The sequence below is a fragment of the Leuresthes tenuis genome, unplaced genomic scaffold (assembly GCF_036924035.1).
Source record: "Leuresthes tenuis unplaced genomic scaffold, fLeuTen1.0.hap1 SCAF_3, whole genome shotgun sequence".
Lineage (NCBI taxonomy): Eukaryota > Metazoa > Chordata > Actinopteri > Atheriniformes > Atherinopsidae > Leuresthes > Leuresthes tenuis.
The window spans coordinates 6,710,727-6,764,967 of NW_027325357.1; the positions used below are offsets into that span (position 1 = coordinate 6,710,727).

At 39.9% G+C, this 54,241-nt stretch overlaps 5 protein-coding genes across 14 annotated transcripts in view; 4 read left to right on the forward strand and 1 right to left on the reverse strand.

The window, feature by feature from the left end:
• Positions 1–1,679, forward strand: part of cept1b (choline/ethanolamine phosphotransferase 1b) — a 12,353-nt gene extending 10,674 nt beyond the window's left edge. For all 3 annotated transcript variants that reach the window (XM_072381567.1, XM_072381565.1, XM_072381566.1), the window contains exon 10: positions 1–1,679. This exon is cut by the window's left edge and continues 1,589 nt beyond it. The gene's annotated coding sequence lies outside the window, so the exon portion shown is untranslated.
• Positions 1,680–3,370: 1,691 nt separating this feature from the next.
• Positions 3,371–8,794, forward strand: LOC140303006 (DNA damage-regulated autophagy modulator protein 2-like). The gene is made up of 8 exons (XM_072381571.1): positions 3,371–3,580; positions 4,540–4,700; positions 4,977–5,044; positions 5,843–5,985; positions 6,071–6,248; positions 6,354–6,436; positions 6,656–6,748; positions 6,967–8,794. The coding sequence occupies exons 2-8, from the start codon at positions 4,570–4,572 to the stop codon at positions 7,093–7,095; spliced, it is 825 nt and encodes a 274-aa protein (XP_072237672.1). The 5' UTR covers positions 3,371–3,580; positions 4,540–4,569; the 3' UTR covers positions 7,096–8,794.
• Positions 8,795–9,128: 334 nt separating this feature from the next.
• On the reverse strand, positions 9,129–17,463 carry cunh6orf89 (chromosome unknown C6orf89 homolog). Of its 3 annotated transcripts, XM_072381570.1 has the most exons (9): positions 17,395–17,432; positions 17,009–17,050; positions 14,851–15,122; positions 14,472–14,637; positions 13,674–13,822; positions 13,146–13,297; positions 12,574–12,709; positions 11,746–11,869; positions 9,129–11,259 (listed from the first exon to the last, which is right to left on the reverse strand). In XM_072381570.1, the coding sequence occupies exons 3-9, from the start codon at positions 15,037–15,039 to the stop codon at positions 11,177–11,179; spliced, it is 999 nt and encodes a 332-aa protein (XP_072237671.1). In that variant the 5' UTR covers positions 15,040–15,122; positions 17,009–17,050; positions 17,395–17,432; the 3' UTR covers positions 9,129–11,176. The 3 variants fall into 3 exon arrangements, with proteins under 3 accessions (XP_072237671.1, XP_072237669.1, XP_072237670.1); XM_072381568.1 differs by lacking the exon at positions 17,009–17,050 and having other exon boundaries at positions 17,395–17,463; XM_072381569.1 differs by lacking the exon at positions 17,395–17,432 and having other exon boundaries at positions 17,009–17,358.
• Positions 17,464–18,083: 620 nt separating this feature from the next.
• Positions 18,084–27,619, forward strand: nfs1 (NFS1 cysteine desulfurase). 2 transcript variants are annotated; one of them, XR_011915168.1, is made up of 14 exons: positions 18,084–18,420; positions 19,462–19,538; positions 20,028–20,144; positions 20,731–20,814; positions 21,613–21,765; positions 21,853–21,946; positions 22,044–22,178; positions 22,845–23,002; positions 23,086–23,191; positions 23,490–23,571; positions 23,660–23,743; positions 24,089–24,178; positions 25,806–27,104; positions 27,140–27,619. XR_011915168.1 is itself a non-coding variant. In XM_072381572.1 (13 exons), exons 1-13 carry the CDS (start codon positions 18,315–18,317, stop codon positions 25,867–25,869), a joined length of 1,350 nt encoding a protein of 449 aa, XP_072237673.1. In that variant the 5' UTR covers positions 18,084–18,314; the 3' UTR covers positions 25,870–27,619. The 2 variants fall into 2 exon arrangements, 1 of the variants encoding a protein (XP_072237673.1); XM_072381572.1 differs by having other exon boundaries at positions 25,806–27,619.
• A 1,471-nt stretch (positions 27,620–29,090) lies between these two features.
• Positions 29,091–52,978, forward strand: cpne1 (copine I). Of its 5 annotated transcripts, XM_072381576.1 has the most exons (17): positions 29,091–29,189; positions 32,132–32,196; positions 45,236–45,364; positions 45,456–45,635; positions 46,379–46,453; positions 46,535–46,606; positions 47,064–47,147; positions 48,319–48,408; positions 48,491–48,589; positions 48,679–48,765; positions 49,005–49,064; positions 49,262–49,395; positions 49,627–49,681; positions 49,871–49,925; positions 50,457–50,590; positions 50,679–50,915; positions 51,136–52,978. In XM_072381576.1, the coding sequence occupies exons 3-17, from the start codon at positions 45,236–45,238 to the stop codon at positions 51,250–51,252; spliced, it is 1,608 nt and encodes a 535-aa protein (XP_072237677.1). In that variant the 5' UTR covers positions 29,091–29,189; positions 32,132–32,196; the 3' UTR covers positions 51,253–52,978. The 5 variants fall into 5 exon arrangements, with proteins under 5 accessions (XP_072237677.1, XP_072237676.1, XP_072237674.1 ...); XM_072381575.1 differs by lacking the exon at positions 32,132–32,196; XM_072381577.1 differs by lacking the exons at positions 29,091–29,189; positions 32,132–32,196 and adding an exon at positions 43,787–43,922.
• The last annotated feature ends 1,263 nt before the right edge of the window (positions 52,979–54,241 follow it).

The following is a 54,241-nucleotide window of genomic DNA, read 5'->3' on the forward strand; positions in this document are numbered from 1 at the left end:
GCTGCTTCTGGAGGCGTCCCCTTGTGATGGCCTGAATTCATGCAGAGCACATTTCTGTCCGTAACAGCAGATAATAGCTTGTTGCTTTTGCATATTGTGCCTGTTTTATTTAAGTTACATCTGCAGATACTGTGCTATGCCTAAACGTGATCTTCAATGCCAAGTGTTGACTGTAGTGAGTTTCATTCATCTACAAGTATCTCAGAACATTGTCTTTGTCCAAGTTCAGGCTCCGGGGGGTGGTGTTGCAATCCAGATTCCTGAATGAAAAATGACTGTTGGCCACAGACTCGTACAAACAAAGCCTTCCATGTACACAGGCTGAAGGACCAGTTCGCTCGAATCACAAAAATGTTTGTCCTGTAACGCCTTAAGATGGATGGTTACAGCGTAATATATGGAGGTAAAAAATCATGGGTTTTCTTAAAAAGCTGCAGTGAAAATAACATTACAAGAGATCAGAGAAGTCCATTAAAGACATGTTATGGGAATATACCGAGAATAAAGCCATGATGGTTTCTGAGGTGGACTAAAACAATGTGGTTAGGCACCAGACGAAAACAAGAAGCAAGTCTCTGGTTTTGATGATCTGACATTCTCATTAATAATGACAATGATGCATATATTGAGTTAAAAAAAATGGTTAAACTTATCAGGAATTAAATTGAAGAAGAAGATTCTGATATTAATGGGGAATTTAATCAAATTATCAGAGGTTCATTTATTATCAGAATAGAAAAAAATGTTTTGAGAGTAAAGTAATTATGAAAAACTTGACAAAGTCTAGTATTTAAAAAAAGAAATAAGGGCATATTTTCTAAAATTGTAATGTTAGGAAGGCTAAAAGGAAGGTTGTAAATTTAGGTTAATTGTGGGTATATGTAGAAAAACACTGACTTATTTGAAATGTAATTTCCCAAAGTATTAAGGACCACAAACTAAATCCTGTTGGTTTAAAGTCAGAAAGTACAGAGATGTACGAGATGAATACGGAAGAAGCCTTTTGTGATTTGGGGGAACTGATTCTACAGAAATCAGGACAGCTGATAATTCCTAACGTTCCTGAGTTGTTTTAACAGAAAACATTGGTGTTGAATAATAAAATGGTACATTAAACAAAGGTTTTGATTAAACTCACTCGGACGTAGAATGTCACATTCATTGTTTTCTCTCAAAGTCTTTATTTTCTATTGTTCTGCGGTGTCTGTTCAGTGTTACTGGAGAAAATGAGGAGCGAGTCTGCATGTGTTGGATGCCAGTGCACAGTTTGTACTTTACCTGGAGAGTTTTTGTATGACCTCACCCTGAAAACACAACTGACCAACTTTTCATTGTAACTTTGAGAGACGTCATCGACAGCTGCAGCTTGTGTGCTCATAGCTCCTGATGTTAGGTCCACCGTTTCATTCTGTCCAGTAAAATCTTGCCTTAAACACGTTTCTTTTCTATTTTGTACAAAATTGAAGCCTTTCCTGCAGAGCTTGTTGTCACTGTGTGAGTGTATCTCTGCTCTCAGAGGCTGGTGTAAATGTTTTTTCCTCTGTTGGCCAGAATGCCAAGCTCAGGTATTTCATTAGTGTGCACAACCATGTATTCTTAGACGACTAGGGTAAACAAGGTCACCTGACAATCTCTGCTTCACCTAACAATGCAAATAAATTTCATACTCCCACCTGGAACCAGGTTTCTACTTGTGTTTTACTGGAAACGTGACAAAGTGATGGCCTCACCTGCTCGTTCCTGCACCTGCGTGGACTAAACTCGTCTCCTCCACATGTGAAGGACGTTTTTCATTAAATTTAAAAGTAGTTTGACTTCCTGCAGAGATTATAGATAAAGGAAAGCGACCCCCCTCCATTTTATAACGTCTACTGGAAGCAGCCATCCTCGGTATATTTGTGGTTTGTGAAATTAGCAGAGAAACTTTGTCTTACTCCGATTACTAAAGAAGGTTTACTGTGGCACTAAGCTGATTAGACCATAACAGAAGCAGAAACACAAGCAGCTCTTCCTGTGGTTAAAAACTTAAATTAGTCGGGTCAAATATAGCTGAGGGGAACTGCGACTGTAAAGGGAGAAATTAAACTCACTTACCAGTACTGGTAAAGTTTAATGTGTGTAATGGCTTTTTAGATGGACATCTTCCCAGAGGACCCCAAAGCTTTGGGTTTATTATGTATTTCAGTTCACATGAACTTCTAGAAATCTGCTCCCATTAACTGGAGGAACGATGTAGGATCCTCCCTCCTGCTTCTTTTAAGGGAGACTCAAATGACATTTTGACCTGATGTTTGTTGCAAGTTTGATTTCCATTAAATTGATATATGCTTGCTGCAAACAAACCAACAAGGGAAAACTCTGAGGGAAAAAAGGAATAATAGTATATAATTGGAGGATAATGACATTGCTTATGCATCTGTATGTCATAGCCACAGTAAGATCCTGCAACTCAAATAATTATATAGAAAAATGCTTGTTATGTTTGAGCATTGCCGAGCTATGTTTTAGGTATTTGTTTCCAGTATTTACATTTGAGGAACCGAGAATCTTTGCTAATATTCAGCTAGTTTAACACATAGAAGTAGCACTTGTTAGAATGTCTCTCTTCACTCTATCCCAGAAAATTAGTCATTTTCCAACACATTTCACCAAACTGTATTTTTCATCCCATTTCTTATCAGCTTGATTCGTATAGGATCTAACACATACAGCAAATACTTGATGATCTAAAATACACGGTGTTCATACGCCTTTGGCATAGGGGCTTGAATAGTTTACATTTATAATATATTATTGTCCTTAATGGACAGGTATTCCATCAGCAAGAAGTGAAACCAAAGAAGGTGCTGAAATCAAAGGCGTGAAAACCTGGAGGCCAGAGCCCAGCTCAGCCAGCATACAGAAGGTCTTTTCACCCGCCATTAACCAGCTCCTCAGAAACGGACTTAATACTACAAACCTTACCTCCCCTTAATTACACTCAGGTGTTTTTAAAAAGTTGATAAAGGCCACATGGTATAGGCTATGATAATATGTTTTTATCTTATCTAAACATTCAACTTTATTAAATATTCCATACATGTGCAACTCTCACTAAATATAAGCAAGACAAAAACAATGTAATAGGATTGTATAATATAGGCCACTTTTTTTGTGTGCATGCGCAAGGATAGTCACAGATTTATATAACTATACTTATACAGTATATACCAGGTTATATATATAAATTCTGTACAGTGAAATAATGTTAAGAACCACACCCAAATGTTTCAAATAAAATGTGCATATTACTGATCACCGTCCTTTAATAAACGTCATTGTCCCGCCTGCGAGACAGAATCCAGGGCGCAAACCTGTGGATTTTGAGGGCTGACATACGCATGCGCACCTTAAAATAGAAGGAAGCGCACGGGCGATACATCAACTGTTAAAGTTTTCATTTTGCACAGTCGCGTGGGTCTTTGAAGAAGATTTAAGACAGTTAAAGAAGGTCTGAACGCCTGATTTAGATTTGAAGAAAAGTTTAGCTGCTTCTGTTTTTGGCGCAGAAAGATTATGCTCTCTGGAGGACGCAAATAACGTGAGTGTCATTATGATGTCCCTGGCCGTGTTACTGTTCCTGCTGGCTGCTCCGACAGCTAAACTGACGTTAGGATAGATATGTAGGAACAATATATGTTTTAAAATTGTGTTCAATAGTGTTGTTATAATTTTAATTTTATATTCGATGAACGCGTTAATTATATGGGTCGAGCTTTTGGCTGTCGACTTCTTCTGGTAATATTACCTCATTTTGTGAGAGGTTTGCTGTTGAATTCAATAAAAAACTGTTAGATTATCAGTTTTAAAATGTAGTTTGGTCCGTGAGACTTATTTTCAACTGGTCATAAGAGGATTTTTTCTAACTTTCTCAGTTTCACTTCATCGGAAAGAAAGGGGAAGTGAAACTTAACATATTTACTTTGTGCTTTTCAGAGTTAAATCAGCATTTTAATTGTTCAAAAAGAAAAATCTCATGTTTCTAATTGCCTAAGACTGATGCCAAAGGGCTTTTAGATTCCCTCCGAGAAGCAGTGTTAAATTTGATTATGTGACATATAAGACTATTCTACTGGTTCAGATATTTTACTCTGTCATGGTCACATGCTTTCAGTTGATGGGTGTTCCTAAATGCGATGTCTCTCTAAACTACCGTGATTGCTTTCACGATTTGAAACCCAATCCAATGATTATTCACATATTTAATTGTTCAGTTAGATCACTTGAATGGAGGACAGCACTGAAAAAGGTCCATAACGCTCCATGAAGGCGTCTTCAGATGCTTTGTTATGCATCGCCACCTGTCCCAAACCCTCAGATAAGCAATGTAGTGTGATACAAAGCAGAAAATGGCAGGACTTTCTGATTTATTTACAACTTAAATCTTAATCTTGTTGTTGACTTGACCACAACAATGATTTTTAAACTCAAGTGTCTCATTAAACAGGAAATTTCTAAGTATTTTCTCCTCGTTGATGATGATGATGTTGTTTTGTACAGGACGGTGTGAACCTTCAGCACGAGGAGAACATGTGGTGGTTCCAGCAGGGTCTCTGCTTCCTGCCTGCCGCGCTGGTCGTCTGGACAGCGGCGTCCTTCTTCCTCGCCTACATCACAGCGGTGGTGCTGAGACATGTCGACCCTCTGCTGCCTTACATCAGGTCTGAGCTTTGACACCCACAGCTGAGGCCTGAGGGTCCAGCACCTCATGTTCCACACCGTATGTAGAATACAGTCTGACTATAAGTTGATGATGGTAGGAATGAAACAGCTATCCCTCATATTTATATATTTTGTATTTTTTTCTTTACCATCTGGGAAATAAAGGTTTCAGTGGGCACTGGTGATCTTTTGCATTCAGACCGTGCCTCTTTAGGTTTGAATAGCTGGAGAAAACCAGCAGGACTCCTTTTAACTGACTTTGTTGTGTGTTGCAGCGATACGGGAACAATGGCTCCGGAGAGATGTTTGTTTGGGATCATGTTGGACGTGTCAGCCTTTTTAGGTAAACAGACGCACACTCTCAGACTCGTCCTTCTTTAAAGTGATGTGTTTACAGCCATCTAATCCCAGACAGAACTGGTGACGGGTGATGGGACATCCGTGTTGCTTCGACAGATGCAAAGCGACACAGTCATAACCGACATTTGAGTGTTCAAGCTTCATGCACGCATACTTGAAAAGCAGTATGTAACCTTGCTACTAGATTTATCTATTAATTCACTTTTACATAAATCATTTTGAAAAAACTTTGTGCCAGCATTGTGTTCCAGGTTATTATTGATATGATTTGAATAACTCAGTAAGTCATGTTAAAAGTTATTTTTTGTAACAAATGACATATTTAAACAGTTAGGATATTAACTGTCTTGGCTCTTGAGGTTGATGAGCAAACTGTCCCCATGAGTCCCCTTATACAGGGGACCATATACAGAGAGGCAGCTATGTCAGAGCATCTTCACTGCTTGTACGCGGTGGTCGGTACGCACCTGCATTCATAAGATTTGTCGATGATGAGGTAAAGCTTTGGTCGGGTCCCACAGAGGAGCTACTGCTTCACAAACTGATGAGAACCTTAATGATGCTATGAAAGGTGTCAGAACACAAAATATTGCACCTCAGCTCCTGATAGGCAGCGATGTGCTCCAATTGTTACTATGGTTACCGCCTCGTGTCTTGGTAATTTACAAATAACAAGAGTGCAAATCATAAGAAAATGTGTCTGAGGTAAATGGGAGTTATGTGAATGTTTTACATTATTATTTGTATAACGCATGATCTGATATGATTGTTTTTTCTGCAGGCATGGCCACGGTGTACGTGCGCTACAAACAGGTGGAGGCTCTTGCAGGTCACGACGAGCTCAAACTCCAAAGACTCAACCGCTTGGGGCTGCTGCTCGGCTTGATCAGCTCCTTCGGGATGTGCGTGGTGGCGAACTTCCAGGTGAGTGCTGCCGGTCAGGGGTCAGTTCACGCTCGAACGTGTCAGCAGGGAGTGTGTGTGTGTGTGTGTGTGCCTGTCAGAGCAGAAGACCACCCTGTTCTCCATGCACCTGGTGGGGGCGGTGCTGACCTTCGGGGTTGGAGCTCTCTACATCCTGGTTCAGACGCTGATCTCACTCTACATGCAGCCGCACGTCCACAGCAGGACCGTGTACCTGGTCCGTCTTGGCATTGGACTGTGGACCCTGGGAAGCATCATCAGCAGTATCCTTTAACCCGTTGACAGCTGCAGTCCCATCTGTAGAGCAGGGTTGAGATTAATGTGTATGTGTAAATGTTCCTAAGGCATTCCCCTTAACAGCCTCCCAGTGTTTGTATCATCTGTAATCATGTACAACAGTCTTAAAGGAATTGATGTACCCCGCAAACTCCACTGGATCCCAGGAGAGACGGTCAGTCGTCTGAGTTTGATTTATTAATCAAAGTTCTCCGTTAATGTCTGAACACAAACAGCCTTCTCAAGAGTGTGATCTGAGCCAGAAACTGATCTAAAACGTCACTTTGATCACACACTTGGTTAACCAGTTATTAAAAGTCTGCGTCTCAGACAGAGAAAAACGTTTTGAACCATTATTACGGCAGTTTGAATGTTTTTCTTCTTTTCTTTTCAGGGTTACACGGCTCACATTGTCAGCACAGTGTCGGAATGGTCTCTGGCCTTCTCCTTCATCAGCTTCTTCCTCACCTACATCAGAGATTTTCAGGTACTTTTTCTCACCTTTTCACACCTGCAGCAGACATTTCAGTCGATTTTAGTTTGATTTTAACAGCTCAAAATGATTTGAGCCTTGATTCAGGCGCTTAAAAGAAATGAGAAGTGGGAGTTCCAGAGTAATAATGTAAAGCTAGAAGTGGGTAGAATTTCTCGGTTGGCCAAGTGAACATTTCCTCATCCTTCTTATTTCTTTCTTTCTCGATGAAGAAAATAAATCTCCGAGCAGAGGTAGATCTGCAGAGCAGCCACCTGTATGACTACCCACACAGAGGCTACCCGGCACCTCGTCAGAACAACTCCCATGAAACTTCTCCACTGCTGGCAGGAACTACGTGACACACGTCACAGCTGCCTACAAATACCGCTTTAAAACCAATATTCACTTTTTCTAATTTTCACATATAAAGGCTTTTTTTTGTACGATGAGTTTCTGAAAGTTGTGGTTGTTCTTAAAGGGTCAGAGCACCCAAACATATCCTCCTTCTTCTCTGTATGTAGTCAGATGTTCAGATTTGGAAATGAGCTGTGTCTGAGATTTCTGAGGGGATTTGAAGTTGCTGCTCACATCACATCACAGAAAATAGCTGAAAGCCTGAATAAATATCGAAGGGAGGAGAGACGTCTTTGTTATTTGGGTGAAGCGTACCTGAGAATCCAAGCTCAAACTCAACAAAGTCACTGCACTCTGTTACGTTTTACAACGTATTAACTGACATGCGTCCCATCTCTGAGCACAGTTCATTGATTAGCTGCAGTTTAACAGTCTAGAGTCAAGTGTTTTATATTTTATCTGTTGTTTTATGTTGTTGGTTTGCAGGTTTAGAGCTGGACTGACAACATTGATACATGTGAGGTTATAATTACCTCAGATGACTGGCAGCTGTTAGTTATAACCAGCTCTTATGAATGCAGTCTAATCTTTCATAGCGAGAAAAATACAAATGCCAGAACATTATTAATTATTGGAATTTTTTCCATATTGTCTCTAAAAATGATCTTTAGAATTAAAATGTAAGTTTTACTTTGTTCACCTGCGTGTTTTCAGGCTTGTTGAAAAACTGTCACATGACTTTGATGTGAACAGAACTGCTTTTGTGGTCAGTCATGTGAGTAAAATCTTTGGTTTTTCAGTTCGGTTCAGTTTATAGACCCAATTCACAACATGTATCCATTTTATGCCAGCTGATACAAGTCTCCAACCCTTTTCTCCTTTTTGGACATCCAAAGTTCATAATTAAGTGTTGTTTCCTCCAAACCTTTCTCATGTCGGCTCGTTAGCACCCCCAACAGTTGATCAGTGTTATAAAGGTGAGCTTCATCTCTTCTTTCATTGGAATATAAGTGTTCTTACACAAATAAAGAAGTGCTATAATAATAACGGATAAAAAGAAAATAATCACCTTGCTTTTCTGTATCCTGAACTCTCAACAGCGAGCGTGAGAAAAGACACAAACTAGGACCTACGCAGTAAAAACCTTTCTGCTGTTGTGCCGCAGATGATCAGGAACCTTGCAGACTATCTTCAATTTGAAGAAATGACGTAAAGGTTCAGATTCTTACTGAGAAAAGCTGCTTCTGTGTGACTGTAAAACAAAGCTGAGCAGCAGGTTCAGTGTGAGCTGTAAACGTTTGTGTGAACGGGATTTTTCTTAGAAATATTTTTGATCGTGAATAAAGTCAAACTAAGATTCGATGTGATGTGATGAACCTTCTTAGTGTGATTATTCCCTTTACTCAGCTTTGACTAAAGCCACTTTGAATATTTTTACTGGAAATGCAGGAAATCATTCAAAAAGATCCAGAAATGTTACCTTTTTTAATTTCTTTAAATGTATTTTAAACATTACTGACATTATTATTATTATAACTGTTATTCATCTGAGCACTGACAGTATATCTACAAATAAATATAAAGGTTTTATAAGATTAAAAAAGCGGATTTAACCCAAAGCTTTTCCTCTGCACTGTAATACTTGCTGGCAGCTTTTGTGTATTACTCATGTTCAGACTAATAAAGATGGACTTTTTGTTTGTACTGTGCTTAAACAGACCTTCACTACTGATGTTTGCTTGAGCATTAATCTTGTTTAATGGGCAAAACTTAAAGCAGAAATAATAATTAATGCTGTTTTACCAGATCACAATGTTCTTCAGATGTTCGCTGTTAAACCGTCCTCTTGGCAAACCTCAAACGTGATTATATAGCATCGTCACTCCATGCTGTCATTAGTCATAATTCAGAGTAGAACAGTTTGTGTTCATGACTGTGTTGGTTTGTCTTCACAAACGCGATCAATTTATTAAAAAAAAGAAAAAAAAAAAGCTTTGATCAGTTCAAACTCCAAGCTTTGACAATAATTCCACACAGATGGAAGCAAATACCGAACAAGCTTTAATGTTCTCATAAAAGTGACATTTTTATGCAAACCGGGCATTTTCAAACCCGTTACTGTAGCTGTGATAAGAGACTTTGTTTTTAAAACCACAAACTCACCAAACGCATCAACTTTGGCAGATTGATTTAATAGAATATTAATGTTATTCCGACTTTTAAATCTTGATGATGCACAAAATATACCTTCTACTGTCACTGTTCTGATACTCAGCAGGGATAATCAAAATATATTACAGCAGATTTCTATTCAAATGAATCCTCTGACATATATATATATACATACAAATATATACAGAGTCAAAACAGAAACCACACTGAGGCTGGAGAAGCAGATGTTCAGCCAGTAAAATCTTTTCTGTCTGAAGCTGTGCGGTTAGCGTTGAACGGGTTGTTAACTCGTTGGTTTTCGCCTGTTTTGAAACAAAACTCTTGGAGCGTCATCCACAGAACACGCAGGAAGAATCCCGACAGATGTTGTTTTAACATCTTTAATAACTTCCAAGCATGACACGTATCTCCAGCATGTAACTTGGTTTTGGACTTAATAAACTGTGTTTACGTATATATTCACTCACTGATGGTTTCCTCAAGTAAGAGGCACCGTTTTTGTGCAGCGACACAAAAATAAATTGATTTAAACATCTGTCCTAACTAGAATCAGTGACTACAGAGCTGCTTTTGAATGTTACAAACTTTTAAAGGTTATCGTTAGAGGCACTATTGCAAAAACTCAGCTTTGAGCTAAATGAAAGATTCCTCAACAGATAACAGCGAGCCGTGTTTTCCCCCAGATGACTGCTTTAATAAGAAAAGAAGCACCCTAATGATTTATTCTTGTCTCAGGTCGATTTGATCAAGCCGTTTGTTATAGACCTATCTTACCATGTCGATCTTCATACGGAAGACAACTTTACTGAAAGTTATATAAATGATACGCAATAAAAACTGCAGTTAAGGTCAGATGAGAAGTGGTGGCAAAGTGTTGTGCATACTGCCAGAAATCACTGAGAAAACTGTGGTGGTTTAACCTGGATTGACTGCCCTTTTAACATCTACTAAGCACTAGATAAAGAGCAGAAGCTGCATTTGTGTCTCAGAGGTTGAGCTGCTGCTGGACGTCCACAGATGTACCAACTAAACTGGACTGTGAAAATCTTTCTGCAGTCTGTGACTTGCTGCTGTGCTCATCTCTCCTCTCACTGACTTTTCTATTATCTGAGGAATAATTACAAACAGTAGTAACTGTATTTGCAGTTGGAGGTTTTGTTCTTTTATATCGGTTGCCTGAGAAGTAAATGCATTTTGGGACCGAGTGCCAGCTTCATTTTAAGTTTTCTTCATGCATCTATGTGGACATCTATGGCCTAATTCATTACTATTTAAATGACAAAATAATTACAGAATGGTGATTTGGGGCCATTTTTTTAAAGTGGTACTTGGAGCCTGATAAATGCAAGTGGCCTGATAATATTAATTCAAGAGTTGTCATTCTGATAATTGACTCTCGCGGCTACAAACAGCCAACTGTGAAGACATTTTTCAAGCATTGGCACAGATAAGCTCATGTGCTCATTCTCAATGCCACTGGTTTTTTTTTATCTTGAGTCCGGTTTTAAATGACACAAGTCACAGATGATGGTGTGTTTCTGGGGTCTGGGACCACTGTGAACTTACCTTCTGAAACAGTGACACACCCAATGAGTGCATGATTGTTTTGTTTTTTTTTGTTTTTTTTTAATTGCTAGAGATCAGCTTAAAGCTGTGGCACAAGCACAGGTGATTTTTATCAGTTCAACAAAAGGACAAAGTCGTTTCTCAACCCTCTGACCTCGATCCTTGTAGGAGTCTGCAGGAGGTCCATTTTCCCCCAAACTGAGCTTATATGTGCAGTTGCTTCCTGTTCTATGTGGATGTTTGGACGATTATCAGTGCCACACAAAAAAGAAAGAATAGGCCGGTTATAAGTCATCCACAGCTGACTTGTGCGTCTCACACCTCTCCTGAACTCTGCCCGCCTGAAGCCTAAAAGGCCGACCCGTCACAGATGATGTTCTGGCCACGGCCTGGGAAGAGCTCCATCTGCCAGTACCGAGGGTCAGCGTACACTGCATGGGTCAGAGGGTGAGTGTTTAGGTCACACAGCAACAGCAGCCTGAAAGCACCAAAAACTACAAAGCGCTTATTCAGCATCAGTGAAATTAGACAATATCAGAAGAAGTACAACATGCCTGTTTTTAAAGACAAATGAGGACATTTCAGTGCAAACAATAGAATAGCTTGTCCAAAAATATTCATCCCTCTCGAGCATAAATAAAATTATCTGTGCGTGTGAGACTAAATAGGAAGTCTTGTGTGCACATATTTATCAGAATAAAGCATTTTCCACGTAGCCTCAAAGACATTTGTAGTCTTATGTGCACCTGAAGCTCTCACAGTACTCTGCACACATGGCGACTATCATTATAACCGAAGGGTTGGCAGCGGAAACAGATTTTTAAAACTGTTGGTTATTATAAAAACACTTTATCAATTAGAAACAGAAGTTGTATTTTGTCTTTCTTCGAGGTGTAAAAACGTGCAGCTGGCGTTACCCATGTCTCCAGGAGTGAGCCACAGGTTGAAGGAGCTGCAGTGTTTCTGGCAGCGTTGAACGGGCAGAACTCGAACCGTTGGCAGCCCCTCACCCACCACCAACCAGCCCAACACCCTGACACCCTGCAACAAACACAAGTAAAAGAACCTCCATCTTTCAGTCAAACATGGGGAGAAAATAAAACAACATTATCTTTTTGTCTACATCTTAATCGTAAGATTAAGTAACAGTAACGAGCTACTTCTGCTGTGTTCTGACAGTAACTCGATTTTGTTCCATCCATCATGAGACTTAATGTCACATCTGGAGCGTAAACAAGTGACCTTCTGTCAGACAAATTTATGCATTTCTGATCTAGTTTCGGCTCTACCAAAAGAGTTATTTTCCACTCCTTGTATTTATTTATTTATCTAAAAAGAAGAGTATCCGTGGTGTCATACAACACCCTGTGTTTCCAAACTGCTTAACCTCTCCAACGTTGAATCATCTGAATCCTTTGATTTCTGCTCCAAGGCTGCCAGTCACATTGGTTCAGTTATGTGATATCCTATAAAGGTCTTTTATGTTTGAAATGAAATAAAAGATTTGACGTTTCTCAAATGGATTCTTATGTCTGATTGAACTCAGACACAGACCAGCTGCGTAAGCTCCCTCTGGAACACCCCTGAAACACTCCACATTGCATTTGGTGGAAACACGAGCATTGACTGGTGACCGTAATCAACTGCAGTCACTGCATCAGAGCTGAAACGCATTGGGACTGCATCCGTTGGAAACCAGGGGTCAGTATCAGGACACGAGGACGACTGGACGCAGGGGGACTCACCTTGCTCTGAGAGTTTGTGCTATGGGTGACCAGACAGCGCTGCAGGATAGTCCCAGCACTGTCCAGCAGAGGGCAGAGCTCGGCTTTGGGGAAAAGCCATCTCAAGACCTTTTCTCTGGTTCCATAACTGAACCTCCTGCAGAAACACAAGTAATAGTCTATGAAATAGCTTGTAGCGCCTCAAGTATATTAAAATATCTGCTGTTAAGCCTGCTCCCTACAAAAAGCCCACAGTTCTCTGATTGGCCTCCCAATGCAGGCAGTGTTTTAGAACCCAGCCTATGTTCTGCTCTTCATGTTTAATAATGAAGAATAAAAACTGATACTCAAACAACACTAATTGTATCTCAATGTGAAGCCAAAGTCCATATTTAAGTTTAAAGCTGGAAGTGCCTCTCAGTTTCAATATTATCAAAACTTTACACCAAATAGTTTCAGTGGAAAAAAATAATGACATTTTCTCAGGTTCAACCCTTCCTGTCCACATTAAACACTATAATTTGGACTTGGACAAGACTGTTTCTGCACTGATGAACGAAGCTAACCCTTTTATTTTGAACAAAGATGCATACCAGAGCAGGGTGAAGTTGGCAGGTCCTTGAGGGAGGCCGAGATTGTTGTTCTGCTGGCTGTCGTCCTCCTCCAGCAGAATGGACATGGAGCCTGAATGGGCCAAGTAGAGCTCCTCGAGCTGCTGCCGCTGGACACTGAGGGACTCCCCACCCTGCAGAGAGCAGCGCAGACCAATGGAAAACAGTATGAACAAACAGGGAAGGGCTGGACTGAAGATGCTCATCAGACAGCACTGCTCAGCTCGTCATACTGTGTCAGTGTTGTGCGATTGTGAAGATCCTAAAATCTCACTGACCATGATAAAAGTTGAAATAATTCAAACTCATGGAAATATAAATGACAGACTGTCCCAGCGAGACTTGTGAGTTTATATTTAGACAAAAAAGAAGCAGTGACTTATACCAAAATCAAAAACATGTGTTTATGAAAGTCTTCATTTCACATCTGTCGTTAAAAGTTTACACACGCGAGAATTCAACAAACAGAGGCTCATCAAACGACCAGTCTCGACTGTGTAAAGCTGTGACCTTGAGCAGGACGAGCTGCGGTCCCCGTCGCAGAGTCACGGTCCCTCTGAGGCTCTCTGGGACTTCCAGCACCGAGGAGATCTCTGCGCATCCTGAGCAGTTCACCAAACTGTGCCTGAGAGAGCCGGCGCTCCACCACTCATGGAAACCTGCATCACACACAAACCCGATGGAAAAGGAAGCCAAACAACAACAACATTCACGTGTGGAAGGTTGACAGGCATGTTCAGAAAAGCAAAACACCTGGGTGAGGCTCGAAGTGGAAAAAGTATTTTCAGCTGGTGTCCAGTTAGTCTGACTGCTCATCATTTATTGTTACAGTTATGTTTAAATTGTGATATTTGTCATCTCTGCTGGCTGAAAAACTCCTCTGTCTGCAGGCCGCTGTTACAGCAAAGGAAACAAACGTGCTGATGTCCACATGCAATGTGTGTGTGCAGAAAGCAGCTAAAGGTACTACTACAAAAAACAAACAGTCACATGTTTATAATGTGCTGCAGCCGAGCAGCTTCCCCTGAGAAGAACTTATTTGTCACATGTTTGACATGAAAGAAACCAGCAGAGCACTTTACAGAGCAGAAATATTCCACAGAATATTATAACTTTCCACAGATGCAACAAATTTCTTCTCCTAATTGGTTTACATCAACTATTGCATGTGCCAAGAAGATAAACCTTTACTGGTTTAACTTTTCTAAAGATCTGTAATATCTTTTTTGTTGTACATCACTGAAAAACTGTCTTTGTGTTTGTAGGACATTTGAAACTGGAAGAAAAGAAAGCCACAAAGCGCCGCACCTTGTAGGTTGTACTTCTTAGCAATAGGCAGGGAGAGCAGGCGGACGTGGCTCAGAGGGGACGACCAGTTGTAACAGCCCAGATTGACAAGTCCCAGCTGGGGGGCGTTCTGGGGGTAGGTGAAGGCCAGCACCACCACCAGCAGGAAGCCCACTGCCACCAAAAACTACACACAACAAAGTCAGAATGTCTCCTTCTGAAAAACAGTTGTTTATTTGACAGGATGAAGGCAAGATTATGAGCAGAAAATAAGCTTTCAATCAAACCCCAAAAAGATAAATCCTGATCTGATGCTTCAACCTGCTTATATTAAACATTTTTATTTATTAAAGGTTTTCAGCATGTCTTTAACATTCCTTTTTGGCCAGATGTTTCTCACCTTGATGGTGGCTCTCAGGATGGGGAACTGAGGAGGTTCTCTTCTGGGCTCATTGGTCTCCAGGACCTGCTTAATGAACTTCTCAATCTCCCTCTCCGACATGCCGTAGCGGTAGCCCGACTGGCGGAGGATGTCGATGCTTTCGGACAGCTTGTCGTAGATACACGGCTCGCTCATCGTTGTTCCCATGACGGCAGCGGTGGCAGCAAAAATTTGTTCAAATTTGTCAGTCTTCAGCTGCTGCAGGCTCCTGGATCATGGTGTCACTTCACCTGTAAAACAATCCAAACTTTTCACGGCCACTTCATATCTTTCTGCACCATCTATTGAGCGTCAGTTATTTTCATAAAGCTTCTGATGTCACAGTTAGAAATGCTTTATGTTGGTGGGATTTGAACCAGAGTCTCACACATTCAAACACCTCAGGAGTCACCTGCTAAACCAGGAGAGCTACACAGTCTGTCTGCTTTCAACTCATTCTGAAGTCCCTCTCCAGTCATTTCACTGCTTTATGACAAACGCAAAGTGCTTTAAACAAGTATTACAGCAACTGATTGTCTATAATACTTGAAGACAAACTATAAATGACTTTTGTATTAGGATTTTACCAGAGGTTAATAAGTCTCCACCCACAATTCAACTATCATCCAACCATTTTAATACTTTAATGAAATTGAAACATGTTGTGCAGGGTCATAGCTATATGTCTAACATATATAGAAAATATTATATTACATTGAATAAGCATATTGACCTTTTTGTCTTTAGGAGCCATTCTGCTAAAAATGGATGTCATTAAGTATACAAATGGTAGTTAAACATGCATGTGATGTGGTTAAAAAGCTCTTCTACAATAATTGCTAATGTGAAGTTTTGTTGCATACTTTTCTTGCTCTACAAGGGTACAAAACACCTGGTCCTCAGGGTGCAAAGCCCTGCAATTATTCCAAGTGTCCTTGCTGCAACATGCTTGACTGAAAAAGCTCTTCAGCGAGTTGTTGAAGAAGCGTTGATTTGAATTTAGTGTGCTCGACCAAGGCAGCATGTAAAATGTTGCAATGTTTGCAATCATACGCCATGTATACAGCATTAGGTCAGAATGGATTATGAATAAACAGGTGTTACAACGGTCTATAATTCAATCCGACTGAAACAAATGCCTGCAAACCCAAATTAACTGACTCAGTGTTGCAAAAGAGGAGCCCACAACAATATAACAGACTGAGAACATCATACAGAAAACTATTACTTCAAGTTATTGTCACCAACGGTGGTTCTACAAGCTATTGAAACCTAGGGTTGAACTTGGTTTTTCACACACTTCTCTATAATAAACAATGACTTGATGGGCAATATGCCATCTGAGGCTTTATTTACCTCAATATAAGACCTGGTAAAGACCAAATTATATTTCCATGAAGATCTGATAACCTTAGAATTGATAAGAGTGTGTTCTTTCTTTATCAAAATATACATACATGTCTTGTTCTTATCAGCTAACTGAAACACTGTTTGTCATTATGTTGTTGTAACCCCTGCTGAAAATAAAGATGGTCCTCATGTCACAAGTGTTTGTTGCCAAAGTAAAGAACTGTGTTTAAATTGTTAGGTTGGGTTGGTTTTTACTAATAACACAGTCACTGTTACTGAAACAGCAATGTTAGCTGGCATGTTCAGTAAAAGAAAAAAGAAAAAAAAACAGACAATGAAGCTAAGCTAGACATTAATATTCATTAATCTGACCACAAGCACACTTTTTAAAACGCAGGGGAGTATGTGAACACAGATGACCTTTGAACCTGTCAGTGAGCATGGGAATGGTGGCAAAACGGCCTCACGGGTGTCCACATTCAGACAGAACCATATATGAAGTGTACCTTATATACATATAAGGTAAACGGTATATACAACTAACTCCTTATTTTATAATAACTGGCATCGGTCCAGCTGCTATGGGTGGGAACCTGTCATTCACATCTATGTTCCAAAAAACAACCAAACTGACGTAAACAATAATGAAATAACATACACAATATAAGCGAGGCAAAACCCTGAAGCAGCGGCGTTCAACTGCAGGACACTGACAGGTTAGCTTGTGTTTGATAGCTTATCACATAACAACCAGACACGAGTTAGCAAAACCAGCCCAAGTACTCACCTCAAAGTGGGATCCATCGTTGTAGTGCAGTTTCTCTCATTTCTGACAATATTCCCAAAAGTCGAACGTATTTTTTCGAACAAACAAAAAAGGAACTACAGTTCGCTAGTTAAGCATGGCTGACAGATATGGAGTTTTCTTCCTCTCCTTCTTAGTTATTAGCTGCACTGTCCAGACTGTATGTGTTCCACCGCCACCAGCTGGTATAGAGTAGAATTCTACATTAACGGTTTTCATAACGTAATTGAATCGTTTAAAACCAAGGTTCGTGCTTTTCAAATGAGTCCATATGTATCAAGAGTCCGATTTTTCGACAGCATGCTACCTCAAATGTTTTAATTCCTGTTATAAATATTACTGAAACGTCTAGAAGAGGCTAAACATACCGATGATAAACACCTGTCCATAGCCAATAAGAATACGAGACAACCCTTGATCTCGTCCGACACAGGACCAAAACAATGCGGTTTGGCCAATGAGAGCCCAGAACACTTACAAGAAGTTACGCCCTCCGACTTCCGGTTGTTGTGCAAGCCTGAAACAGCGTCGACATCACGCAGTGTCAAGTTGCACATAGTGACAGAGTAGTTAAACAGCAAAGAGGCCGATCGAGGAAATTAAGATGATCGGATTTTTAAAAAAACAATAATAATAAATAATATATATATGTATAAAATACTTGACAACAAAGTGTCCAAATTTCCCCAAGGAAAAGAGTGTGTTAAAAATGCTGCAAAATTTCTAAAAGAGAAATTTAAGTTTAAAACACTTGATTCCTGTTAGTATCTTTTTTTCAAGCGCTTATTACTCAACATGTTGGTTTATGTTCAGTACAATTTGGCCGAGTATGTAGAATTTTAGGTCTATATATGTTTGTGTTACGTTACATTTTGATTAGTTCATATTTAATTGGTTTAATGATTTACTTGTATTCAAAGCGATACTCTAAGACTTGTTGATTATCTAGGAAAACACAGGACTTGTACTTGTTCATTTTATCCTATTATAAAAGCAAATGTTTTATTTTGAAAGTCAAAGCCGGATATGCCCGCTGTTATGTATAAAGTGACATTGACTAAGGCAGTCGTAACCTGTACGTAACTGACTGACTGCAACGCGCGTTGGTGAAAAAAACTTTAGTCACGTTAAATTGTTGTGTTAAAGTCGTGAATTTTCCTATTTTTCTACCACTGGAATCAGGGGACTGAGCTAGTACACATCGGTTGACGCTGGTGTTTTGGTTGCTGTCAACGTGTGGGTGTTGACGGAGGTTAGTGTCTCCAGTTGAAATCAGTCTACCGACCAGATGCTTTCCCCGAGCAGGACCGTCTCCTCCCGGCTGCTGAGGCCCGCTTCATGGCTTTCTCTCCGGCTGGGCTCCGAGCGGACAGTCACAAGCTCCATGCAGAAAGGTAACAGCAGTCGGACCAAACTGGCCCGTTTATCCATTTGAGCAACTAGCATGAAGCTAATCCCAAAGTGACGCACTTTAATTGGCAGACGGGAAACTTCATAACAATGTGTTAAGTAACGACCAGCGTGGACCGTGTGTTAACGCTAAAAGACATATATAAACTCTTTCAAATAGCTCTAACAAACGACTAACAGAAGAATAACGGTCAATGGTTTTCATTGTTGATTATCAGTTTTCATTTATGAAGAAGCAATGACCTCTATTCTTTTAGTTTTGGTTTTAGATTCTATTTTAATCATTTGAATATCTTTCAAAACATTTTTTTTCTTAGACAAAAGGATATAGGAACTGGATTTTCAAATGTGGTATGGTTCCCCCAGAAAAATTATATTAAATTTGAATGCCGGATAAATCCTTTTTAGACTTTTTTTGGCTACTCTCGTGTATTTTACTTTACAGTACAGACCATGGTTTTATTGTAGATATACAGTACAAGTATCAGGGTCGATATCATGCTAAGATTGATTGCTTGGGTTGTTAATTTTTTATACATCTGGAATACTCAGAGAAGAAAAACATGCAGTTAGGTGGTAAATAGATGCAGCACACACATCACAACATACAGCTGTAAACTGATGGGAATATTGCAGTTTTGCTTATGAAATAGAGACATATGGGAACAAAGAAAGTGAAATGTATTATTTGTTAGTTTAAATTTAACAGTTTACTCTGCTCAGCTGCACAGTTGATGAATGATTCAACAATTCCTGAGCTGCCTGTCTGACCAATGTTTAATCCCTGGATCTTGGACATTTGATTAAATTCTCAGTAAAATGAGCTGAATGATATTTATGTAATGTTTATTGGAATAAGGGTATTTAACCTGTTAGAAGCTGTGATAGAATCAAAATGATTTCAGATTGTTTCTCCCCGTTTTGCATGATTTTCATACTTCATCTGCTATGGTTGTGAAACCGATCAATTACATGTTCTGAGGTATAACAAACTTTCTTGTGGAAATTTTGTTTTTTTTCTGCAGAGTTGATCAAGAAACATGAGCTGGAAGTAGATGAGCTTCGCCCCCTCTACTTGGACTTCCAGGCTACAACACCTATGGTAACTGTTTCCAACCACGTTGTGTCACTTATCTAGCAAGTCACAACTCATTGTTTTGTTTTTGACGGCATTAAAATCTCACTTTGCATTTCATCATTCAGAGCTTTGTGGGTCACATTTTAATGGTTCAGGTTAACCAACCACCTTGTGAGCAGTACCTGTGCAGTACCTTTAGGCAGCTGATGTAATGTTTCTTTTAAGCAGCCTAGTCTTCCTTGTTTGTTTCTCCTTTGCTGAATTTCTAATTGCTTTGTAGCAACAAACTGACTGTTTAGTCATTTAAAATTGTCTTTTTCAACCAAAAAACCTTCAGTTAGTGGTAGGTTTTGTCCAACAGACCTCTCTTGTATATCAGTCACAGAAGGTGTGAGGCAGTAGTTTGTTTTGTTTGTGACAAGCAGAAAGAAAAGATGTAGCGTAACATGTTTGACTCGATTCCTGAGGGAGTCGCTTATTTGCACTCACAGTTAAATGTTTTTGTGTGTTTAGGACCCCAGGGTGTTGGACGCCATGTTGCCGTATCAGGTGAATTACTATGGTAACCCTCACTCCAGGACACACGCGTACGGCTGGGAGAGCGAGACCGCCATGGAAACTGCCAGAAAGGTAGAGCGACACTCACACTTTACACATAGAGAAAAAAACATGTAAAAAGCTTGAAGAGTATCTAAACACAGCCATTCATTGGTATTTGATGTGAGTAGGGCTGTCATCATTCGTATGTATGTTTCATCCTCTTCTTATCAATGCATGCCTTTATTAGTTTTAGATTTGTCGTATTTACACCTGCAACAGTGCGTTTCGTTTTGCAACCCAATCCATGATGTTAATTTGAACACATACTCAGAGAAATGCCTTTGAAGGTTGCAAGTTAACTGCTTTGAGATAAACAGTTGATGTCATTAGAAAGCAGCAGAACATACGATGGGAAACTAAAGGATTTTAGCCACTTTAAAACAATTGTTAAAACTGTAACAAATATGACTCGTATCAACTAAAGGCAGTGTGTGCACAGAAGTTATGTTGCCGTTTTATGGTCCAAAACTGCTTTTGAATCAAACTCAGGGCCATTTTCTGTTTGAATGGTCCATATTTTAGTTGCTAATGACATTTACAAAGTAATAAGAGTTGTTCCATCTGAGAATGTAAAGTGAATTTAATCATTGACTGTGTTGTCTGTCTGTCTGAGCAGCAGGTGGCCGATCTGATTGGAGCAGATCCCAGAGAAATCATCTTCACCAGCGGAGCCACCGAGTCCAACAACATGGCTATCAAGGTCCCATTCTGCTGCTCCTCTTTGTCATCATGACACAAACGCTTTCCTGCTTCTGCTGCTATCACCTCGTTATGTTTTGGTTCAGCAAATGTTGCTATTCTTGATTTGTAATAAGTAGGGCTGGGCACATTAATGGGTTATTTTTGCGTTAACTAATGAATTCATTATCGCCAACAATTATTTGTCTCCAATTAAAGCAGTTTTTATTATTTATTATTTTTAGTGTAAACGTCTGTTGTTCACTGGCTTTTATTTTGAAAAAGTCTATTGTGAGCAAGCCTAGTATGTCGCTTACTGCTGCGGCGCTCACAGGAAACGGTCAGAAAAGAAAAGAATGGTGGATGAAGCGGGCTAAATAAACATGGAGAAGGTCATGGAACTTTTACATGGCCCTTTTCATTTCAAAGTTCTTCCAGAAGGTGCAGTGGACAGAGCCAAAGTTATCTGTAAGCACTGCAACGTTGAATTGTCTTATCACCAGAGTACTTCGATCATATGACTGTGCAGTTCCAATAAAAGTGCGTTATATGCTACTTTTGAATTCATAATTGGAGTTTGCGTATAACAATGCGATTAATCGTGGTTAATCGCAGGAAATCATGCGATTAACGCCATTAAGGAATTCAATATTTGCCCAGCCCTAGTAATAAGAGTAATGCCTGCTGCTTGTACAGGCACAGACTCACTGAGTCGCAATGTTCTCCACAAGTGACAGAGCATACTTGATACAAAAAAAGAGGATAGTAAGAACAGAAACAATGAGCACTTCAGTTCTAACCCGGCGTCCCTCTCCTGTAGGGTGTGGCCAGGTTCTACCAAGCCAAGAAGCGTCATGTGATCACCACACAGACCGAGCATAAGTGTGTCCTGGACTCGTGTCGAATTCTGGAGGCTGAAGGATTCAGGATTACATACCTGCCAGTCCAGAAGAACGGGATACTGGACTTAGAGGTACCAAAGAACAACACACAGATCAAATATACCACGTGCACACAGATAACATGTGGAAGTCACTGTCTGAACTGTGTGTGTCTGCAGCTGTTGGAGGCCTCCATCCATCCTGACACCTCTCTGGTGTCGGTGATGTCTGTCAACAACGAGATTGGAGTCAAGCAGCCTATCGAGGACATTGGTAACCGTAGCAACACAACAAGAGTGACTGATCTGTGTTTCAGTGCCGTTCTGATCAGAGCTGTTGACTCACTGAGCTTCACTCTTCCTGTCCACAGGACGGATTTGTCGGTCTAAAGGAGTTTTCTTTCACACTGATGCTGCTCAGGCTGTCGGAAAGATTCCCGTCAGCGTCTCCGACTCGAAAGTAGATCTGATGTCCATCAGCGGTCACAAGCTCTACGGACCCAAAGGTTGGTGTTGGTATTCGTAGTAGATTATTTTATCAGTGTTGTTAGCAACAATCTAGCCCGTTTTATATGCCGTGCCACTGAAACTCTGTGGATGAAAGATTTTTTTTGGTGAAACAGAAAACAGCTAAAGTTGCTGTTGAAATGCAAATGAAAATAATTTTATTCCCTCTCAGTGAGCTGTTTTTAGACCAGCAGAAGAAGTTTAAAAGCTATTCTTTCTGAGACTTTTCCATTAGTTGTATTTGTACATGATAAAGGAGTGCAAATTCCCAAAGAGTGCCTTTGTATTCCTGCTTAGTTCATACCTAATGCAACTGAATTTCTAAATTTTAGTTACTTGAGTGAGAAAGACTCCCACATAGGTCTAGCTTGCTCAACATAAATGAGTGGATGAACTCTGGAAGGAGCGAGATATAGCCTGCGTTTACAGTTATTTGTTGTATTAATTTAAGTCTTATGGTCATTAACTAACTTAATAAACGTCTGCTAAGATATGTGTATTTGCACTTTCTTTTATTTTGTGTACATTTTGTACATCGTGTTTTGATGAAAATTCAGCTGTATTTCATTAAATAAATTGACAAAGTTTGACCTTAATCATCTGTTAAACTTTAAAATTCCCAACCTACATTGATTACTAGTGATTGTGTGTTTGTATGTGTGCAGGTGTGGGTGCCTTGTATGTGCGCCGCAGGCCTCGGGTGCGTATGGAGCCACTGCAGAATGGCGGTGGACAGGAGAGGGGTCTTCGCTCTGGAACTGTCCCCACCCCGCTGGCTGTTGGGCTGGGAGCCGCCTGCAGCATTGCCCAAATGGAGATGGAGGTAAAATCCTCATTGAAAAATCAAAAGACTGAAGAAACATGCCCAATTGTATCGGGCCTCATTGTGCGTTTGTGCGTGTGCAGTATGATCATCACAGAGTGTCCATGCTGGCCAATCGCCTGGTCCAGAAGATCATGTCTGAGATTCCTGATGTCATCATGAATGGAGATCCAGAACAACGCTACCCTGGTAAACGCACAGATGTTTGTGATTATGTATTTCTAAGGACAGTTTATGACATTTTATTACACCCTCACCTTATTTTTAACCATCTTTACTGATTCAATACACACACACAAAATCTAACATTTACTCTAAAGCGAAGTCTTAATTAACTGGAAAGAAAGTGAGGCTTACACAGAAATGAAATGATTCCTCAGAAACTCACCACATTTGCTTCTTTTAGCTTCGACCAGCTAAGTTTTCTGCATGTTGTATCTCTGTTGGAACTTTGTTTTAGACGGTCTTGTGTTTGTTTATGTTCCAGGCTGCATAAATCTCTCCTTTGCCTATGTGGAGGGAGAGAGTCTGTTGATGGCTCTGAAGGATGTTGCTCTGTCATCTGGAAGGTAAGACTCAAAATTTGGACCCATATAAGTTTGAATTTGTACTTTTGTACACCTTTTTGATGATGAATGAATATGTTTGTGTGTTCAGTGCATGCACATCAGCATCTTTGGAGCCATCATATGTCCTCAGAGCAATCGGAGCAGATGAAGACCTTGCTCACTCCTCCATCAGGTACAAACATTCGACAAAAATGATGTTTGGTTTTATTGTAATCTAGTTAAACTTTACTTATCATTTAGATGGACTAATGTTGATCTTAGCAATCTTACAAACAGTGCTGATTCTAATTTATATTAATGCCGTACAGAATCTGACAAAGTCATTTAAGTCGCTTCTTAACTATGGCCATCATTCTAATGCATTTTGTTGGCAGTGTATGCAAACATCTCATTTGAGGATGAGTCACTCAAAACAGAGTTTTCCTACATTTATATGCCTCTCAGTGGCACAAAGAACAGCAAACACTTACTGATACAAAAATATTTCAGACTTGTCTTGCGTTTCCCTCTTTGGCAGGTTTGGTATCGGCAGGTTCACCACAGAAGAAGAAATCGACTACACAGCAGAGAAATGCATCCAGCAGGTCTGCAGACTCAGGGAGATGAGGTGAGTTCAGTTGGATTTTAACTTTGGACTGATTCAAGGAGTATTTAGCTGAGAAATCTTAACATGGCTACATCTCTTGAAATAATTCAGGCAGGTTGGAATCCCCCAAACTATTTTCAGACCAAAGATTTTGAATAAAAGGTTGAGAAATCAGAAGGAATTCCTGACAGGTGATCCAAGCTAACTGATGCTGAAAAAGTGCCACTGAGAGAGTAAAAATGTCTTAGCTTTTCTAGCAGACGTTATATTGCAGATTTTCACACTGCATTTTGTTTGCCTCAGTGTTCCACGCACTTTGACCCATGTTGCAACATGAGAAAATGTGGTGACAAAGTAAACAACAAACTGATGCAAAAGTGACGTGGTGTAAAAATCCACAATTTTTGCAGCTTTAAAATTTTTAAGGTATCATTTTATTTTATATTTTATTAGTCTTAAAAGCATTCAATTTATGAATTTGGAAATAATACCTTTAAAAGACTTGGAAAATGTCTTGAATTTTTATATATGGGTCTTAAAACTTGTGCAATATGTAACTTCTCCGTATCACATTCTCCTCAAAGGTTTTGTTTGTCAACCACTATTATTTTGATTAAATAATCTAGCCTAAATAAAGAGTGGTGGAACCAATAATTGAGAAGGCAACTGCTCCGGGTCGGAACACGTCACTTTGCGACAGCACGGGCCCCCACACAGACACGGACCACAAGCAACAAGCCAAGCCGAAGCGCAACACAAGAAGTTTGTTTTTAACGTTAGTTTACCCATTTCATGCTTTATGGGGAAATATAAATTTAACAACGCTTGGTGAGAAATGCAAGCATTTTATCACTGGTTAAAACCGATGGACATCAATGTATTCCAGGCTTTTTGCACTGTATGCAAAAAAAAACCATTCAGCTTGGTACCGTGGGCATGAAGGCTTTAGAGTCTCATGCCAAGTCGTCCAAGCACATCAAGTGAACCAAAGGGAAGTATCAAACTCCTTCCATCGCCGGAGTATTTCAACCCGCTACTGTAAACCAGCTAGCTGCTACGAGAGTGGATCTGCGCGCAGCTTTTGGGTCCACACCAACGATGAAAATGAAACTTTCATCGTTGGTGTGGATTCAGTTGTTCAGGACTCTCTCTACTCCCCATATTCCCAGCATGGAATAAGTAGCTAGCTGATGTCACCAATGTTAAAAAAAGAACTGAACTGTGTTAGTCAAACTTTTGTGTGGCCTGCTGAAGCTTTTTTTTGTCCACAGTTTAACATTTGTTTGAGAAATAAATGAACAAATTAAAAAAATAATTCTTTGCCGGTAGGTCTGGGAATTTTTTTAAAAATTATTCGAGGGATAACCGGACAACTAGAAGTTACTAATAATTTTTATTTAGAAAGAAAGGCACACAGCAAGCATCCGAAACAGGCAAAACTGTAGCATTAGGTTTAAGTGGTGTTTGCTAAGCATTGGGCAGGTAGTAGACGGGACTTCTATCATGTTTCCACTTCTACACAGTCTGGTCTGCAGATTATTTCAGTACAGTCAGTACAAATTACAGTCAAGATTTAAAAGTCAGTTGTTAGCAAACGGATCATAGGTAAGTAACAGCCAGTGACATATATTTTCTTTTTGTTTTTCAGTCCTCTCTGGGAGATGGTTCAGGAAGGCATCGACCTGAAGAACATCAAGTGGTCGCAGCACTAAACTGCTCCCATGTCCAGTCTACTTCCTAGAGCCGAAGAAGATTAGGGTTCCCAAGAAGTTTTGGGAACAGTCCAGCTTTTTCTTCCTTTACGCAAACACGCACAAACCTCCTGTCCAACTTGAAGTCTGTCTGTAGCCGTAGCTCTTTGTCTCTGTAGAAGCTCCTCCAGTTGCTCCGTCAGGAGACGTTGCTCAGAGCTGACCGACAACACTGCTATCTCTGCTTGTTGTATTCATCCATTGTAAAGTAATCGCAGGCTGTTACACACTGCAACTTTAGGCAGTCGTAGATGTTAACCAACAACCATGAGAAAAATGTTGTAAATGTTTGGTTTGGCTTCTTGCTGTTAGACGACAGCAAGTCAATTTCAAGTTTTGATCGCCTGCAGTAAAATTCAGACAGAAATTCACGACCAAGTTCCCACACTTTGACACAAAAGACGCAAGCAGGATAAAGCATGAAATAATAGTCGCAACAACCTACGCAATATGTTGCATGTGCCATTTTTAAAAATAAAATTTATGGGGAAAAACCTTTGATGTGAAACAAAATGATGTGAGGCAAAGGTGCGACTCTGAGTAAGAGGAAGTATTTGCCTGGGTGATGGTGTCCCTGTTCTGATGTTTTGTTGTTCTTTTTCTATGACCATCGCATGTATCTGTTGCACAATCTGACATGTCTCAGCTGGGTCATTTCATGTCCTAAGAGTTTAAAAGACTTCTCTCTCAATTTTGAATGCAACAGATACATTTTATTACAGATAATTGCAGCACAGCTTATGGCGCCTCTTTACTCTGCGTCTGTTTGGGTTATTTGGACTTGCTGAATCGGACATCCCAATCACCTGTAGCTGGTTGACAACTGGTTCTGTTAAAATTTGGGTTACTAATGCAGCTTTGAAAGGGTTTTTGTGAAAACATGATGGCTTGCGAGCCATGTGTGGAGTCTTTGAAGTGAGAAGAAACAGGGACACTTATAGGGAAGTTGTACTTCTGAGGCTACAAAACATTAGACTCAGGAAGATTAAATGTGATCGCATGTTCATGTAATGACGACCGTTAGTAGCGCACGCTGATATGGTGGCCTACCTAAGCTACTGAAGTAATGTTCCATTAAGTATCTAAACGACGCTGAGCTTTTTCAAAGTTGAACCCAGAGATGGCTGTCTGAAGTTCTAATCCCATGAACAAGCCACAACGAAACTCAAATAAGGGTTGCCTTCTCAGTTTATTAAGTCTTTAAGATTTGATGATTCACCTGACACCTGAGGTCAGATTTTTCACGAGACAACTGTCAGGTATATTTCTCCTTTCTGCTTGTCATAGTTCTGTGACATCAGTGTACTCTATTCATGAAGCAACATGTCCATTTATAATCAGTTATCAGTGGAATATCCAGTCACACGGTGTTGGCAGCAGCATTATTCAGTCTTGACAACGAGACTGCAGTCCTGGTTTAACCACCAGTGACAATTTTCAAGACAGTGGAGATTAAGAAATAACTCCCATGCCATCTTCTGTCACACTGTGGTTGTTGATGGAGATTTGAAGTCTGAACACAAAAGAATTTAAATGCTGTCTGATAAATATTGGTCTGTGTGACTGCAGCATTTCAGAGGACTGTAAAAAAGTTTTGTGTTCTTAGATGTAGTCTCCAGTTGTGAGAATTTATTAGACTCCACTGGCATCAACTTTTACTCACTGCCCATTATTATCCAATAAATGTGATGCTTTATGGTTATGTAATCAACAGTTGTAATTTGTGTGTTAAATTTATTTGATGAGTGAACAATTATTGTAACCTGAGCTTTTCTATGCTGACATGACGGCATGGTAGAACAATCTCAATAACAGATGATGCACGTAACGTTTTCCACATGCAGTCATACAGAGTTCCTGATCAGGGATTAAAACAATTCCATTGTGTAAATTCTTAATGAAGGGGAGCAGGGAGACAAAAATGTTTTATTTACCGGCTGCTTCCTGAAAACGTATACAACAGACATTATAGCATCAGAAGAAAAAAAAACAGTCCTCGCAGTTTTTCTTTACACATAACTATATTACTATTATTTCTATTTTAGGCTGCTAACTCATTGTCAAAAGATTTCTACAGTTCAGCAAAACATCCCGAAAACAGAACTACTTTGAAGTTGTGCGTGCACGCTGATGCTTGAAATCCTGTCAGAGTCTATGCACCCTTTGCCTTGAAAGCAAACTTATGGTCTTTCTTTGGTCAATACTATTGCCTGTGATAATTTTCCCTTTTTCTTATGTAAAAATGTCGGCAATAAACAGTGTGATGTAACATGCAATTGTGGGATGTAACACCACTATCATGAAAATAAAACTAGACATACGCAGCCGTACACATGAATTTGTTGTATTGTTGAAAATGCTACAAAGATTCCATGACAAAGGTGTTCAGGGACCATAAAGCAAAACAGTGTGTTGCAGGGTTGAAAAGCAAAGACATTTACTGGAGTATCTCAGCCCCTGGGCCTTCTTGGGCAGTTTCAGGCCTTTGAATGTGCACAAAAAAGTTATTGTACTATAAAACAAGTAGGGTCGCAAACTTCTCCAGTGTTGTTTTCTTTCATTATCAGAATATGTTGTTACCAAAATGTCATATAGTTTTAATAAAGAAGAGAGTAAGATTGTGATTAATAACAAAAAATTATAATAAATCGATATACAATATCTTTTTAAAATAGTGGGACACACCAAATGAAATCTCACTAGGAGTACCTGACTAACTGCAAAGAATATATAGGCAAATCTGAAATGAGAAACTGACACCAAAAAAATGTATATATTATTAAAAACAAATATATTCTTTCTCAAACAACTAATCAGTCTTTGCCTAGGTGTGGTCATTTTTACATTAGTGAGATTACATTGTGGTGCCTGTATTATAGTGTAAATTAGGTGCCCAACAACTTATTTTAAACTAAGGTAAACTAAGGCGCTCTACCAGTCATGCCTGAGACAGATACACCATATAACCAATAAGATGTATGTGAATAGTGGACATTTCAGTCCTCACAGAGAGAGCATGCCATTCAGTGTAATTTGCTGATTTTTTGTGTGTGTGTCCCACAAAGTTTCGTTTAAGTAACCTTACAGGTCTGTATGAGTCCATTTTTGTGCGGCAGGTGGCGATATCGCTCCAACGTTGGTGATATTTGAGCCGCATGTTCTCGCGTTATCCATTTGGTTATCGCGGTGTTTTCGCCGACATTTCGTGCAGATCGCCGTGCAAAGCGAAGAGAGAAGAAAAGACTCCTGTTTATGAGTAAACCTCAGTGTATTAATTCTCGGTAAGACATAATCAGCGGCAGGCCGCTTAAATGATGCTATCACACCGGTAGCCGAGTGCGACGGGAGCTGCTGAAAGCACGCATCCTGCTCGCTGTTTCGCTCCAACACACATACAAAGCAGGGTTAACAGCTAGGTCGCTAACAGAGCGTTAGCCTACAAATATGCTAATCTTAACTAGCTAGACTTAGTTGATGTGCAGCGAACTAGCTAGTTAATCATGATTTCTAGAAGATGTCAAGAACCTTCTTGTCTAATGTATATGGAATTTACCCACTCTTTGTGTAAACCAATTTGGTTGGTTTGGTAAAAAATATTTTGTTAGCTGCTGACTGCCGTTAGCCAGCTAGCAGATTTAGATTCTTGTAATTTTTCTTTACGGGTCAGCTTATTTTATCCGAATATCTTTTTGTGTAAACTTCTGAGGAGAGTCTGATCTCTTCCTAAATGGGTATTATTGCCTAGATCACAGTTTCGGCCGCACTACCGTTGATCACTGCCTACAGGAAACCATGAAAACAAGCCACGCCCTGTGGTCAAAGCATCACACGCCACCATGCGCTGTTTGTGAGAGCAAGTTGAAAGTTGTCTGATCTGAGTGACAGTAGTCATGGAGACGGGAGCGAGTCTGGTGGATAAAGAGTACAAAAAAATTAGCCTTTTTCAGTCATGAAAATCCCCAGTCATGTTCAAAAATAACAGAAATGTTCTTGTAACAGTTTATTTCTGTGGTTTAGAGATACATGAACAAGGCTCATTCTGCTTATTTATGAGTCTCATATAGCCTGTAGGTTTTTAAATACACCAAAACAAATTTCACAGTTTATTACATTAAAGCTTGATTTCTGCTGCACATTTTATACCGTTAGACCGTGATGAGATGTCAGGCTTTGCTGGGAATCCACACTCTTAAGTTATCCTGATGGGAAACAGGATGTAACTCAAGACTTATTTATTGCCTGAGCATTCTCATATGAAGGTGCATGACTTGTAGGGGTTATAGTTGTGCTGGTGATTGTGTCTTCATTTGGTGATTTGGATGCTGAATGCACAAAGGAAGAGTAATTACTACTTTTTTTGATAAATGTCAATTATGTTTGTGCCTGTGCAGGAAGGGAAGGTCAGTGGATCTTTGTACAAGTAGAGCTAGAAAAGTAGTCAGTATCTGGTGTGTAAGTAAAAAGGTAAATAAAAGGGTGTGTTACTGTTATCTTTTTTTCTTGCTGCTGTCCTATTGTTCTGTTTTTGTGAATGGTGACTGAAGAGTCCCTCACCATTGTTTAAAAATGGATTCTCTTTTTGTGTTTGAGTTACTACAGGCGTCCCACTCTTTTTGATTAATTCTGTTCTTTAATTACAACCTTATTGCTGTGTTTTTAGATTGACGCCAGCACATGGGCTGTTGTGTGTTCCAGCTTCTGAAGACATTGTTTTTCTCCCCTTTATCCTGAATTTGGTGTATTGAACATTTCTTTCTGGCAGCTTTCTGTCTTTTCAGCTCCATTGTGCTTCCCTTCTCCTTCAGTGGAAAATGCAGCTTTGGTTCAACCTTTTCTCATTGCCTCTGGATACGAGAGTTGTCTCTGTCATCAGCTGTTGGTGCTTTATCCTTTTTCTGCTTTGTTTGATGCCAACATTTGATGAGTAGAGTGGATGTTTTGGTTAGAAATCCATTCAAAATATATGTTGAAGAAGCACTGGCTCGCAGTCATCTGTTTGTGGTTTGTCTGTGCTGAAGTTGAACACTGCTTTTACTGATGGTGATGATGATCATGTTGATGTCGAGCAACATGTTAAAATATGTAGGACACTGCTGGCTGCAGCATGATATGCTGACTTTAGGGTTTTTCAAACTTCTACGAGTCCCAGAGAAGCTGGAATGTTCAATGAGATGTCCATCTTGACTGGTGATACAGAGGATTGTGGGAACAGCAAGCATTGCTACATTGCTATTGCTCAGCTTGACAGCATGATTTTATCAGTTTTAGCTTTCATGTCGCTATGCACATTGCTGCTTTTTTTACTTTCTCCTATAATCAGCTGCTTGCTTTGAAGTGCTGGTAATGAGTTGCTAAATTTGCTGTGGTTTAAATAATGCTAATGTTGCTCTGGTTGACATGTGGTAATGCTGCTGTGGATATGTGCCTGATATTGCTCTGTCAAAATGGTTGATGATACTGCTCTTACTGCTCCTGTTGATGAGTTACTGCTGTTGCACTTGGTATGATAATGTTAATGTCTTGTTGATGATGTATTTCGAAATGCTATTTATGTTGTGGTATTTTACAAGCAGGTGCTGAAGTCCTGCTTGCTGTCTTGGTGATTTATGAGCATCCAGATCTGTTTGATTTTTTTTTTTTTTTATTTAATTTTTTTGCTGACCACCTGATTGCCGAAAAAGTCCTGGGTTGTTGCTTGGTGTTTCCGAATGTTGTGAAGTGGTTGCTACAATAGCTGGTGTTGATGGTGAACCTCTGTAATGCAGCATATCATTCAGATCACTGGGTTACTTGTCTCACAGGAAGCTTGGGTGTTAGTATTTTTGTTATGTGCTTTGTGTAGTCATGATGCGGTTTGGACGTGGGCAAGTGTGTGGCACTGTTTTCAGGTAGAAACGTCTGATTGAGATATTTGAGTCTCTTTGTTTTAGAGACGTCTTCAAATTCAAGCCTTAACGAAATTCCTGAGTTGAGTTTCTGCATTGAGGTTTAAGACAGCCTCCTTGTTGTAAAGCTAAAACCAACACATCACATAATAGCTGGCTACTATTCAACACTTCAAGTTTGATTGAGAACTAGCTGTTGACACTAATTAAACGCGGCCTGCAAGCTGCTGAAAACACCAATACGCCTGTCACTGGAAGCTAATGTAACACTTCATGTCAGTTTGTTGTGTGAAAAATGTTTTGAACAGGATTGTTTGTTTCTCTGACCCTTTCACCAGGTTTCAGTGTCCTGCAGAAATCTTCTGTTACTCAGTGAAACTAGACACACTACTTAGTTGCATTGGTGAGTTTCAAGTTGCATGAGATTTATGAAGATTTACTGTTGCATAAAACATTTCACACTCAGCCAAATATAAAGGCAAATGTATGTGTACTGCATGGTAGAATACAGTAAAGCTTTCTTCAAACTACTGATTTGCAAACTACTTCTCAGACATTTTCAGGGGTCAGTACCCAAGCAGTTCCCATGCCGATGTGGAACAGAGATCTAGAACCAGTTCTATGTGTTTTGATGCCCAAATTGGCTCACGGCAGTAAAAAAAAATGGTTCCAGAGTGTCACCAAATCTTTGCTGGTCTAAAAACAATAACTGTTGAGTAAGACATACAGGCCCTGTTAACACTTGGTACTTACGTGTGTCCTGGCTGATCGGATCACAAATGGACTACAGATACTTTGAGTTGGAGCACAAAGTTGACAGCAACTCATTGATTCTTGACTTAGTAGTCAGCTTGCTTTGTTCCTTGAGGTTGCAGACATTTGGTCAGGGCAAAAACGGCTAACTCGGTCCCTCATGTGATTATATCACCACAATAATACATGTTTATGAGGCACTTTACACACCATGTGCTTTTCTTGTTAATGTTTTCCTATACGTTGATAAAAGAACGTGTGAAACTTTATTGTTCTGCTAAAGCTGCAAAATTGCCAATTTATGGTGTATTTTTATTTTGTGTAGGTTCAAATTCTCAATAATATTCCTTTGACTGCATTGATGCGCAGTCATGGCACCTCCAGTGTTGGCACACTTCTTCTCAATACAGACAAAACAAACTGAAACTTTTAAACTCTGCCGTTTTCATTCTGAATGAGTCTCTGCTGTTTTGCTGTCTTCCAGGTTTTTCTTCAAACATACTGCATGCTTAGAGTAAACTGTAATTTAACGTGTAGACACCTATGAGCTGTGTTAATCTTGTGATGTGTAGCAACACATTCTGCGCTTGCTCTGACACTTCACATTTATGCAGCGCTATCCTCCGATATTCAGCTCGTTGACTGCAATCAGCCTGTCGGGAAATGGGATAACAGTAGTAGCAGTGTATTATTTTCATTTGATGTTCCCTGCTTGTGCTACATTGACTTTGCCCTGAAACTGACTAGATTTATTCAAATTCAATTTTGTTTGGCATAAAGAACTTTGCTGGGCTTTGTGCACTGTATAGATTTTTGAGCTATAGTTGATATAAAGTTTCCTGATATGGACATGACGGCGTACATGTGTGGATTCAATCAACTTGAAAGTTGCACTTTTTCCTTTTTGATTAAACTTGATACATTTGCTTATTACTCAGTGTAAGCACATCAAATTCATTGAGCTGAAAGGTCTTTTTATAGACTTTTTAAACAGTACTGAAAAACATTACAACTGTTCAGATGGAATTTTTCTTTAGAGTTTAATTGATTATCGCACAATAAAAGGAATACAAATGACTGAAACAATCTGTAAATTATTACCTTTAACAATGGTATCACTATTGGTCCTGATTTACATTTTTCCCTAACTAAAACCCTATTTTTGAAAAGCAAGCATACATCCAGCTTGGCTCTAAACATTCAGGGCACTGCACTCACAGCTGCTTTTTTTTACTGTTGGTGCAGTTATAAATAGACGGCGAGCTGAAGATTTTCAATGAATGGTACATCACTAGTGATTAAATTGCCAGAATTTTAATTTACAGTCTGACTTCTAAGATGACAATTGGCTTATTAATTTTCTTTCAGTTATAACGGGTTTAAATTTATTCTACATGATTTTAGGACTCTCGGCTTGGTAACAATGTTAGGCAACAACATAGATTCAGTACTTATGTTTGACATTGTTTAGATGTTGATTTAACCTGAGTTTGCTGAATGGAATTGAACCGGTTAAACCGTGTGCCTGAAACTCTAAACAATAACTGCTCCCTCAGCTGAAATATGTTGAGCTAAAAACATTCAACGCAGGCCTGTTTTAAAGGTGACTTTCAAGGTCATCCTAGTAGAAGTCACCTTGTGTGATGTCAGATCAGTAGCTGGTCCTTCAGGTGGCTGAGGACAGATTTCCATTCAGACTGTAATAGCAATGTGACCCAAAATTTGTCAGACCACTTCTGAATGAGGTCTGAGCAATTCGATTTGATTGCATCCTCAGTACGTCCTAAGTAAGCTCACACCTGTATTTATAACACTCAGTTTGTGATCTGATCAGCCAAGGATGAGTGTTTGCAACAGATGCAAAGCTGACCCCAGAGAAGTCTGCAGTGACATAATTGGTCTCTATGGTGTCTCTCTGACTTATTGAAAAGCAGACGGGTTCTTAGAAGGTTTGCAAAAGGTTTAGCCAACTCCAGATTGGCTCTAGCACCAGTCGTCTTAGTTGAAAAACTCTGCAGAGTTTGAGGTCAAATGAATTGGGTTGTATGATGGTGTTCTCTTAGTGTTTCATCACAAAGTTCTGGTTTGAAAAACTGAGTTTCAGAAGCTGATAGATTCTCTAGAATGCACTGAATTTGAAATATACTCAGTCCAAGCTTCTTCTACTTAAACACCAATAAGAGACATTATACGACTGAAAATAATCAGGGTTTATATCAAAGGTCTGCTGAAAGCTGCAAACACTGGTTAGATTAATCAGATTTTATTTTGAACGTGATGTTTGCGTGTTTAGAAAAAGGATATTGGTACATTTAGCTGGCAAACTGTTTGGGTAAACCGCAACATTTCATACAAGATTTCTCAGTTTTCAAAGCATTATCTTTGTCAGTCTGGAGTGATTTGACCCTCTGAAAGCTTTCTTTTCTACATGTCACCTTGTTGATGCATCTGTTTTTCTAACCAAAAAATGTGATCTTATATATGATTTAATAACTTTCAGAATGGAAGAAAAAGTTAATTGAACTCATTAAAGGTGCATAGACTGTTTTAGTGTAGTTTTTGTTGTCAGTTTTCTTCAAATTTTGCTAAACTCTCACCCTCTCCTCCCAAACCCTTCAAAACACCTCTGGTTTCCAATGTCAAGGCCCACAAACAACTGCTTAAAGTTTAAAATTGGTTTGTGAGTTTTATATGAAGAAACTGAAATGTTATCAATGTTGGCTATGTCTTTATTGGACTGCAAAGTCCACTTTGAGAAACATCTGGAAACCACTGGTCTCCTTCTTTCTGCTCTTCATCTGATGTTAGTGTTGCTTTCTCCCCAGGTTGTAGGGCTGTTGTTTAGCAGTCAGTATGGCAGTAGTCATCAGGCTGCAAGGTCTGCCCATAGTGGCTGGCACCATGGACATCAGACACTTCTTCTCTGGCCTCACCATCCCTGACGGGGGAGTGCACATCGTGGGGGGTGAACATGGTGAAGCCTTCATCGTGTTTGCTACTGATGAGGATGCTCGACTAGGGATGATGCGAACAGGCGGGTCCATCAAAGGCTCTAAAGTGTCATTGTTACTTAGTAGTAAGACAGAAATGCAGAACATGATTGAACTAAGTCGCCGTAGATTTGAGGCTGGGGCAGGAGCTGCAGAGATGGCTGCACCTACAGCAGGAAATGTTAACCGACAAACAAGCGGAACTTCCATACCCACAGTGCAGTCGGGGGCAGGTGGAAGATCTGGTAGCCATGGAAACCAGGGTTTCAGTAACACGCAATCCTCAGGGACAGCAACAAGCTCATCTCAAGAGCAACCGAGCAACAAGGCAGCAACCAGCTTGGCCAGTGTAGTACAGAGCTTTCCCAACAGCTACAGTTCTACCCCTACAATCACTACAGCTCTGGCATCACTCAATGCATGTCCCCCACCCATCCCTCCACTTCCCAACATGCCATCCATGCCTCCTATGCCCACGCTGCCCACAATACCTGTTCCTCCTCCTGGTTCTTCCCTCCCCCCCGTCCCTACTGTCTCCCCCCTATCCCAAGGACCTCCAGTGCCACCCATGTCCCACCTCCCTCACATGTCCTCCCTACCCCCCTTTAATCCCTCCCTACCCCCCCCTGGAGGACTGGGCTCTGGACTCCCTCTTGGAACCCCCAACCCTATGCTGTTTAACCCTCTCTCGCCACTGGCCTCACTTGGCCTTCAGGCCCATATGAAGGCTGCTGCTGCTGCTGCTGCTGCAGCCACTGGAGCAGGAGCAGCCAGTATTGATGAAATGTTTGTTTTTCTACAAAACCTCCCATTTTCCTGCTCAGAAATGGAAGTCAGGGAATTTTTCCGGGGTCTCGGGGTGGATGGAGTTCGTCTACTGAGAGATGGGCATGGTCGACCAAATGGCAGGGCTATGGTCAAGTTCTTCTCACCCCAGGACAGTTTTGAAGCTTTAAAGCGGGGAGGAGGCATGATGGGCCAAAGATTCATTGAGATCACCCCAGGCTCTGAGCGTCAGTGGGCCAGCCTCGGTGACAGTGGGTCAAGCCATGTTCCTCACAATAGTAACAAATCAAATAATAGCAATGAACCACAGGATCAGCAGCAGCACCGCCGCGGTAATGCTGGGACAGGAGGCAGAGATCAAAGAGAAAGGTCACGCTCTCCCCACAGGCAGGAGTTCTGTGTCTATCTAAAAGGTCTTCCTTACGAGGCTGACAAAAAGCAGATAAAAGATTTCTTTAAGAATTTGGCAATTGTGGAAGATAGCATCTACATAGCCTATGGGCCAAATGGACGCGCAACAGGAGAAGGTTTCCTTGAGTTCAAATCCGAGCAGGAGTATAAAAGTGCTCTTGGTGCTCACATGCAGTACATGGGCTCCCGTTTCATCCAGGTTCACCCAATCAGCCGAAAGGGAATGCTTGAAAAGATTGACACCATCCGCAAACGTGAAGCAGCACAGGGTGATGGCAAAAATCAGGATGGCTTGAAAGCTCCAAGGAATTGTGCCCACATTACCAACATCCCTTATAACATCTCCAAGAAGGATGTCCGTGCCTTCTTGGAGGGTGTGGGCCTTTATGAGGACACCTTGAAGGTCCTGACTGATAGCCATGGCAATGGTTTAGGACAAGCTGTCTTCCAGCTGCGAACCGAGGAAGATGCCCGCAAAGCTGAAAGGCTTCACCGGCAAAAGCTCAATGGCCGCGATGCCTTTGTTCATTTGGTTACCTTTGAGCAGATGAAGGAAATTGAGCGAAATCCTCCACCTCAAAACAAGAGGGGCCAGCGCAACCAAAACCAGCAGAACCAAAACCAGAACCAACACCAACAGATCCAGCCCAATTCCCAGCAGCCTCAGATCAATCCTTTTGCTGGGATTAGTGGTGAGGAGTTTAACTTTCTCAGAAATACCATGGGTAACCTCAACAGTGCCCCCTTTGTGACTCCATTTTCAGCCCCAGGAAATGGGCTGGCGGGCCCTCCTCCTCTCCCTCCATTGGCTGCAGGGCTGGGGGATGTGAATCTGGGCGTGGCTCCTCCACTAGTTGCAGGGATTCCTGGAGCCCCAATCTTGGAGCCACCAGGATTTCGACCTGGAGCTGCAGGTGGACCTCCTTTCGGCCAGGATGGACTCAGAGGCTTGGTGCCTTTTGACAATGCCAACAGAAAAGGAGGTGGTGGAGGACAGAATAGAGGAGGAGGGGCCAACAACAATCAGGGCCGTCAAGTGGGCGGAGCAGTTGGTGCACAACAGGTTTTCACTCCAGGGGCTGAAGGTCTACGCAACCAGCCGACTCCAGGTGTATCCAACAATCCCAACAATCAACGTGGTCCTGCTGGCCCCACAATTGTAAAGCTTCAGAACATGCCGTTCACTGTAACTGTTGATGAAATTATGGACTTTTTCTACGGTTACCAGGTTCTGCCGGGCTCAGTTTGCTTACAGTTCAATGAAAAGGGCCTGCCAACTGGAGAGGCTATGGTGGCTTTTCAAAATCACGAGGAGGCCACTGCTGCAGTCATGGACCTCAATGATAGACCTATTGGAGCACGCAAAGTCAAAATAAGCCTGGGTTAAAACTGGACCTAAAACAGACTTCCTGTATATAAGATTATACATATGCCTGAACCAACGAACCAGGTGAAACAAAGCCAACATAAACACCCGATTCTGAAATAAACTTGACTGTCCAGAGCCCCGTTAAGACCTTACCCTGTTCAGTGACTGTCAGCCATTACCAAAACTCTTTCTTCCATGCGCATATATCAGCAGGTAAGCCCCATCCTTTGCAGTCTGTCCAGTAAAGACTGTGATCCAGACTTTGTTCTTTTCTGCAGATGCTCCCATGACTTTGCTTGCATAAACTGATCATGATGATGGTTATGATGATGATATTAGGAAGACTAGGTCCTTTTTTTTTTTTTTTTATATGAAGTTACTATAATGGTTCAGCTTTTTGTCAAGTCATGTCCACAGCCGACTCGCTTAACACACTCACCTGTTTTGTTGCTCTGGTAATGACAGACTTTTGTTGTATATGCTTAAATATGCTCTGCTGCTGTGGTTTGAAATTGACATGCTCTGTTGCCATGGTAATATCTTTACATGCTCTGTTGCTACAGTAAAGTGATGAAGAGCCATAGTATGTTGCCACGATAAAATGTTTATGTTCTGTTGCTGTGGTAAAATCTTAACATGCATTGTTGATACATTAAACTCTTTACATCCTCTGTTGCTATTGTAAAACCTGTTGCTCTTGTAAAGTCCTCTCAATCCATGTTGCTATGGTAAAATTATGGTAAAATGTCCCATGATCAAATGTTTGTGATCTGTTGCAATGGTGAAATGTTGACATGTCCCATTCTTCTGGTAAAGATCCCACTGACTTTAAGCTCTGTTGCTTCGGTAAAGTGTTGACAGCTCTTTGTTGCCATATAGAGGATGTGGGATGGACAGATTGCCGACTCATGTTTCATATTGTAAATTGGGGCTGCTGAATTTATTTCGTTTGTCACATTTTTATGATGTTGCTGTGTTTGAATTATGCCACCCCCACCCCCCCTTTTTTCTTCCTCAGCACATTTGTAGGTGTTTGGACAGTAGAATGCTGAGATGAAGTCTTTAGTGTTTTTAGTTTGGTAGCATTATGTTATGTGTAAGTTTGATCATGATTTTTTCAAGCTTCAAGCTCTTTGTTGTTTCTAACGATAGTGTGAACTAACTTGTATGATCGAATGACATTTCATGATGGAATCTCCTTTGCTTTGGCTAATAAAAGGACGTTCCTCGCCAGCGATCAGCTTCTCATGACTGTCTGCTCTTCACTTTCTAATGATGGAAACTTTTCTGATTTTGGGTTAACTTGTCTTTTGTTTATTTTTTGAAAAACTTAAATGGAAAAATTAAAGTTTTGCCTCTAGTAGTCTCTGCTGTTATATTTAAGCCTGAGCCACAGGTTTGAACATCAACTAAACTGCTACCTCTGCTAACAGCAAGGCCTAAAAGCCTAACTATATTTCTTTCTCACATACACAGTGGCTACTTCATGCTACTGAGTCTGGATTCTAGCATTTATTTCCATGATGACTCTAAACCAGTCAATTAGATTGATGTTGTTAGTCTGTCATGGAGTGTTTTACAGAGATGCACCATCTGCAAGTTCTTCGGCCATTTTTCTTTCTTTTTTTTTCTTTTGACCAGCCAATTCCAATTTTCCTGAAAAGGGCTATAATTTTTTTTTAAAATAATTTACAAAATAAATAAATAAACAGTTTCAGGTTCTTGGATTAAGGAATTTGTTCAAAGTCCACATGAAACAAATTATAGTGTATCCCTGTTAATGTACAATCTGAAAAATATAGAAGTGCAACAGGATACAGGATATTAATAATTTAAACAAACATTGAATGGAAAATAAAGTGCTGCATTTATACTTTTGGAATTGAAAACCAGTGTACCAGATAATGAAAGAAGGCACCGATAGGATTATGTCAGCAGACGTAGACCCAGTGCAATTACTTTAACATTAATTGCTGCTGGCAGGTGTCTGTGGCTGTCACTTCACAAATGGTGTGTTTTACCATTTGTGTAGAGAAAAATTAGGATTTTTCAGTGTTATACAGACTGGAAAAAAAGGAATAAATTAATAATAGTTGTCAGAAAAACGTTTGAGCATTTTTAAGTCTCAGCCATTAAAATTGAAAATGTATCAGTAAATAGTTAGTCTAACCTTGAATAGAAAAATGAGTCTCTAACTATTCTTTTGCAAAACCTTTGGACCAATTTCCAATCTGGTTAAAGCCAGTGGTAACAACTCGTGTCGAAGTTCAAGTTTCCAAAAGTACAGCAAGTGAATGTATTAGTTTCACTGAACTTAAGGCAAGTTTCTATAAGTCAAGTTGGTCTGATTTTTTTTTTTTTTAATTTTTTTTTTTTTTACCACAAAAGCGTTCAAATTATGCTCATATTGAGACCTTTAGATCAGTTGCACAGGGGTTACGACTGAACCCGAGTATGTAAACATAATTGAAACATTTTTCAGGGAAAAACAAATGTTAGAATCTTAAGAGTAAATTTCTCTCCTAAATACTTTAGTTCATATTAGTGGGATTCACCATACAATTTTTCTTGAAGTCACAAAAGAAACATCAAAGGGTGCAAATTATTGATCATCCTCAGAAACAAAATAATTCAAGTTTAGAACCAAAGTGTTTTTTTTAGGTTTTTTTACACTAGTTGTGTCAGCTGCTCTCAGTTTCTGAGATTTACTGCATGCTGCAGTTCTTTCTTTTTAACTGACACGAAAAGTCTCCTGTGAATGTTAGAGTAGTGATCCTGACTAGTAAATGGCATCAGCAAGAAGTTGTTTGGTCTGAAGAGGAATCCTCTGCATTCAGGAAATGGTTATCCTCCACCCAGGTACATTAATGATTTTCAAGTGTTGTTGAAGTGTGTGAATGGATGAGACGAACTGGCCTTAATAAAATGAGTGAAGCACCCTGTGTTGGTGGAGATGATGTGTCTTTGTTGTGCAGCTGGTGTGTGGAGAAAAGGAAAAATGTGTCGGGAACTTTGATAAATCCAAATGATTGGCGTGGCTTCTGTAAAGGGTGTGAGTCTGAATGATGCGTGTGTGTTTGTGGGACCACTGAGCTGTCAGTCATTCAGCCGCTGAGATCCCCCACCCCCGCACCCCCCCTATCGCCATGATTAATAGACTGATGCAGACCTTGCAGGTGAGTAACAGACACTCATAAAAAGCTCCAGTCTAAGCACAGAAAAAGAAAAACTTTCATGTCTACATCAAAGTCGAGTGACAAAAAGAGCAGCTTGCGGCTGGGGGATGGTATCATCATCTTCGTTCTGTGAGAATGTGCCCAGTAGGTGGGGGATAGCAGCCATTCACTGGTGCATGTGTCTTTCATATTGCACACTCCAGGTAGCATTTGGTAATAGGTGAATTTTAGCTTGAATATGCTTGCAGACATGCGCGTGACAAGTAAGAGATGATTATACGTAGATGGAAGCATAAAGATCGACTGTGGTCTAGAGTGTTTAAATGGTGGTTCAGTGGTGGAAGAAGTATTCAGAAGCTGTTGTATATTATACAATATTAAAACATCCTCTATGACCACTAAAAGCCTTTAAAGCAAATTGTTATTCAAGCAGAAAATAAGTCAATGAAAATAGCACCCCCCCTTACAGATCAGGTGGCAGTTCATGTTAGCACACAGTAAAGACATAAGCAAGTCGTGCGCCCTCCCCATTGTTTTGATATAAAAAGAAATTCTAAATCAGTCGCAGGGCTACAACTGACCCCATCACAACACTTTCCAAAGCAGCAAATCCACACATGTAAAAACCTCTAGCTTTCTGATTTATGTTTACAGGAAAAGACATATTAAAAAATGATGAAAATACCTCTTAATCTATTTTCAATCATGAAAGCATCTCAGTTCTACTTTTTATAAAGCAATTTAGCTTCTGTAGGAACATTACATGATATGTATCTTAGGAGTCCTTAACACAGTTTTTGTAAGTTCACACTTCACAAGAACTAGTGGATAGTGATTTAAAGTGATCAAGTTCATGTTTGTAATTCACCATTTCAAATTCTCTGAACTGTCCTCCTCATGGTGTTATGGAGTGCTATGAACAACTAGAATATGGACTCCACGGCCATATAAGCAGATTACAAACCACCAAGGTGCTCTAATCTAACTGTGATATAAAGAAAGAATCTTGTTTTGTGTGATCTTTTTTTCCTTTTTTTATTTGCTTCTACTAATAGTAGCTTCAACTTTGAGTGGGATTAAAAAAAATGCAGCTTGTAAGTGACAGACTTTACATCTCTGTTAGAGGTTCTAGGCATGAGGGGGCCATTTAGTTGAGAGTCATATAAACAGAAGCTCGGTGAATGTGTGTGAGAGAGAGATTTTGAGGGATTAACAGAATAATATTGTGACACTTCTTAGCTTTTTTTTTTTTTTATCTCTGGATGGTATTTTCATGAGTGGTGTTTTTTCCTGTTTTCTCTCATTGGATATGATACTGTCCTCTGTGGTTCTGCAAAAAAAGATTAATAAAATGAATTTCCCCCTGTTGGGGGTGGCTGAGTATGCTGTGTTCAGTCTGTTCAATGTTCAAAAACATTCCAGTTCTTTTTCTGCTTTAACTGACTTTTTATTTTCTCTCTGGTTATTTCTGTATGTCATCAGCTTCATTAAAGTCAAGTGCTGTAGCTGCTGTAGCTGCTGCAGCACTTCCGGTCTAAGTGTTTGCTTTTCAACATAAAAGCTTTTTCCGCGGGCCAAATGTTTAGTAGTAGTTTTGACAAACAATCCGCTGCAGAATACCTTGAAATTATGTTGAAAACTTTTAAATGGACCATGGCTTTGTATGGTGAAAAATCAATGACTCATCAAATATACAATTAAATGTTGAATTGTAATTGTACAAGTTGAATCTCCTGACACTGTTGCTGGTCTTAATTTGATTTTTTTAATACCTACATGAGGGTTTAGTGGTTAGGAAGAAAAGTGCATTCTCTCAAAGTCAGTTGCACTGTGCAGCGATTCTGTTTAAAATTAAATTAATCGGTGTGGAGGACGGTTAGAATTTCATTTCTGTGTAGATTAGTTGTCAGATTTACTTCAGTAGTGTGTTTCTGGAGCTGAGAATTCCTCACTAAATATTGTCAAGCTGGTAGTCAACTGAAGTGTACTTACTTTAATCATGAAACATTTCTTTAAATTTTAATTCAGTTTTACAGTTCTGGAGAGGCTGTACTCTTTTTTCCCTTGTTGCTTTCTCTCTCTTTATGCTATGGATATTGTTGTTGCCGTTTATTGCAATTGATATAGTTGTTTCTTTGATATGGACCCATAATGTTTTCAAAAAGCATCCCTTATATAGTGATGATATATAGTGTCCTCTGTGTATGCGCCTTTGAGTGTGTGTGTTTTTATATATGAAATATATTGGCTTATTACATCCATCCCTGCATTGAACACTAAAGTGTTTGAGCTATTTGCTGAGTTGCTTTTAATGTGTAAGAGGCTCAACGTTCACAGAGCGTGACTGACAGCCGTCTTGTCCAATCAAATCACGACTTTTTGCAACTGCCTGGCCAATCACGAAGCCGCTTTTCTGTCAACCATTTTTTAACGTCTGAAGCTAGTGGACGGATCGGAAATCTTTTTTTGTGTGTGTGTCCCAGCTATAATTCTAAAACTTGTCGTCACTGGAATTTGTTTTACGTTAAAGGTGTGCTAGCAAGGCTCTCTAAGGAAGCAGTAAAGGTGTGGTTTCCTGTTCCTGGCTGTGAGAGTGGTTGTCCGTGTTGATATTTTTTTTCCTCGTGTCTGAAGAAGAGAAAAGGTAATTTAAACCATTTATACTGGCACGCAGTAGCTAACTTATGTGTGCGAGTGATAGTAGTTGAAAAAGTGCTCATTTAAGTGGCGTGCTGGTTTTACAGTAAAGTTATATCATATAATCCAGACTGTTTTTTCCTTGAAGTGCTCCTGTTCATTTTGGTCATTCAAACTGTAAAGAAATCACTTATGGTATTTCGGTAGAAATGAAGGTGTGGCAGAGTCTCTAAGAAGCATCGATATTTAATAAGTTACCAGTTAGCAATCAGATTACCTTAATATCCCAGCAGAGACGGGGTTTAGATGTGTTTTAAATTGTGTTTTCGGTTTGGTGAATCTTTCTCTGGTAAAGATATTTGCTTTACATTACTATAACACAACAACATGGCGTATGCATATAACTATTCATTAAAATAACACCACACAAAGTCAAACACTTGTACAATGAATTCTCCGTTTATACTGTTGGAAACTGGCAGCCTGTTTTGCATGTGGTAAAGATAGATTTAAGTGGTTATACAATATCATCTCCAAAAATGTCATATAAGACGTAATGCAGCACGTTATGAGGTAAATTTAATGTAAAACAGCATGATAAGAAGGCCATAGAACAGGGATACCCACATCTGGTCCTCGAGGGCCACCTTCCTGCAGGTTTTAGATGTTTCCCTGTGTGAACACACCTAATTCAGATCAACGCATCATTAGCAGGCTTGTGCAGAACGTAACAATCTTTTTAAGAGCTCTATTTCATCTGAATCAGGTGTGTTGAAGCAAGGCCCTCGAGGACCAGACATGGGTATTCCTGCCATAGAACAAGAGTAGTCTCAGCTGAACTGTTGTGACTAAATTCATATCATCTCGTTTATATGGGCTGTTTATCTGTTTCAGCTGTAAAGGAACTGTGTCTTGGATTGTTAAAATGCAGACCATAGGAAGAGTTTTATTTGTGGTTAGTTGGTCATGACAGACAGAAGTGAAGATCTGTAGGCATAGATCTTTAATGAGAGCTTTTTAGTTGGTTGTGTTTAAAGGTGGGATTTCTGTTGCTCTTCCATCTGAAAAGTTAAGTGATGAAAAGTCTCTCGGCACACTTGGACAACTTGTGAGTCCATACAGTTGCTAATGTGGCATTTTTCAGGTGATTTCTCTGCACGATCATCTTTGGACTTTGTAATTTCTCACACTATTCTGAAAATATCAGCAGAAACACATGTATAAGAAGCCTGATTTCAGATTTAAGTTACTGACCTCACAACTTTAGACTTGTAAACATAGATTTTACTAATCAAGAGGTCTCTCTGCACCCATCCCCAGATGGCAGACTGCGTCACCAAGATAGAGCTGACCATTGCCTGCACTGACCTCCTGGATAAAGATGTTGGATCAAAGTCGGATCCTGTTTGCGTGTTGCTTCAGAGCTCAGGAGGAGACAAGTGGACAGAGGTAACGCATCATTCACAGTACAGCTTTATTTCAGATTTGATTTCATTGCAGGCTAAACTAAAACAAACCCACTTGTCTGTGTTTGTGTCAGCTGGGTCGCACCGAGCGCCTGAAGAACACCTCCAGTCCATCTTTCAGTCAGCGTCTCAGACTGGACTATCACTTTGAAACTGTCCAGAATCTGAAGCTGGGAGTCTATGACATCGACAACTCCACCTCTGACCTCGGCGATGATGACTACCTGGGAGGAGTAGAGCTTACATTGGGACAGGTACACACCAAACTTTACCAGCTTTATCACAAGAGCAAAAACAAAAACTTTTTTTCTTATTTTGGTTCTGGTTCTGTGGAAGTGGGTAAACTTTCCACCATGTGCCACCTGCTCAGGTTACACGAATGCTGCTGTTAGTTTTCTTCATTAATTCTGTTAAATTTTGCTGTTCAGCATTCAAACCAATGTGCTGTTCATTTGTTTGAGTGCTGAATGTGTCTTACAGTCAGTTTCTTCACTTTAGTTTCACCTTCTTCAGTTTTTACATCACGCTAAAACACAGACTGAAACTAGTAAGTTCAAACTCACCATGAAATGGCTGGTACCGGTCTTCTGCATATTTACAGGTTTTCTGTGAAAGCAGAAGTTAAGGATACCGTTTCACATATTATTGTTAAATTAGAGGCAATTACTGGTGTAAAACCATTCCTTTTTTAAACACTGAAGCATAAAACTAAGTTTTCATCGGGATCTTAAACTTCCTCTAAAATGAGTGAAATCAGCAGATTTGTTTTGGAAATGAGGAACAAGTCAATCAATAAATTCTCACATTATGGAATATAGATTTATTTTTTTTAATGCAGCGATGATTCCCAGGTCCACCGTGCATTATAATTCCTCTACACATCTTCTAATACAGACTTATTGTTTCATCTGCTTTCACTGCTTATATAGCAGATGAATGTTGGGATCTGTTGTCATGAACTCGGATGAAGACGTCACCCCTTCTTTGTCTGTTCCAGGTAGTTTCCAGCAAAACTCTGACCAGACCCCTGCAGCTGAAGAAAGGCAAGCCTGCTGGGAAAGGAACCATCACAGTACGTACATTTTACTGAAATACATTTTGTCAGTTTTTGTGTGTGGAAAATGAATGATGAGGAAACTAAATGTGTCTGTAGGTCACAGCAGAGGAGATAAAGGACAACAGAGCCATTGTGCTGGAGCTGGAGGCTCGAAAGCTCGACAAGAAGGTGACACGGCCTCTACTCTCCACAATGTTTCTGTTCTGTTTCTCATCATCTCACTTTTCATCGTGATCATCCTCCTCTTCACCTATTTAGGGCTGTGGTAAAACATTTAAATGTTTTAATTTAATTTCTCACATTTGTTAGTCAGGCTCTGTTATTTAAACATTTAGGATTTGACTGATCGGCTTTTTCTCTGAATATAACTGATTATTTTACTGTTAGTTAATTAAGTACATTTTTATAGTACAAGATGGTTCTTAATATGTGGTCATTTCTTTTTTGATCCACCTGTCCCACTTTTAAGCCACGTTGCACTTTTGTCCTGTTTTCCTTTCACTTCTATCAAAACCCATCATGCCCAGCCTATCCCAGTTAAAAACCTAGCTGTCTATTAACACAGAAAAACTCACTGCATGTTCCCTGTTATAATTTGCAAACAAAATGTTTTTTTCCTGTTCAGGATACATTTGGAAAGTCTGATCCATTCCTAGAGTTTTTCAAACAAGGAGATGATGGAAAGTGGCAGCTGGTCCACAGAACAGAGGTAAACGCACGCCCAAGTACACGTTTTACTTGTGTATATGTGAGAACCTATAGCCATAAGGTCCCCCTCATTCCACCTCATGTTACTTTAAACTTGACTCTTCATGGACGTAATGTCAGGTTTGCTTTTCTTTTTTACTTCTTTGAGTCTGAAAAAGTTGCATCAGTACCATTGAGAGAAGAGTAGCTTTTCACTCAAAATCAGAAGTCATTCTGTTGCCTCTTTCACATATTGGTTCATGTTTGTGTCAGTCAGATCTGATCAGAAGTTTCAAAGTTTTTTTTTTTTTTTTAGTTTTTTTTATTCTAAAATGCAACTAATGAGATGAGCCTCTCACTGCAGCTGCTCCTCTGTCCTGCCAGGATGTTGTGGAGAGGATGCTTATTGTTCTCCAAAATAGAATATAATTTCCTCATCTGTTGCTCCACCACAGCACTGAGAGGGTCTCGCCTTCTGCCTACTACAGAACTGGCCTTTTTCCCCAATTTATCCAGGCACCTACAGTTTTTGTCTGTAGTGCAACTCCCCCAGCAGACAACAGCTCAGTGTGATAAAACATGCACATCATGTCACTGCAGACATTGAAGGACCTGAGCCGTCTCAGGAAGAAGAGACGGCTCTGGCCCTCTGTGTTGGCAGACCACTCCAGTTTATTATCCAGCAACACCCCCATGTATTTGCAGATCTGAACAGTCTCTATCATAAATAATATTATTGATAATTATTTATATTATATTTAATATGTTTGGCATAAATAGAAATATTTACTCAGTTGTTCATACTCAGTTGTTTTTATTGTTAATGCACATTAAAAACAGGCATCAACAGAACAGTCAACACAACTTTAATATAACTTACAATCAACCGATTTAATTTTTACCTTTATATGCTATATATTACAAAGGTGCTGTTTTTCATCCAATTAAAAAACAAACACAAGGTTGATCACATCAAGTAGATGTGATGTCGATCCAGCCCATCTGCCAGAAGCTGGTGTAAGCAGGAGGTTAAAAGACCAAATTATGAGTTGGAGTCCACTGAAACCAGTCTGACCACTCCTTGTTTTCACACACTTTCACAAGAGCAGAGACGCACATGATGTTACATTTGAAGGAAGGTGATGGTGAATGTTACAATGACAGTATCTGTGTTGTTGTTTTTTTCTGTGTAGGTCGTGAAGAACAATCTGAGTCCTACCTGGAAGAAGTTCACCATTCCTCTGCAGACGTTCTGCTCCAGCGACCTTGAAAGAGCTCTCAAGGTTCCTCTAATCATCCATCTTTAATTATAACAACCAAACCATTAAATCTTCATCTGTTACGTTCAGTTTTCTCTTCCTGCAGGTGGATTGTTCTGATCACGACAGCGATGGATCTCATGACCTGATCGGATCTTTCACCACGAAGGTCTCTGAGCTGCAGAAAGCTGCCCACGGCTCACCGGTAAGTTCACTGATGATAAAACATGTATTATGTTGTATTTCTGTTGAACGGTCAGAGGTCATTAAGCTGTATGCTGTGTGGTCTTTCAGGTGGAGTTTGACTGTGTCCATCCTGAGAAACAGAAGAAGAAGAAAAACTACAAGAACTCTGGGGTCGTTGTTGTAAAGAGCTGTAAGGTAAAGGCTACCAGAGATTTCACCTGTTAATTCTACCTGTAAAATTACAATAATGTCATACTGAAAAGAGGAAATCCCCCAGAATAATCTACATTCCAGTACCTCCTCTGAAGACAGATTTCTGTGGTGTCTTAACAATATGTGTAGCAACTCGGGCTTCAAAAAGGCTTTTGTGTATAATTGAAATCAAACCCTTGAAGTCCTTTTTCTCCTCTGACTTTGAGTGTGTTTCTCTGTAGCTCATGACTCAGTACTCCTTCCTGGACTATGTGATGGGCGGCTGTCAGATCAACTTCACCGTATGTTCACATTGACAAACAGACACATTTTGTTTGGTTTATTTTAACCAGCCAATCTTTTAGAAAAACTGTAGTCTGTGAATTTGAACTAGGACATATACAGATGTTACTTATCATCACCTCTAAATTAACTTCATATATTTTTTTATAAATGTAGATTGTTGAATGCCTAAATTAAGGTTGTTTGAACACTTTAGGTTGGCATCGACTTCACCGGCTCTAATGGTGACCCACGCTCACCCCAGTCTCTCCACTATATGAGTCCGGATGGGCTGAACCAGTACCTGTCTGCTCTGTGGTCCGTGGGTCAGGTTGTTCAGGACTACGACACGTGAGTACACGCCCATCAATGCAGTGTCATGATCACCTTCAACTTGATGTTTTATTTTTTAAAGTTTGAAAAAAGCATATGGATATTTGCTGTTAAAAGGCCCCTGACATAAGTCAAATTATTGCTCAATTGAATTATTATCTGCTGTCAAAATTCTGGATTCTTGTCGAACATTGAAGTGTTTTTGTTTCTGTGGCTGTAACGGCAGTTTTATTGTGTTTCCTGTTTCAGTGATAAACTCTTTCCAGCATTTGGTTTTGGTGCTAAACTGCCCCCAGACTATCAGGTCAGCTGTCTAACAAACCAATCTGTACATACCTCTTTACGGGCTCTTATTTCTCTGACATGATTTGTATTTTTGGCACCATTCTTGGGTTTAAAAACATTGTATGACTTTGTGATCTAATTTGGTTAAACTTAGATTAAATTTTTGTGGTCCTATGCTTATGGAACTGTTGTCTTTATGATCCTGCAGGCAGCCCATCATGAGTTTGCCCTCAACTTTAACCCCTCTAACCCCTACTGCCAAGGTACTCACAAGGCACATAATACACGTCTTTTATTCAAAATGTTTCTAATGAAGCGCTTGTTCTGTGGTCTATGTACAAGTAGACAATATTCTATGGTTAATACTATTATGTTGATGAGTAAGTAGCATTTTTATGTCATAGCAGGTCAATAAGGAGGAACTTTTAACCACTTACTTTTGATAATGTAGAAAAAATAATGTAGTATAACAATGATTAACAGGAAATCATAAAACAACAAAGTTCTTTTACACTAACATGACTGCAGCTGAAAGTTGCTCAAAATGATCATAATAATAGTAATTTAAGGTCAGATTGTGTCTGTGACAGATGAACAGTCATTTTTTTAGAAGGACACAGACACACACACAATTTAAGAATTTTAGGTCGGTGTGTTGTTCATGAGAGACTGGACCTGATTTTTGCTTTAAGCATTTCCAATTCCTGCATCCAGCGTGTTTTCTTAGGCAGTAAATTTGTCTAAATTGTTTCAACAGCTTAGCAAATGCACAATATTTTATGTTGTCCTTTCAGGCATTCAGGGGATTGTGGAAGCCTACAGGATGGCTTTGCCTCAGCTCAGACTCTCTGGACCCACAAACTTCTCACCCATCATCAGCCATGTTGCTTCCATCGCCTCCACTGCCGCTCAGACTAACAACGCCTCTGTGAGAGCACACGCCTATAAACAGACAAAAGCTTCACCAGGCATCCACAGAATTTCAGGTTTTCATCCAGTTTGCTTTCTCTCTGCAGCAATACTTTGTCCTCCTCATCCTCACTGATGGCGAGATCACAGACTTTGACCAGACCAGGGATGCCATAGTTAGGGCATCGCGGCTGCCTCTGTCAATCATTATCGTGGGGGTGGGGCCAGCTGACTTTAAGGCCATGGAGCTTCTGGATGGAGATGACGGTGTGCTCAGGTCCACTGTGGGAGAAGCTGTTGCCCGAGACATCGTCCAGTTCGTCCCATTCAGGCAGTTCAAAGATGTAAGTCGCTGGTAACAGCAGTGCAGTGTTTTTAAGCACAGACACCTGAGATGACAAACGTTAGGATTCATCATGTGTAGGTCCTGATCATAAGGTTTCACTTACAAAAAATGTTTTAGAGGTCATAAAAGCTCCCGAACGTTCTTGTTTATTATGTATGTGTTAAAGTCAATAACAGATGTGATGTAAGTTAATAACACATTTGTTTGTCTCTGTCCAGGCTCCCGCTTCAGCTCTGGCCCAGTCTGTCCTCGCTGAGGTTCCCAACCAGCTGGTTTCTTATTTCAAAATGAGAGGCCTTGAACCACCAAAGCCACAAACTGCTGCTAAATCCTAGATGCTGCACCGCCCCACATTATTCATCCAAGTCCACATTCCCCAATTCCACACATACAACTTCCTCCACACTTTAATCTCATTCCACGTCATGCATCATTAGTGCTTGTCCAAAACCCACAAGACAACCAATTTCCAAGGATCAGCATGGCATGTCAGCCAATCACAAAACGGCACTAAGCTGTCAGCCAATCATGACGCCAGGGACAGACATCCCTATTTTTTTTGTATATCAGTTTTATACTTCCTTTATTTCCTTATTTTTTTTCTTCAATAAGTAGAATGATAATGATACAGAGAGTAGATTATCGATTTATTGCCACTGCTGCTTGTGCACTAACTATGCAAATGTTTAACCGTCAGAGCCCTTCACACACATAGTTCCCTATTGTTACAATTGCCATAGTAACAGAAGAAGCTAAATCATCATCTGGGAGTTGTAGTTCTGTCTAAACTTGTCAGTACATTCAGATATTATCACAGCTGCATCTAGTGGACATTAGAGAAACTGCAGCTGCTGGTGTCAACATGTCCAGTGTTTGTCATTCCCATTTGTTACCATGGTAACACTGCATGGACCATCTCTGTGTGTGTATGTGGAAGGGAGGTGGGGCTCTGATTAGCTTCATTGATCAGTTGCCAAGACTTTGCACTTTGCTTTTGCCTTAAATGCTATAAAATATATCCTGAATGAAGTTATATACTCATAGCTTTACTCCTGCAGGCTTATAATAAACGTCACAGTTGCCTTACTTTAGTCTCTGGTGCCACTTGTGTGATGCTGCTCAGGCACTGCAGTCTGAATATTGCATCATCTAATTTGTTTGTTGATGGGGCCATCTTTGCTCCCAGCACAGCCTCTTTCCACCCTTAAGATCATAATTGCTCACAGATCAGCCAGAACATCAGATTGTTACTCGTTAATAAAATTGTGAAAACTGCAAGCACTTAAACTGTAACCACTTTAAAACACTTGATGTTAGTTTTTGTGCCTTCATCTCGAAAAGCAGGGAGTCGAAGGAGAGAGATGCAATCCTTTACTAAACTTGAATGTTGCAGTTTACAGTCGTTAGAGGCGGCGTTTTCCATTTGAATTTAAACTATTTCTTTAACCAGATCCCACTCATTCTGCTGATGTTTAAGAAACAACAGATTTAACAGAAAATGTTTCAGAGTTTTGGAGGTAATTTTTTATTCTTGTTTTTTGTCATCCTAATGTTCTATATGTAGATGTGTGGTTTGTTTGGTTACACTAAATAATCTCAGCTCAAAGTCAGGGAGTCCCATGTTACTGAAAACACAGATGCTGCTGAAAGCTCTAAAGATGGCTTCTTAAAAAAACGGGTGAATGTCTTATTTTTCTAATCGGTCATCTTTAAGTTCTCAGACATCAGTTTAAAATGACAGATTATTTTCCATCAGATTTTTATTTTGACAAATGAGCATTAAGGATGAAACTGTTGCCATTTGAGCCTCTGTTCTGCAGAGTTCACTGTTTCTAGCCGAAGACACACATCCTCTGTGTTAGCATCCTTAAACACTTCAACTTGTGAAGTTTTCCAAAGTAACTTATGCCCAAATCAAATATTATAGACTAGTCTGTTTTCACCTTGTGCTTTTTACCATTTCATGATAAGATGTACGTCAAAGTACCGGCTGCGAAACGCCAGTTTATTTCATCTTAATAAATACTTTCCATCTAGGATACAAACCTGCAACATTTGGTCCTTTAAAAAATAAAACTTTAACATTTACCAATGGATGTAAACCTTTTCAACAGAAAGCCTCATGAGCTGTTAGATGTACCCTAAGTTCACGTTTCCCTTTTGTGTTGTTGCCAAACTGTATATATGTTTAGGTGAAATTAGTTTCTGTCAGGCTGCCAGCCACTTTGTTTTCCCACCTTTGTTGAGTTCTACTTGAAAGAAGATCTTAATCTTGTTTTTCTCGTGTCAAATGTGCCTCACAACTACAAACTACAGAAGTGTAGTTCGGAGTTCAGTTGTTCATGCTGTGCTGACACCGTAATCCTGTCTCCATGTTGCTTGATGCTGTGCCGTCATTAAGAAAAAGAAACCGATGGTGGAAGATGCAGAAATGAGCAAAAAGTTTTCAGTAGAACGTCACCAACGGCTGCTCTGCTATTTTCAGCTAGTCAATAACTAACCAGTATAACTAAACCACTATACCAGTATAACTAGTAACAACAAACCTGTCTCATTGCTGCATGATTGTCTACTAGAATAAAGGAACTTTGGGAGGAGAAAGTGTCTTGTTGTGTTTTTTCTGTGGCCAGAAGTGCTCATGTTTATAGTTTCTATAAATCCACTATTTTTCTTTCTCTATTTATTTCTCTTGTTGTGTTCCCAGATATCACCTTTTATAACCAAAGAGTTGTCCATATTGTTAGAAATAGTGAGCTGATATTTTGGGAACTTTTCTTCAAACTCATAAATGAATCCTAAGAAACAGAAACACTAACTCCTGTTATCAATGTAACAGCCTGACAAAACGCTGTTAGGACAAACTGTTTTTAATCAGATGTTTATTATATATTATCAGAAGTAACCCACTCAGAAATATATTCTAGAGGCTCTTTTATAGTCTCGTCCCCAGTAGTGATCTGGAACACTGGACACCAGAGTCAGTGCAAATTCTGACCCTCTACATGTACAAGGTGTACCAATATCACCTTGAAATGGGGAAACAAATAAATATATGCACTTCCTGTTCAGCCATGTTAAATACAGACTGCTGACCTGACTTCAGCCTTCCTTCTACCTTTTAAAACATTTATCCTTCTTTATCCAACATTCCCTCAGTAAATTGACATTTGATATACCGATTCTAATACTAAATGTTTTCTTCTAAAATATAGTAAACCTACTGGTCTCTATAACATTCAGAAACAACATGGCTTCAGGATAAAATTTGCTGTTTAAAAAAAACACTGATTTAATCTAAGAAAGAAATAAAAAGAAAACATTTCA

Coding starts and splice junctions, on each gene's coding strand:
- LOC140303006 (XM_072381571.1), top strand. CDS start 4,570: ATGTGGTGGTTCCAGCAGGGTCTCTGCTTCCTGCCTGCCGCGCTGGTC. Junction 4,701..4,976: donor CCTCTGCTGCCTTACATCAG/GTCTGAGCTTTG, acceptor TGTGTGTTGCAG/CGATACGGGAACAATGGCTC. Junction 6,749..6,966: donor CCTACATCAGAGATTTTCAG/GTACTTTTTCTC, acceptor TTCTCGATGAAG/AAAATAAATCTCCGAGCAGA.
- cunh6orf89 (XM_072381568.1), bottom strand. CDS start 15,039: ATGGGAACAACGATGAGCGAGCCGTGTATCTACGACAAGCTGTCCGAA. Junction 12,710..13,145: donor GCCAACTTCACCCTGCTCTG/GTATGCATCTTT, acceptor GTGTTTCTGCAG/GAGGTTCAGTTATGGAACCA. Junction 11,260..11,745: donor GCTCACTCCTGGAGACATGG/GTAACGCCAGCT, acceptor TGACCCATGCAG/TGTACGCTGACCCTCGGTAC.
- nfs1 (XM_072381572.1), top strand. CDS start 18,315: ATGCTTTCCCCGAGCAGGACCGTCTCCTCCCGGCTGCTGAGGCCCGCT. Junction 21,947..22,043: donor GCAGCCTATCGAGGACATTG/GTAACCGTAGCA, acceptor TCCTGTCCACAG/GACGGATTTGTCGGTCTAAA. Junction 23,192..23,489: donor TCCAGAACAACGCTACCCTG/GTAAACGCACAG, acceptor TTTATGTTCCAG/GCTGCATAAATCTCTCCTTT.
- cpne1 (XM_072381573.1), top strand. CDS start 35,400: ATGGCAGTAGTCATCAGGCTGCAAGGTCTGCCCATAGTGGCTGGCACC.